We start from the raw sequence: 67269 nt of genomic DNA, 5'->3' as shown, positions 1-67269 counted from the left end.
ATGCGGAGGGTACGCGCGTAAGGGGCGCGCGCTTGAACGATGAAGGAGAGGAGTCCTTAAGAGAGTAGCAAGGGCACAGGTGTCAACAGTGGAGGAGTATAATCAGATTTCTAGTATTGGAGGGAGAACTCTACACTTTGCAGTATATCAAGATAAGGGGAAAGTAAGTACCAGAACCGAAGGAATCCTCCCTCTATTTAAGAAGGGAGATTACGCTATGCGGCGCGCTTCCGAGCGCGCTCCCGAACCGAGTAACCATATCAACTTCTAAATATATTCTAAGTTTAAATAGGCTCTCTGTATGTAAGCACGGAGGTCGGACCGAAGGTTCGTTAATTCAACGAGAGAGATAAAAATAACGCACCAGTGAATCAGCAAGGACAAAGGACAGAGGGACGGACGGTAGGAGCGCGAAGGCCTATGGAGCGCGCACGCGAAGGGCGCGCGTGCGTGTGCGATGTGCGAGTGAGGCGCGTACGTAGGGCGCGCGCGCGAGAGCGCGAATGACTGGTCCTTAGGATGTGAGCTGATACAGATAGGGAATTAAATGGGTAAGAAGGCCGCATATCCGGCATCGAGAGGCGCGAGTCTCTACAACGCACGCCGTGCATTTCTGTGGGGGGTGTTAAAAGAGGAGATTTACATGCGCCAACCCAAGGGGTTTGAGGAGGGCAACTGGGCCCTAATAGTCTGGCTCATGCTTCGTACCATCTACGGACTGAAGCAATCAGCCATGGAATGGTACGAGCAGGTGAGGGCAGTCATGACTGAACTGGGATTCACCAGGTGTCGCGTCGATCACACCGTCTTCTTCTACGACAAAACGACCAGCGGCGCTGGCCACATCTTCTGCATAGTGGGATGGCACGTCGACGACGGAATGGGTACCTCGAATTCCAAGCCCTTCCTCCAATACATGAAGGGGCGTATCGCTCAACGCTTTGGTATTAAAGACTTAGGCCCCATCAACAAATTCTTAGGTATCCAGTTCGAACGGCGTCGTTCCACCCGCGATCTTTGGATCCACCAAGGCGAATACATCTCCTACCTTCTAGACGAATACAACCTCCTCGATTGCAACCCAGTCCAGCTTCCTCTGGATCCTAAGCATCCATTCGGCCACGACGACGCCACATACGACGACATTCCTGACCTCCCATCTCGCTATCGGAAGATAGTTGGAGAGCTGCTCTACCTCGCTGTCTGCACACGTGCAGACATCGCATTCGCCGTCAACGCGCTCGCTCAGCGCTGCGCTCAACCATCCCCGCGTTTTTACGCAGCTGCTAAGCGGTTACTTCGCTATCTCAGCGGGACCATTAACTTACGCTCGCACTTCGGGGGTGAGCGTGCAGATGAAGACTTACATGGATACAGCGACGCAGACTGGGCGGGGTCGCCCAATGACCGGCTGTCAATCTCAGGTTACTCCTGGTTCTTCGCCGGTGGCCTGATTGCACATGTCTCCAAGAAACAAACCACGCATGCGTTATCATCCACCGAAGCGGAATACATGGCGGTCACTCACGCTCTTCAGGAAGGCATCTGGCTGAAGTCACTATTCACCGAACTCCATGTCTCGTTCCCTCATCCCATCATCCTTCACATGGATAATACTGGCGCAATCTCCTTGTCTAAAGAAGCCAAAAATCACATTCGTTCGAAACATATTGATATCCGATATCACTTCATCCGCGAGTACATCGAGAACGGCGTATTCCTTCCCCACTGGGTCTCGTCATACAGAAACGTCGCGGACATACTCACCAAAGCTCTCCCCCGTCCTTTGTTCTTGAAGCACACCACCGGACTGCAGTTGGTATCTCGCTGAGGGGGTGTGTTAGCATTCCAATTCCTTTTCTTGCTCGTTATCTCTTGAACATCTTCGTTACCACACTGCTTCATTGCTTCTTGACTTCTGCACCTTATGGTACTTCCGCTCGTCGATCCTCCGGTGTTGCGTTACATAATCATTCACGCTGATACTTACATCGTCGAATCTCCGTTTGACACCTCAGTCTTGTTCTCTTGACAATACTGAGGTGGGTAGTACATTCATAGCTCGCATACTCTCTTACTGATGTATCCTAGCCTCGCTACGCTAGGTACTGAATATAGTCTTGTTCTCTTGACAATACTGAGCCTCGCTACGCTAGTCCGCTAGCGCGTACATTAATGGCCCCTCTCGAAGGGCACACCGAATCTGTTCTGTCAGTCGCAATCTCGCCGGACGGGAAGGTCATTGTGTCTGGTTCAGGGGATAAGAGTATCCGCATGTGGAATGTGGAAACTGGGAAGGCATCGGGTGTTCTACAAGGTCACACTGACTGGGTCCGGTCTGTCGCAGTCTCGCCGGACAGAAACTGTATTGTGTCTGGTTCAGATGACGAGACAATCCGGGTGTGGAATATTGAGACTGGTGAAGCATATCCTCTCAGTGGGGACTCCGGCGGGGTTTGTTCTGTTGCAATTTCATCGGACGGAAGACGCATAGTGTCTGGTTCGGCTCGCAGGACAATCCAGGTGTGGGATATGGGGGCTAGCAAGGAATCGAGTGCCCGTCTCCAAGGCCACGGTGGTTATGTCTTCTCTGTTGCAATCTCGCGAGACGCATGTCGCATTGTATCTTGCTCACGTGACAAGACTATCCATGTGTGGGATATGGGGACCGGCGAGTTATTGGGCGTCCCTCTCCGAGGCCACACTGCCCCTGTTAACACTGTTGCGATCTCCTCAGATAGTAATTGCATCGTATCTGGCTCGGATGACGAGACCGTCCGAGTGTGGAATATGAAGGCTGGCGAGGCAGTGGGTCTTCCTTTTCGAGGGCACACCGGGCTCGTTCTGTCTGTTGCAATTTCGCCTGATGGCAAACACATCGTGTCTGGGTCGTCCGACCACACCATCCGGGTGTGGGATCTAGAGTTTGTAATCCGGCAGCACCAATCATTTGAAGCACCTGCAATATGTTTTTCATTTGACCCGACTCATGCCCTTTATTCCGCCTCCTCCTTTCTCCAAGGTTCTCAAATCTCAGCCCCATCCTGTACGAACGAGGAGGGATGGGTTGTAGGTTCTGAAGGACGGCTACTCCTCTGGATCCCGCTCACTTTGTACTCAGGCGCTCTGTATGCCCCAGGCAATATACTGGTGATTCCCAACAATACCCCACAGCTGGACTTGAGTCGTGTCGCACACGGCACATCATGGCACAAGTGTCGCGAACAGTAGTAGGCTGTATTGCCTCGCGGTTGTATCTGTCGGTCGGACTTTAGGCATGTACTTATGTTAATCGGCTGTAGATCTATGCACATTCTACAGATTTCATACAATACTTTGTACTTCATTCGTTGCGTTCTGCTATAACTCGCTCTTAAAAGAGTTGAGGATGAAGATTTCATTTACTACGCTTATATACCCTGCTCCCATTGCTACTATACTACATCGCTTTCCCATTTACTTCCTGCAGAACGAAGTGCGCAAGTCAGAACTCAATGTGAACTTGAAACATCCCTCAACAAGTCATCCTGCCTCATCCTGTATCATTCTCTCCTCAGACTCCATTAGCTCCTGATCTAAACAGATGGCTTGCCGCAAATGACTTCTTCACCCCTTGAAGCCGCATCGAAGAGCATGGACCGTGACGCTATCCAACTACTCAGACAACGCTCGACCAATACTGGTCACAGGAAGCTCGAGCCGCCGCAGTCAGCCTCTTGTGAGCATATCAAGCAAAACTTCGCTTAGGTGCGTGTTCATCGGGAGGAATGGCAGAAGGATGGGTAGGGGACGGTGACCGGGGAGGTGAGATGAAGAGGAAGCTGCGTGTGGAAGCAGGCGTTGGAGAGGGATGGTTTCGGGCGTTGACTAGGGCTTAGAGGTTAGGCCCTGTAATGCCAGATGTTAGGACGGGATATAGAGTCATGAGACGAGACCAATCGCCATGGCATATATCTTTGAAATAAACAGGCTCTTCGTCATGATGCTTTGCGGTGCCTGCTTCCAAAGGATTTTGGGTTGCAAGGGCTAGCGGGTAGCAACACATCCTGATCAAGTTGGCTTGGTAAGTTACCAGGGAACAGCGGGGTACCAGGATGAATGGCATATTGGATTGATGCGAGGGCACGCTGTTACACATCCAAATCGCATATACGATAAGGAAAGCCGCAACTCGTCTTTGTCCCTATGATGCGAAATACACTCATCACTGGAAGTGCTGCATCAGCCTTTGTGCACTTTAACTGGGAATGATAGTGAAAGGCTACTTATATAGGTATGTTGTCCTGCTGCACAACGGTACTGCGAGAACGCAAGTTATATGGAGGAGGTACCAAGCCATTCACTGGAGCACTCACCTCCAATGTTCTCTCGTGTGTTTCCATCACCACTGACTCAACAGAAACCACACCTGCGGATGGAAGAGAGTGAAATGAGCTCCTAGTACTGGCAAATGGTGAACTGCGAGCCCGCGAGGCAGGAACAGTTCACATTACGCGAAATGTGTTCAGAGCCTTCTCGAGCCAGAAGGATTGGAAGATGAAGTTAGATATTTGGTCAGTTGAACTATATACGAAATGGCAGCACCGTTGAAATATACTTACGTGATGGTATCATGATGATGTCGGATGTTGAATTGTAGCGGATGCACATTTTTTCTGGATGGAGAACGACCATGCAACTGATGCATGCGAGGAAGATCTCGTGCAAGTTGGAAATGCGAGTAAAGTGGAGTTGTGAAAATAGAAGAGGGATACACGCATGCATGTTGAACGAGCGCTGGGTTATATTTAGAGACACCTACGATCGTACATGTCATTAATTTATACTAGTCCGGAGAACCTTGATGAAATTCATAAATATATGCATACTTATGTGCTGCACACCATTCTGCACCCTACATCACCCCAGAATCCGCAGATCTCAGAAAGCAAACGAGCTCTGGAAGGCTCACAACAAATCTACCTTCTTTGCACCTATACCAGACGAGGTGTTGGCGACGTTGTTGGATGTTCAGGAAAGAAGCCGAACATCAACCAAACACACGCAAACAAAGGCGCTCACTCAGCTACTCAATCATGCATTGTGCTCTTCTGTAGTACTTTGTGAATGAACTTTCAATGTTCCTCCAATACTGTGACTCATGAGCATCACTGCGCGAGTACTCGTACCCAACAACAGCAAGTTTTCTGATGGCCTATTCATCATCGATAAGGTTCTAGCATATACATCCATATACTAGTCCAGCCAATCGATACATCAGGAAATTCTCACATTTGCTTTATGTACTTAAATGACTTGATAAGCACAAATAAGTAGGAACGATGGATAAGTAAACATTGACTTATTCAGACCAGTCGATCTCTTATTTTCGTCTTAATTTCACTTATCCCTCTGGTAGTAAGACGAAAAAGTGATCATTGGATCCAAACAGTACGATAAGCGAAGTAATGAAACACCACAAAAAGTCAATTAATAGGATTTATAAAACGAGCGGACAAAGCGGTCGAAATTGTGAGTGAGCGAAACTTCAACTTGAATACTGTGATGAAGGGCAATACGAAGGAAGGTGGCGGCGGTTGAACCTTGAATGGTACGAATGCTGCGGTGCTGACATGTAGGTGCGTCACAACTTGAATATAGCACCACCATGACAATATAGTATTCTGTTGAGATAAGAAAAGAGGTCAGTGATGTTGATGGTGCGGGAAGAAACTAATGTTACAAATGAGGGCACGGTCGTTGATACTCTCCTCCACGTCATCGTCCAAAAAGTCCGTGTTCGATGTCTTCATAAGCTTTCGTGCGCGCACAATAATGTTGAGTTTTGTTTCCTCATCCCTGCTACTGATTGATTTCATGTATGACTCCGTCTCTTCGTGCCAATTCGCGAATGAAAATTTATAATTTCCGCTCGACATCTTCCCTGTCACCTTGTTGAGCGTTTTTGGGAGTTTGACGCCAGACTTGCCAGTTGTCATGGATGCGAGAATGTCTTCGACCTTGATGACTTTGTCTTTAACGAACTTGAGGGCACGTTCAAGCTAGAAACAATCAGAAAAGCAAATTTCAGATAAAAAAAACCTCACCGCGACAACACAAAGCACGATGACACCGTCCATGCCTTTACCCAAGGCAAGCTCATCAGTATATAACGCAGGGACATCAGCATGATGACGATGGCGCTGAGATGAGTGGATGCGATCATTCGCAGTACAAACACTGATAGGTAGGCTGTGTCCCGTGATATATTGTCTGGGTCTTCATACATGAAGGCGTAATTCTGGAGGAATCGCTTGGCAATGTCGGCGTTTGGTGCATCCGTGATGCGCGAGCAAAAATCGACGATGATGGCAAGTGCCGTGGAACCAATGTTGCTCCTCCACTCCGAGAGTCGCTGTTGCGCCTAAAACAGCATATGAAAGATGCAGCACAAAATGTATTAAATGAACTTACTACTGCAAATACTGCACCGTTCGTATTTACCTTGTATTTGACATCAGGGTAGACTGTATCAAAAATCTCCTGCAGTGCGTCTGCCATCACAGACTCAGGTATTTCCCATGGATTAGGTTGACTTCCAGCCCAGAGAAGCGTGGTAGACAAGAAAGCCTTCACCCACTTTGAGTCAGCAGGTATGGGAAGATCGTTGTTGCGATATTGACCACGGGGCTTGATGACCTCCTGTGCAGCAGTCTTCCCGGCATTTGATGGGACTTGGGTGCTGGGGGGAGGCACAACATCATCATAATAGCCTGCCGGGACCTGAGTGGAGGGTGGAGGCACAACATCGTCATAATAGCCTGCCGGGACCTGAGTGGAGGGTGGAGGCATGAGATCGTCGTCATCAGTAACCTTGGAGGCTCTGGAGCGCTCTCTCTTCAACTTTTTTGGTGGGGGAGGGGTAGCGCTCTGAGATACAATGGTAGATGCCTCAAATATACAAACTGAGTCGGTTATGCAAGAGATAAAATAAACACGCACTGATGTAGTCTTGCGAGGGGCATATACCTTCTTCTCCGAGTCAATGATGGCCTCGGACAAGAGGCCTGTCATTTCCTGCGAATCATCAATCAAAATGTCAGAATCATCCGTGGCCTCGGATGCAGTCTCGTCAACAAAATCTGCAACATCATCCGAAGCCTTACGCTTGACACCACCAGACTCTGCAAAATAAGTTATCTGCTCCGGCTCAGAGTCACTCTCACTAGCGGGAACGATTACAGTAGACTTCTAGAATCCAGGTTAGTCCTTGAACAGAATGGTTCATGGAAATAATGACTTACTCTAACTGCCTGTCTCCCTTTCTTCTGAAGTGCAACTGGATGCCGTTCCAAAACATCAGAGCCATCAAGGCTATCATCGCTAACCATCAGGACATCGTCGGTAGATTCGGAGAATATGTTGAGTTCGGTTGGCTGCTTCTTGTCAATGGCCGCAGATTTGGTCTTAGAACTAGTGTTAGTACTGGTGGTGGACAACACTGATGAGGGCGGAGTGGAAGCAGCTTGAGATGCAGAATAGGTGTTCGATTTGAGACTGGTTGCATTGGACTTTGGGTCAGCTTGTGGTGGGACATCGTTGAACCAGCCATCGATAAAACTGTTGAGTGACGATTTTTCAGTCGTCCTTGAAACCGCACGGTTAATAAAGAATAGAGTTGACTCGGTGAGTAAAAACATTGGGAAGCAAGTGTGTTGACTCACGATAATGCCGCATTGTTGCCTTTATTGTTACTGATGGCACGTGCATCCGAAGCAGCCTTCAATCCAGAACGGGCATTTCTGATCGCTTCCTTCAGTAACATCGTCTTTTCCTGCTTCTTTGTCTTGCCGCTTTTTCCAGCAGCCTCATCAATCTCACTGTCTCTGAGAAGCGTGTCCTCTAGGTAAGTGTCAGTTTCAGTTACTACTCTTGATAGGAGGCTCATACCACTTGCGGTGTCCTTCATAGACACTTTGTTACCTTTGCCTGTAGGACGAGGACGGGGCCGAATAGGTTTTGGCTTGCTTTCATGCATTTTGGCTTCAAGAGTCTCCATGCCGTCTTCAATTCCTGCAATTCGTTCAGCAACCTTTTGAATCCGGGCATTCCTCTCTTCAGGGCTTTCATTTGCGTATGGGGTATTAGCAACTTTTGAAGTCTTGGTACGAGGTTTTCCCTTTGCATTCTGGAGCCGCTCCTCAGCTTCAGCCTCCAGAACAGGCCTACCAGGATGAGCATTGTGTTTGATGGACGAGTCCGACGCGTGGACACTTCTTGTGAGGCTTTGGGGGCATAGCTGACTGACGGAGATGATGGGAGGCGAGGACGAAATGAAGCGAAAAGTTCAAGGTAAAATTTGCATGGTACTGGCCCCGTCAATTTGCACAAATATGTGCTCACACTTGTGTTACGTTCCAGAACTTACTACTTGGGCTCAATTTTCGTACTGCTACGTCTAGTCCCAATTCAGTTCTATACGCCAAAGTTCCCGTCAACTAATATTCTTCAACCGGCACTCTAGCACGCATGGCACCCTGCTCTACTCAGTATTCTCGAAGGAAGCATAACTCGTTTCAGTTACCCTGCGGTCATCCTGGATGCAATCAACATTTCAAATCTCAAGGCGGGCGAACAAGACACCGCACCATCATGCACCCAATCCTGTGCCACCCAAGGACCAATGAACCTGCGCCGCAGGATATGGATATCAGTCCTCCTGGTACGACTCGCTCAACGGTTACCACATTCCTTCTGACCCTGATTTCAGAATGTTATATTCCAAATTGCTCGTCTCCGCCACCAATACAAGAAGTAGACACTGATATGAATTCCAGTGAGTCCCAGCGGTTCCTGCTACCCGACCCACAGTTCTAACAATCCCTTCTGAAGATATTCCGCACTATGACCACTCATTTCCACCACGACCAAGACAAGAACGAGATGGCAATGCTAATGGTGAGTCACAGTTCCAGTCTCAACGCCAGTACCTCTTTTCTAACAGCACCTTCCGAAGATGTTCCGCACCACTCGTCTCCAGCACCAGCCCGGGAAGTAGACTCTGAATTCTATGGTACAGGCAAATCTTTGTATCGAAATTATCACACTGGTTTGAATGGTGATTGTACCTTTTTTATTCTTACTAGTAGCACATCTGATGTTAATGACGTCTTAGCTCGACCATGCGATGCAAGTGGCAATTTTTTGCCCCCTGGTACTCCACCAATCCCTCTCGCAGAACAGTCACCTGATGACTGGTCACCATTTTGCAATCGGATTGAATTCAAGACGGCTGAGTTTTTGTACAGCCATGTACAAATGTCCGCACCCAATATAAACATTCTTCTCGATCTCTGGGCTGCATCGCTTCTCAAACATGGCGATCAGCCACCTTTTGCAGATCGTAAGGACCTCTATAACACAATCGACAACATTCCAATCGGTGGTGTCAGCTGGCAGTCTTTCAAAATTCAGTACTCTGGAGAGAAACCTGTTGGGCCCGATGTGCCTCCATGGATGAACCAACAGTTCGAAGTTTGGTATCGTGACCCTTGTGAAGTTGCACGAAACATCCTCACCAACCCCGACTATGTAAATGAGTTTGATTATCGCCCTTTCCGCGAATATTCAGTTGATAAGGACGAACGCCGTTATCAAGACTTTATGTCGGGCGATTGGGCCTGGCAGCAAGCAGTATGTGGTATTATAAAGTTAGCCTCTTCGTACTAATCATGCTTTTCAGGATATCATTGCGGCTGATCCTGACAATCTCGGAGCAACATTTGTGCCGATAATACTCGGAAGCGACAAGACAACAGTGTCCGTCGGCACTGGAAACAACGAATACTATCCATTATATCTATCTATTGGCAATGTCCGCAACAATGTCCGTCGAGCACACCGAAACGCCCTCTGTCTTATTGGCTTTCTTGCCATACCAAAGAGTGAGTTTTTCAGACTGTTTCGCACTGGAACCCGGCTAAGTCTTGTAGCTACCAATGAACATAAAGAAAAAGAAGAATTTCGGAATTTCCGACGCCAGATCTTTCATTCCTCACTCGCCAAGATCCTCGAAACGCTCAAAGATGTCATGTCAAAGCCTGAGGTCATACGTTTCGGTGACGGTCATTATCGACGTGTCATTTTTGGATTAGGACCATATATTGCGGACTATGAAGAACAAGTTCTACTTACGTCTATTGTGAGGAACTGGTGTCCAAGGTTTGTCTTACTAGTTCTTTGCCTGCTCTCCTGATATCTGATACCTTCAAAGGTGTCTTGCTCCACGTGGAAAACTAGATGATGAAGATGCACTCTGCCGATGCGAGGCACATAGAGAGGCTCTCGTCGAGGAGGATACATTTGATGTGGATATGCTGCGGCGTGAGTTTGGTATTGTTGGAGATGTTGTGGTACGCTTCATTCAGTTGCTGCAAGTGCTCGCGGGACTTATTTATGTTCAGCCTTTTACGAACGACTTCCCTCGTGCCGATATTCATCAACTCATCGCACCAGATATCCTGCACCAAATCGTCAAAGGCTGTTTCAAGGATCATCTCGTTATGTGGGTGGAAAAATACCTCCATCGTATTCATGGGAAAAGGAAGGCTGAACAAATTATGGACGACATAGACCGTCGTCTGGCTGTTGCTGCCCCATTTACTGGCTTGCGACGTTTTCCGCAGGGCCGTGGATTCAAACAGTGGACCGGGGACGACTCTAAAGCGCTCATGAAGGTATGTGTATGTTTTTAATTGACATAAGACTCGACTGATAAAATATATGTTCAATGACATGTAGATATATCTACCTGCAATAGAAGGCCACGTACCAACGGACGTTGTCCGTACATTTCGTGCATTCTTGGAGTTCTGCTATCTCGTCCGAAAGAATGTTATCACGGAGGACACAATCTTGCAAATAGAGGATGCCCTTCGCCGGTTTCACCACTATCGTCCAATATTCCTCAAGCTTGGCATCGTTCCTACATTCTCGCTCCCGCGCCAGCATGCAATGAAGCACTACCCTGAACTTATCCGTCTTTTTGGAGCGCCGAACGGTCTCTGTTCATCAATGACAGAAAATAAACATATTAAAGCTGTAAAGCAACCATGGCGTCGGTCCAACAGGTACAACGCACTCGGGCAAATGCTTGTGACAAATCAGCGACTCGACAAACTTGGAGCATTGCGTGTAGATTTTACCAAACGTGGTATGCTCAATAGTACATGTCTTAGTGATGCTTTAAACATGAAAGGTTAGTGAATAGAGATCGCACTATTATTCCTTTGCTGATTTCAATTAGGTCATGTCGATGATCCAGGCGATAATGAACCCATGAATGACATTCCCAACACTATTCAATCCAATGCTGCCGACGACAACGACAACGATGGACTTGATAATGGTGAGATCGATGATGGGCCACCTGAGATTGAGGCTCATGTGCAGCTTGCTCAAACATGTCGTATGTGGTTTGATGCTTTTGTTATTAAATAGCTTATAATTATATTAGAACGAAACCGTGCTCAAACCGTGGCGGCACTTGCTATCGAGCTCTCTGTTAAACACTTACGAGAACTCATCGGGAGCTTTCTGTTCAAACAGCTTCACCCTCACGACACTCGCGACCATGCTACTATCCCAGCTGACAGCTTCCCGGTCTACGACGGGAAAGTCTCAGTAGTCAATTCAGCATCATCAAGATTCTATGCACCCAGTGATTTAAGTGGGGTTGGAGGGATGCGAAGAGAATACATTCGATCCTGCCCGAAATGGAGGAACGCACATGCCCGCTATGATTGCGTGTTTATCAATTCACGACCCGAACTTGACGGAATGCGAGGACTCGAAGTAGCGCGTGTGCTATGCTTCTTTTCGTTCAAGTACAAGTTGGTCCTATACGAGTGTGCTGTTGTTCATTGGTTCAGCGTCATCGGTGATGCTCCTGATGAAGACACGGGCATGTGGGTAGTTCAGCCATCATTCGATGATCGCTCTCCAGACATTTCAGTGATACACATTGACGCAATCTATCGTGCAGCTCATCTCCTTCCCATTTACGGTACTGATCCCATCCCTCATCATCTCAAATTTTACCACTCTTTAGACAACTTCCGTGCCTTCTATGTCAACAAGTTCGCGGACCATCATGCATTCGAAATTGCATTTTAATTCGTCCTGTGAACGGCTCGGTCCTTACTCTTCTGCTCTCCTCCCATCCTGCCACCTCCACCAAACAACTTGGGATCCATGTCCCTTCTGCTGCCCTCCCGTCCTGCCGTGTCCTTGGGACATGCTCCCTCCTGCATTCTCCTCACCCGGCGAGGGTTTTAATCTCTGCATTTGAGATCTCCCTTCGACTTGCGCACATGTGGGGATTGGATTAGTAGCTGATTTTTTCATGCGTGTGCTTGGATTGCACGCAAACCGCTCTCCTTGTTGATCCCGGCTCAGCGCCATTGAAAACTTATAAGATTCTGAATTGTTACCATTCACGTACTAATGTATTTGTCGAAAAAATGTCTTATCGCACTTAATTCACTTTTGCGTCTTATACTACAACGTTGATTTGAATCGAGTTTGCAAAAAGTGGTATCAGTAGAATAAGTAACATCAGAGGTTTCCTTTTTTTACTTAGCGACTTTTTTCAGACCAATAATATGAGTCAGACCGAAAAGGAAATGTGAGATATTGCTGATGTACTTGTAGGGTAGTTGATTTTCACCCCCCCTTGAATAACACTTAGTTAGGACAGTTACCCTGTTCGAACCTTAAGACGATTCAAACCTATCGACTCTCTAGTGTGAACGTTTCATAAACGCCACACTTGGCTCACGGCCGGGCCGTGCACTCATCACTAACCGACTCTCTATACGTACGTTATTTAGTAAAGGTAGGACTCGGTGAACGGTGAACTCCCTCACAAAGGTACCAGCTGAGTATTTCCCTTGTAAATGTTGTCATGACTCGCATCTAGGATGTTGCCCGTCCCTTTTGAATTCTGACTGTCTCCTACAACGATATCTATCTTCCTGCTCAACTATGTCTCACGACGGCAATTTCTCCCTCCTCGACTATGTAAGGAAGCCTATGGCCATGGCGCTGGACCCTCGCTCGGACTAGTATCGCAATATAGTACGCACTACTGTCTATCTTTTCTCTTCCTACTTCCTACTTCATTCTTCATTCTTCGCATTTCACATTTAACATTTCACTTCTCTCCGCCTTTGTCCATATCTCATTGTTACCGCTGCCTCATGTTTCTCTCTTTTCACCTGCTTTAATGTTATCTCCGTCTCTCCTTTCATCCTTCAACCACCATTTGAGGACACTTGCGTGCACCTTCCACTTGTATGCCTTGCTGCTCACTCCCGCATGTAAAGCCTGTGTACTTTTGTAGATCCTGGTTGAATTCTGAATGATTATGCTCCCTTCGGCAACGGGCTATGGCCGATTGATCACGATCAGCGCTTCAAGAAGCCAGTCAACGTGTTGGCCATGCTTTGGTCAAGGGTATTCAGCTCATGCCAGAGGTTCTCTCTTTTCTCCCACCTACTTCTTGCACCGTCACTTTGCTTAAATCGACTGCTCGTGATGAGTGAAGACCATGGGCCAGATCTTCCTTTAGAAGCCCGCGAGGCAACCGTTCCTGAAAGCTCGGTATGTAGTCTCAAGGGCTTACTCACTTTGGATGAGCGTTCATGGCTGCTTCTGACGCTTTCTTCGCCCAGAGACGACCCCGTAGTCGAGTCAAGCACACTATTCGGAAATTTGCGAAAGGCGTCATTAGGAAGCTTTCTGTGAGTAGACTGCTAGGTTTCCTGATTCTGAATATAGTTGACATTGTGCAGAAATTCTTCAAGTATTCCCGCAGCCGCGTTCCTGCGATCCAGAATGTGGACCTTCAAGATACTTCGTCGAATCAGAATATCGAGGTAGGCACTCGAATTCCTAATCCCAGTTCAATTTTTTTTACTTAGAGGCGCCCAGAACACGCCAGATACACTTCCTTCCACCGACGACAACCATCCCACCACAGCTGAAAATCCCAGCAGCCAAGACACATCCGGAGAACCCGCTTCGAAGGTACTCGTATCAAATTATACGGTTCTCGTCTCTAAATTTTGTTGGTCGCGCAGGTTCTCGACATTTCCCCTGGTGTCGAGGAAACCCGTGGTCCCAAATCAGTTGGTGCTGAAATTCAAGATGCCCACGAGGCTTCAGAACACATGAAAACATTCGGGGAGCGTGCGCAGTCTGTGATGTCCGCCGCCAGGAACGCCCCAGCTGGTCTCGCTGTTGCAGATGATTTCCCGACCAATTACCTCTGGCCCCTGAAAATTTTCGACAGTACCATCGAGAAGATCGCAAATGTATGGAATACTCCCCTTAATTGGTAGCGAACTAATCAAGTTATAGCTGCATCCATATGCAAAGATGGCGTTGGGCGTACTTTCTGCTGCAGCTAAAGTACGTTGTATGTTGCCCGGAGATCTGCCTCCCACTCAGAAGTCGTGATCCATCCAGATTATTCTTGCTCAAGCGAAGCGGGACGAGTCGGTAGATCGTCTTCTCCAGAAATCAGATGAAGTCTATGGCTTCATTACCGAAGACGACAATCTTTCCAAGGTTGAATCGATGCATGATGTCATCGGAAAGATTGCTCAGAAGACTCTCGAGTGTGCCCGTTTCATTAGGGAATACTCAGAGACGAAGAGTTTCTGTGAGTCGTCGAACTATTGCATTCTCACACTGGCACGAACCTTATACTCATCATGATAATAAGGAAGAGAATCGGTAAAAATGTCATTGCGGAAACGACGGTACAACGACGCCTTGGACGGCCTTATGCAACAATTTCGGGATCAAGCTGATCGGGACGTAGCTGTCTTTGTCCAGTTTGCGGGTAACGATTCATACGTACCTGTTCTTCTATATGCACTCATACTCTTAAAGGTGAAACACTCGATCTCAACGGCATGACTTATGCAGCGGGAGCAGGACTAAATACCACGAAGCAATGCCTACCAGGGACGCGCAAGGAGATTCTTTCCCAGATTACGGACTGGATCAACGACAGCGGAGATGCTGCTAAACGTGTGATGTGGCTATCTGGCCCTGCAGGCAAAGGCAAATCAGCCATCGCGCACACGGTTGCTAACTGGTTCGAGGAAACGGGAGGTCTCGGTTCATGTTTTTGTTTCGATCAGCATAGAGAAGCAGACCGTCGCCATGAAAAGATTTTCTCCACCATCGCGCGCGATCTTGCTGATCGTGATCTGGGGATGAAACGAGCGTTAGCAAATGCAGTCAAGAATGCGACCTCGCTCAAGAATACGACGGACATTTTCCAGCAGTGGCGCAAGCTTCTTGTGGAACCGCTGAAGAAGTTCCCTGGGTCAAGCGTGGGGCCCGTCTTGATCGTGATCGATGCGATGGACGAGAGCTGCGGAGTGGAGACGCGGCAGGACCTTCTCCGCATACTTGCCGGTAAACTTCAGAACAATGGACTTCCCCAAATCACCGAACTCCCTTCCAACTTTCGGATTCTCGTCACCTCGCCCGCTTCCCGACATCGAAAAGGGGTTTGAAGGCGCTGATCATATTCTACGGTTATCAATGGACGATATTCCACCTGATGTCGCGGAGTGCGACATTCAGGCCTTCGTATCTGAGGAGCTGAAAGAGCTATCAGAATTTCAGGACAACCATCTTGCAACGCTCGCTGCGAAAGCCGACGGACTCTTTGAGTGGGCGCGTCTCGCATGCAAATACATCAAGGAACCCGAGTTCGGTTCATCTTCAACGGACCGCTTCAATGCCGTCGTGAACCGCAATCCGGGGGAGCGGAAGAACTTGTTGTATGATATGTATAGGCTCATCTTAACAGAAGTCATGCCAAAAGATAAAAATACAACAGCCCACAAGCAAGCAATAGCGAGATTCCGTTCCGTGATGGGACAAATACTTGTCACAGCCGAACCTCTCCCTTTAGTTTCACTGAATGCTATGCGGCACCATTTTCCGGAGGACCACGACCATTACGAAGTAGATCTAGTGATCAAACATATGGGATCCCTCCTCAGCGGCACCACCGACTCATATACCCCCATCCGACCTCTTCATGCGTCATTCCAAGAATTCCTGATGGACGAAACATTCAGCGGAGATTTCTTCGTCGAGAGAACGAAGGGGCAACAACGCGACCTTGCATTCGCGTCGCTACGAGTGATGAAAGATGGTCTTGGCTTTAATATCTGTAATTTAAAGTCATCGTACCTCCCTAATTCCCAAGACACGGAGCTGCCTGAACGAGTCAAAAGATCCATTTCCCCACATCTGTCCTATTCCTGTCGATATTGGGCTACACATGTCCAGACAACGAAGTTTGACGAAGAGCTCGCAAAGGAAATAAGCTCACTCTTCGACGACGAGCGACTGATGTTCTGGATCGAAGCACTCGGACTTCTCAATGCAATCAGCGGCGCGAATGCTGTGCTTCCACTCATTGCCAAGTGGCTGAAGGTGAGCACACGCCTATGAGGCAGGGTCGGACGAACAGCTCATACATAAATACAGGGCCATTCTGGATACGAAGATTTGCAGTCCGCCACGATGGATGTACAAAGATTCATTCAAGTGTTTGGCGGCATGATTTTGCACAGCACACCCCATCTGTATTTATCGGCACTCCCGTTCTCCCCCGTCAACTCTACCATTGCTACCAAATTTACGGCTCGGTTTCCGAATAGCCTTCGTCTGGCATCTGGCCGTCATTTGAACTGGACGGCTGTTCAAGCCATAATCAGGGGTCACACTCGCGCGGTTTACTCAGTCTCGTTCTCACCGGATGGTACTCGCATCGCGTCTGGTTCACAGGATAAGACTGTGCGGCTGTGGAATGCAGCGACGGGACAGCCATTGGGTGAGCCCTTGAAGAGGCACACTGACGCGGTTATCTCAGTCTCATTCTCACTGGATGGTACTCGCATCGCGTCTGGTTCATGGGATAACACTGTGCGGCTGTGGAATGCAGCGACGGGACAGCCATTGTGTGAGCCCTTGAAGGGGCACACTGACGCGGTTACCTCGGTCTCGTTTTCACCGGATGGTACTCGCATCGCGTCTGGTTCATCGGATAACACTGTGCGGCTGTGGAATGCAGCGACGGGACAGCCATTGGGTGAGCCCTTGAAGGGGCACACTGCCGCGGTTTGGTCAGTCTCGTTCTCACTGGATAGTACTCGCATCGCGTCTGGTTCGGAGGATAACACTGTGCGGCTGTGGAATGCAACGACGGGACAGCCATTGGGCGAGCCCTTGAAGGGGCACACTCGCGCGGTTTACTCAGTCTCGTTCTCACCGGATGGTACTCGTATCGTGTCTGGTTCAGACGACAAGACAGTGCGGCTTATGAAAGTGCTGCTATCCCTCGAGTCAAGAGAGCCGGATGCCTCTGCATCTCCACTGCATCGAAGTACCGCACCTCCCACTCAAGAAAATCGTATCACGCCAACCAACAGTAACCATCCCCTCATTTCCTTCTCGCCCTCCCTGAAACACGCCCTGCCCAACCCCGCTGACTTGCTCGAACCCACCTCTGATCATCCTTCCAATTCAAACCCTTTCTTACTGCAGCCTGATGGATGGATCATGGGACCCAGATATGAGCTCCTTTTCTGGGTACCTCCCGCTTCCCAAACTGTGTTTTATTCTCCTGACACTGCAATGGTGATTCCGAGAGGAGGCGTTGAACTTGATTTGAGCTGTATGGCGCATGGGACGCGCTGGTCGAGTTGCCGGGATGCGTGAGTTCTTAGTCTTTAGCATCCGTCCTCGTAGTTGCTAACATCAATCCCTCCAGCTCCACGTAACGATGATTTTATTACTGCAATATCAAGTGTACCATTGGATTTCATGATATCCTTCCTATATCATACCTAGCACCCATCTTGAACTTATGGTTGTCCGACTGAACGATGCACCGAAAAGCAGACTGGGCGAACCTGCAGCAATGTTGCTGCTGATTTGTAGCGAAAACTCATTTCATTAGAACGCCCTTAGACATCATGCCGATGTGTTACAGGTGCTTCGGTATTGCTGATCTCATCACCGTCAGTCTCGATCGAACTGTATGTGACGACGTGGCTGCAACTTCGCACATACAGAGACATAAAGACGTGCTGATCGACTCATCTGACGAGATCATTGAACAGTGCTCTGTGCGTCTCTATTTGTAGATTTCTGAGCGATACCTGAAGACTAGGATCATACTTGAAATCGATATCCTGGTGTGCGTGTTCCTGTCCCTCATCATACTTCTTTGCAAGTCGGGTTCTTGTTTGATTGTTTTTATGAAGAAACACCACGTCAAGATAGATATTTAGCTACCGACCAGTCAACTACAAAGGAATGATATCGATCAAGAACGAAAAGTCATACGAGCACTCGTCAACGATACATACACTGTCACCGTGTGGTGTGCAAGAGCGCAAATTATGCACAAGGGTGGCGGCAGGCACAACATGTGAGAGCTCATGTAAGACGGTACGAGAGCACGCTAGAGGAGGCCTTCAATGATTCCATTATTTACAAGAAAGGGAAAAAAAACCCTTCATGCAAGTGAGAGGACAGCAGGTGCAGGAAAGCGGTAGCATGCAGCAACAGGCGCGAGAAATTAGCGGGAGGTGTTGCACGGCATATTCCCAAGGATTGCTAAAATTCCTGGATGTGTGCCAAATAATACACATACATTCAAATATACTTGTACAATCCGCTTCTCGAACCTTAAGAACAAATACAAATACAACATATACTGCGGACACATTGCGTTCTTCACTGATACCTTGTCCCAAAAATCCCCTCTTCGTATGATTTGATTTCTGAATGTCATCAAGTTCATCAAACCGGAATCAGGAGGACAGAAAACGACTTACGCAATGCGATATGCTTGGAGTGGAACCGACAAAGCGCCAAGTTCCCCATCATGCACCATATGCCATTGAGTTCCGCGTTCTTGTTGCGTCCACCAACTTCGCGCCAGACGCTATTCAGCTCTCCTTCTTTGTCAAGGCCCCAGATAGGATACAATTTATCATGCAGGGACTCCGGAAGCAGAGCACGATAGGCATGACGTGCATCAGCGTAGCTGATAATAATGTGAATCACAATGTCTATTGGTCAGTAAGAACAACGTACCCAGTAGCGAAGACCACTACGTCCGCATCGAGAGTAGAACCGTCTTCGAAAAGTAAACCTGTCTGGGTAAGGCGCGAGATTGGCCCATCGCTCTTAAGTTTAATCTTCCCGTCGATGATCATCTGGGAAGCTCCAACATCTTGATATTAACATTATATGGTCAGCGCAGACACGCTCCAATCCGCAGATGGACCAACCGAGATAGTATCCTCCTCCCTTATTCCATGCCATAAGTGGAAAGCCTGAGTCGTCGTCGCCCAAAGTTGTCTTGAAGCCTCGTTTTCGCAGGCCGTCAAGAATCTCCCTGAATCCCTCCTCTATCAGGCAACCGGAATATGACATGTAATCACGTACTTATCGGCATCAGCAATGTCTTTGGTGACACGTTGATGTATTAATTTGAGCAATGAATTGGGGTAAGACGCATTCACGCGATCCGCAACATCAGTAGGAGGGCCACCCTCCCAGAAGATCGCTGGGTGCGTTTATAATAGCAAAATTGTAAAATAACAGATAACTCACCCATTAACCTCGGCATACCCTCCTTTGTGGACATGATGTAACTCGGGCTACGTTGAACCATGGTCACATCTGCGCCAATTTTGCTTGAGTACCACCAATATGCTTTAAAAAATCATTTACCAACGCCATTTTCGACATAGTCCGCACATATGTCATGCGCTACACTTTACAGTGAGCAGTGAAAATACGACACTCATGATGCGACCCCTACCAGACGTGCAAGCGCCAACAACGACGACCTTCTTCCCTGCGTGATCAGTTGCAAGATTGTGATGGCTGGAATGCAATATCTGCCCCTTGAAGTTGTCCTATGTGGGTATTTAATGTTAGCCTGAGGACCCTGCATTCATGGATCGAACGAACCTGCCCTGGGATATCTGGAATTCGGCCCATACCACTGCCAAAGCCCAAGGAGAATACGACATGGTTGACCTCAAAGGTACGCTCCCCTTTGTCAGGACGTTGGACCGTGACACTCCATTTCTTTCCCTTCGTACCCGGAATGACGGACATGACCGTAGCGCTGGTCCAAACGTCAAGCTCCATACTGTGTGCATATGATTCTAGCCAATCTGCCAGTTTCAATGCAGGCGTGTAGACAGGCCACGAGGTAGGGAACCTGCGTAATGTTTGGTTAGACAGTCATGGATGAACCGAGGTGTGAGACCCACGGAATGTATGGCATGTGGTCATACCCTACACATAGGTGGATTGAGCAAGAAGCAAACATGATATTCTGACATAGTGATAGGCTCACAGACGGGATCGTGGAGACACAGCGCTGCATAACGCTTTCTCCAATTATCGCCAATCCTCTCGTTCTTTTCCACTACTAGAGTCTTCATACCAAGCATCTTAAGCCGGGCTGCAACGTCGAGCCCACTCTGCCCGCCTCCTATCACTATGACGCTGGGTTCTTCGTCGATACATTCAATTTCACGTGCACGTTTCACAGCCCACTTTCCATGGTTTGGCTGGTAGTCTCGTCTGGGCCCATTCTGTTCTGGAAAACCTTTGAGATTTTCCAAGTTCGTGAAGACGGTATGGGCCTTCCATGAGCCATCTGCGAGTGGTACAAGCCGGAACACCCCAGATGCAATGCCGACTGTAGTTTCAAAGTCAAAAAACGCCTGAATCCAAGCGATATCTGGGTATGGTCTCTGAAGCTCTACGAGATCTTCCCTGAGTTTGAAAGAAGACAAGGCGAATAATGGGAGTTGGTCTGTGAGGAATGTTTTCACGGAAGGAATGCTTTGGAAGGTGTGGAAGTCCCATGTTAAGGAGAGCATATCGCGCCAGAAGACATCATCGACGAGGAGATCTATGACTGCTGTTATATTCTTTGATTGCATCGCTTCCGCGAAAGTTAAGAACCATTGACTCGCGATGGCTTGAACATTGACATCGGGAGGAACTGAGCTTCTGAGGTTATCGAGAGTAGGGAGGGCCAGTTGGTTCGCCATGATGCACAGAAAACATGACCTTGCGATTATCACCGCTATAAATGCCTTTTGCCAGAACGGAGTTTCATCGAAATTGGGCACAAGGAAAATGCTGCGCCACTGCTGCGACTGCTGCGGTATGCCAAAGGTGCGGGTTCCTGGAGGCACGGAAGGAACCGGCACCACACGTCCAGCTGAGCGGAAGCCTGTTCTTCATCCTCTCGATTTCCACCAATTCGCTACAGCCTACGATATACGAACCGCTCGCTCATTTTCTACCATCCCTATCGCTCGCTCGCATAATTTTCACTTTGATATCGCGAGTGATTCTGATTCAACCGCATTCACCAAGCTTTACTTTGATAATCCCTACGTGCTCGGAAACTAAAGCCCTATAGCCTGAATCTGCATTTACATGCCAACCTAAACACTCCTGCGCGTTCGGACATGTCACATTAGGCTGTATTTCTACTAGTCCTATCTCCTATCACGCCGTCTATGTCCCCCCTCTCGTAGCCATGGTCCATCCTTCATTCGCCTTGGCTACACCGCGAGCGATCGCTCGAACTCTCATAGCGCTGATACTGCTGGTCCGTCGAGTTGCTTCACCGTCTTCCCTCATACAATACTAGACACCAGTCGCCACCATCGTAGGCTACTCGCGTATTGTCACTATCGTAGGCTACCTGCCCATCACCATTGTCGCGGGCCACATATCGGTCATCACCGTCACGGACCACTTGCCTATTTGTCATTGTCATGGGCTACCATGCCTCCGTCACCGTTGGGGGCTACCTGCCTCTTATCACCGTTATGGGCTGCCAGGCCTCTTGTCACTGTTATGGGCTGCCATGCACCTTGTCACCGTTGTGGGCTGCCATGCCCTTTTTTCACCGTTGTGGGCTGCCATGCCCCTTGTCACCGTTGTGGGCTGCCATGCCTCTCGTCACCGAAGGGCTACGTGCCTGTCGGTACCGCTGCTTCTGGCCCGTTGTCACCGTCGTGGGCTTCTTGCCTGTTGTCACTGCCGTAGGCCACCATGCCTGTTATCACCGTCGTGGCTACCATGCCTATTGTCACCGTCGTGGGCTCCTAGCCTATTGTCACCGTCATGGGCTAGCATACCTCTGATCATCGTCACAGGCTACTTACCTGTTATCACTATGGTAGTCTATCTTATCTATTGTCACCGTCGCAGGTTACCATGCCCGTCATCACCGCCATAGTCCATGTGCCCGTCATCATCGCAAGCCATCTACTTGGTTTCGCTATCATAGGCTGGGTGCTTCACTATGAGTCGCTCGGTCATCCCCAATGTCACGATTCTACATCCTAGCCGCATTGAATGATTCCCTCTCAGTCCGTCCTGGGACGTGTATTCAGGTTTCTCATTGCTCATTGGGCATTGGGCACCAGATACGATGCCCATACCCTCTGCATCTGAATTTTTGTGTTCCCTTTCATCCTTTGCAAGCATCGTTCTTAGCCCCATTTCCGATGGTCATTTGCCTTCGGCATTAGTTATTTATGGCCATTGGGCTTCACCACCACCTACATGCGCTGTTTCCCCTCGCTGTCCCAGCAGTCTCCATCGCCAATTATGCTAGTGAATTGCGTGTTGCCCTACTTCTCCGCATACTGTGATTTGGATCGTCAGTTCAGGCTCTCTCGCAGCCCCAGTAGCATTCCCTACAGGTCTGATGACCGACTCGTGGGCCATCATTATTGGTCACCGCTCTCGCCTAGCCCTTCAAGCACACCCACCTGCTACAATGGGCAGGCTGCATAGTTTGTTGCACATACACTATTCGCTCTGCTGGCGATTCCTTCCTTCCTCCCTGCTGGCCCAGGCAACCATCCCGGCCTATCACCTTCTGGGGAGTAGGGCAGTTACACCAGATCGTATCAAGCGACCACTTTTGCTGCAAGCATTAACCTAATCTTCATGATACGTACTATTGTCTATCCAATTTATTTATTTATTTTTGCCATGGCAAGGCCAGTGTACCTGGACTTTGTGTTTGTCTGAACATCTCTTTGAGTGTTTGCGTTGTTGTGATCACAATCCTTTTATACTGTCTGGGCACTCGATGGAGCCGCCCTGAGTGGCCTTCAAGTCATTGCGAAAGTTATATTGCCTCATGTTTGCACCATACCTTATTGTGGCCGAGAGGCATTGCGCTCAGGATGGTTTTTGCCCTTAGTCCTCTTGGCCCACTTTTTTTTGAGTCCTGAGCATTCCCTACACCTGCATTCATGATTCTTGGTTCTAAGCTAGTTGCCTTCGTCTGCCCAACGGTTTTTCGGTGCACATGTTGTACCGGTTCATATCTTCCTAAAGGGCTCTACCCAAAATGGGTATTGCTGGTGCTAAGTGAGGATGGATGTTTGCTCTATCCGACTGAAGCCAATGGTTCTTTGCAGCTGCATCCTAGTCACCCGCTCCCTTCAGAGATGTCTTGAGTTTGCCTTTCATTGTGCACAAATCCTCCTTGCTCACTGCATCCCTTATAACTGTGCTTAATGGCCCCTTGGACACCAGATGGCAGCCAACCCCCCTTATTGTTAATCAGATTTATCTCAGGATTAGATTGCCCTCTCCTGGCACACCACACCCCCCCCTGTCTGAACCAATAGCTCTGCCACAAACCCATTATCATCTTCTTATCATCTACAACCTCGCTTCCTTTTTGGAGCCGAATCTATCTTGATAATTACCTAGCCCTTTGATATATGGGCCTGTCACCTTGCTTACGTCTTCATCAGAAGACTCTCACATACCTATATAAGAGGCCAGCCATGTATCCAGCTCTTGCTTAAACTCTTACTCCTCTCTCATAATGCCTTCCACACCATCTGTCACTCCCCCTTCCATTCCTTTACCTGCAGTCCCTATCATGCTAGGGCGTGATGCACCTCCACTCTTTCTGTCTGATTCTGGCGCTTCCTCAATCACCATGCTGGCCGCTTCTTTCCTCCCACATCAGAAGATGCCAAAAAATCCTGGACCTCACTTATCCACCTGAGGAGCCTGAATTCAGCATATCAGTAACTTCAGACATCCAGATTTCTTCTGGAATCTGTAGCGTCCATTTCTGAATTCAGTCATTATAATCATCCAGTATATCAGATGTTCCAGTGAGTTCAACCACTCAGGTCATCAGCCATCCAGTTGTTTCGACATTCCAGACTCATCAGTTCTTCAGTATACTAGGATGATCGGCATAGCAGGTATTCAGTTGACCAGGCTATCAGGTATTCCAGCATAACCAGTAGACCATTATTCCAATAGAACAGTAGCCTAGTAGCTGAGTATTTCAAGTCCGCAGTTCTATAGTAGCCTAGTAATCTAGTAGTCTAGTAGCCGAGTATTCCAAGTTCATAGTTCCATAGTAGCCTAGTAATCAAGTAATCTAGTGGTCTAGTAGCCGAGTATTCCAAGTTCACAGTTCCATAGTAGCCTAGTGTTTCAGTAGACTAGCTTTGCAGGAAATCAAATATCCCAACAATTTAAGCATTCCACAGTGGCAGTCAATTCTCAAACAACAGTCTATCAGTCTGCCCAAGCACCAGAATACCAAACAAAACAGTCCATTCATAGCTGTAGTAGACCTGACCATACAAATTTCTAACCTACTACTCGGACTCGGACTCGGACTCGGACTCGGACTCGTAACATAAAGCCCTTCCTGATAATCCTGCTCCACCTGTGTAACATTGTTGAGCTCGTATGGACTTGGGCTTATGGGCCCCAATGAAGTGCGCAGCTCCTTCGAGTATTTTCGTCCATGTGCGAGGTTTGAGTTTGTCAATGGATTCAAGGACCTCTTGTGTTGGAAGATTCCACATCGCTGACGAAAATTTATCATCGAATGAGTCCTGGACTAATTCACCTGTAGCCCATTGCTTCCATGCTCTCTCGACCTTGTGAATACACATGAGACAACTGTCGAGGAAGACATAAAACAAACATACCGCGACAGTTGCGAGGGCAAGTGCAGCTTTGGGGGACGAGGTCTTCCAGAGGCCGTCAGGTATCGCAGCTATACTTTCGAGATAGAAGGCAAATGTATCGAGGATTGTCTCGTGCTGAAACGGCCCCTTCCCTATCTAAAACACCAGTTAATGAATTTGCTCAGTTGAGAGCTAGCCACTTACTGGATTCTCAGAGTCGCTCTCGTCAACATTGGCCCACATGAATGGCAAGATCGGAGGTGCATTTCCTCTGCCTTCATCATCATGAAAGGCCTGAGTTTGGGGGACGGCCCATTCAACGTATGCTTCAATTTCAACGGGTGTATCAAAGCCTGTGACCTGCCGTGAGATGAAGGCCGTCACGGCCTTTTCGCCACATGTTGCGAACATGCTGCGCCAGTCGTACGTGCATTGCTTGATCTGCAGGAACATGAGTAGTGAGAACATGGAAAACAAGCTGCTTACTAGGAAGAACACCAGATCATTCTTCTTCTGGAGGGTGTGCGAGTGACCTGTAAAACAACGGTCCCAAAGTCGTTGCGCATCTGGAACTCGATCTGCTATATCCCAAGGCTCTTCAAATCGTGCAATGACACCTGAGACATGGCCAAATAAGAGGATGTGACAGATCCTATTCAAATTGAGCAACAAATTTTTAATATGCAAAAGGATATAGGTCGCCTCAAGAGTCGTGATCAAAGTCTGATAATGTTCACAATTAGATTGCAACTCAGATTCATAATTAAATGGGGAATATGCATGAACTAAAATGCTCAATTTGTCGACATCAGTTTGTTTTATTGTCAGATTTATAATGAAATAATGAAAATAATGGGTATATGTGCCCAATACATATTCATATATAAATAGTAGATATGTCGCATTATCAGATAAGTGATGAATTTAAACTCTGTTTGAAATCGGGTGAGAGGACAGAGTGCGGCTATGTTGGGTGGGCAGAGACAGGAAAAATTACAAATATGTACAAGGATATGCCCAGGAGTTGGATCCGGGCAACGATCCTAAAAATGTGCGTAAGTCATATGAGTGATCCGCTGAGCGGGGTAATCAGGCCTGGGGTCGGTACAGTACTGAGATCATTTTCCCACGGACATTTACATTTCTAGAGTGGTTGGATAACACATGGCACGATTAAACATGAATCTACTGTGCATTTAGATATCTCTGTAGATAATCCAGTGAGAGGACAGCTAAAACGCTGGCAAAGCTTAAGAATGCGACTGAAAGTGCAATCGCCGTTGCTTGGGCCAGCTGAGAATAAGGCTGCAAATATGATATAAAGGCAGGGATGATACCAGTAAGACGTCAAGACTTACCTTTCATAAAGCGATGGGCGTTTTGGTAGCCTTGACAAGACGCACTTCGACGACATAGAAGTCATTGGTTGATTCCTGAATGCGATCTCGGAGTTTTTCGAGTTGACGCGAACCTAAACGAGAGCCTGCATATTTCTATACCAAATGTGAGTGGGGGGACTTGGACCAGCAGAATGACTGACTGACCCGATGTAAAACCATGTGTGATGAGATACCCTGCAGTATGTAGGTTAATGTGAACGCAAACAGATTTCTATACAAATGTGAGTGCGGAAATGATACCCTGCAGTATGTATACTAGTTTTCGAGGTACAGCAAGGTTTGCAAAATCATAATTATACAAGGTTACCTGTAACAATAGCTTATATACAATAAGACTTCGATGACTACAAAAGACTACAAAGGAAGGCTACTCATAATAAGTACTAATGTACAATACACGTACTTAAGGCAATGAATGATGGACGGAAGGAAAATATTAGTGTAATGTTTCCTAAGTAGTGAATGAGACTCAGTCGGAACTCCGACGGACAAATCTGGCAGCCACTCTACGTCAGCCCGCTCAACCACTCAGGTATTTCCAGTGGAGTCTAAATCTGCCATTCACTACTTAAGCATTCGAAATCTCGTTCCTTACTTCCTTTTGTTCTGTCATGTGTTGTGTTAGCTATAGCTATAGCGACGACTAAGTCTTAATGTTATTATATTTTGTAGCTGCGTCATAGCAGCGACTACAGTCTTAATATCAATTAAATCATTATATTATGTAGGAGCGTCCTAATGTCAGAATTATAGTCATTCTGACCGGAAGCTTGAAGAACAAAAAAAGTGTCATGACTCATGACAATGCCCCTCAAGTTCAGGCCTATGGTGCAACACCCTTGAAGAACAACAAGCTGTCATAACGCGTCGGACTTACGGTGCTACTCAATGGTGCAATATGAAGTGTGTAAGTACAAGTCAGTTAATTTGATTTTCTGTGCTAACTGATACACCGCCCAGGCAATAGGTTGATGGTCTTGAGTGATGGAATCTTATTGTCCAAATGCTAAGTTTTCAATTGTTGTTACGGTAACTTTTGCAAGTTCATTCTCCTTAGCTTCGCTTCAATGGTCGAAAGCTCCCAGCAATGTGAGCCTTAAATACAGGATAATACATCCTTTGAGACCAATTTCCTATCTGTGATTATGGCTCATCACAGTAATAATGTAATGCTGGATGATGAACCCGAGATCCACCCCAATCCTCAAAATCTTGCTACAGCTATTATTGGAATTGGGTGAACTGCCCGCAAGTACGTGGTGAAGTTGGACATTTTCACCGTCACTTATAAGGTTGCAATTTTTCTAGTTTCCTCACTCGCAGGAACCCCGGTTTGCCTGCCCCCAGTGTGCCAGAACACCGGGCTAATCTAGAGTACAGACAATCCGATAACACTTCGTTAACATACAGGCCATACACCTCGTTCACACCCTCCCCTTCGCGCGAAGGGCAACATTCTAGCCACTCCATGTGTCATGTGTCCCAGACTCCTCAATTCTCTCTGTCGAATATCGCCTCCCCTGAATCTTTATCTACATTTGCCGACTCTCAGTTTAACACGACCGAGTATCCGTTCTCGCCTCTTACCACATCGTCATCCACGCTGTCTGGTTCTCCATCTATTCCGATACCCATGTCTCCGTCCATCCCTACAACACATACTGACATGGCTACTATCACTCCAACAACGCCAATTACAGTCTCTCCAGTGTCTACTATACCTGTCTATCTGACCACCTCAGATACCCAACACGACGATGACGACGAGCATTCATCCCAGGTCAATGATGATGTGATGGAACAGGACATAGCAAAAGTCGTTCCTCTGCTCATTACCCCTGTCTTACAACCAATTCAACATCCTCCTTCCACCAGCTCCACGCGAACGAGACTATTGCCATTACCAAACACTGCAGAAACTTATTTGGGCCAGCTGTTAAATAAGCAATTCACTGAATTATCTGACAAAATAGTCGGTCCTGCTCTTAGCAAAGCTGTTGACAGTATGATCCCGGCGATGGTTGAATGGATAGCGGGTGAGATTAGAGGTCTCTCCTCTCTGTGCTCTCACCACCCTCACGTCTTGAAACGCGGGTCTGTTGAAGATTACAATACCGAGCCTGAACATGAGGACGATCTCACCCCTTCCCCTCACAGGAAGCATCCAGGAAAGCGGGGTACTAAAAACCATTTACATGTACGTCTGGATTACGTCTTTGTGAAAAAGGGACTAATCAATATTAATTACAGGACTCGTTTCGTAAATATCTTCGGGATAAACACCTTCTGAAGTCGAAGTCCAAGAATGGTCCCCTGCCGCAATCGCCTCCGTCGCATGTGGTCGAAGCATATAATCGTGATAATGATAACCCGCCGACTTTGGACAAAATTGCTATCGATTGGCAGGACTCTTTGAGGTCCTCTGTGTGGAACACTGAGGCGGTCGATTTACTAGTAGTAGACTTTCAAGAAAAAGTCAAGACAGGCAGTTTCCCATTGGTAATTTTTGACGACGATACAATGAACCGCTACCTGTGACTTGTCTTATCGTAATAGTCGAAGGCAACACCTAGATAGGTGTAATACCCGTAAACATGGGGTAAGTGGATATCATTCTTTCCACCATTTTGTCTCTAATGTCTTTGTAGATGCTCGAAAGACATAGGAAAATCATTGACCAAAATCGCCACCGTAATCCTCAATCTTGGGACACGATCAGGCGCATAATTGATTGGCTTGATGTTGATGGAATGAGTGGGGATGAAACTGACACCCAAGATAGTGAGGCGCATGGCTCTCCCATGGATCAGTCCAGCCATCACTGACCTCCTTCACGCTATTGAGACCTACATTCCCGCAGTGTATGAGGAGAACATGTCAGTCCTGGTTGGTAACTCATCGCTTCTTCGTCTCATGGAGGCCAAATGCACCTCAAAAAATTCTATTGCAATCGCATGTCTCCCCCGCAATTGGTATGATGACAATTGGTTCAAAGCCCATTCAAGCAGTGCGTGAGCAATGCTTGATGTGCGCAAAGACTTTGATGTCCCACTTTTGGTTCATCTTTGCATTTGAAAATTAAGATGTTACTTACCTCCTGATAGGATGCCTATCATTCTGCGAATGATATTCGTCGGTGAATTTGCATCACAGAGATTCTAAGTGTACTTGTATTAGAGCGTTCTACCATCCGAACCTGTATGGCACTTTTCTATTGTGTTGGACTTGCTACAATGTATTCTAGATTATTGCTACGTAAATCTTGATTGCAGTCCCGACAAGGAAAAAGCACATAATGACAAGAATACCGAGTCTACAAATCGTTGTGGATAATTATTGAAGTTGGTGTGTGTTCGTTTCACTGCCAACATCAATTGTCCATAATGTTCATTGTTCGACTGTGGGAACTTCTCAATCTCGAGGTTCCTCGAGCTCTTCGACATCGGACAAGTTGCTCAACAAGCTGCCCTTGCTGGCAGGTTGCACTGGCACTACATGTTCGGCCAGTGCACCCATTCCTGGCTGAAGAATTTTAGTTAAAATTATTGAAATGAAATAAGACAACTTACTTTCTTGACGATGATCACTGCACCATCAGCACTTTCATCCTCATCATCACTGACAAACCTCTTCGATCTCACTATCTTCCTTCTCTTAGAGGATGTTGCAGTCTTCTGCTGCGGTGCTGGATTTGTCTTCAAGACCTTGCGCTTCGGCTTGGTCACCCGAGTTTCTTCCCAAATGTCAGAGTCAGTTCTGTCAGCCTTGCGTTTGGTGCCGGCAACAAATAAGTTGAACTTCGGCGCAGGAAGTTCTGCCGAATCCAATACCTCCGGTGATGCAACAACAGTAGATGGTTTGTCAGCAATCACCGGTGGCTGAGGGGCAGGAATAGTGAGTGCCGGAGTAATGTGATCTGGGCGTGGATATCCAATTGTCTTCATGAATCGCGGGTGGCCAGCGATACGTGGGTCGTCCATGTTGACTGCAGACCAGTCGGGTAGAGTAACGATTTTTCGCGTCACAGGGTCACTATGGTCGCGAATCTTGGCTGCACAAGACAGCAGCATGGGGGAGAATGAAGTGGAGACCTCCCCATGCTCCCATAATGAACGTGCCTGCAAGACACCCATAATGAGTTATCGGTCACAATATAATTTAATGTAGAAGACTTACAATGATTTTGTGATCTCATGTGCGAACACCATAGCGTTCGGATGACCTACTTGCAACTTCATGGATCTTACCATTAAGTGCCAGATGTCTTCCATTGCAGCATTGAGGGCAGCGTTGGCAAGTTCAGAAGCTGACATGATAAGTACAAGTTCGGGTTGACGTGTAGTCGGTTACAAGATATTAAAGTATGTGTATGAAGTTCGGGAGGGAAAAGTGAGGGCAAGGGCTGAGTATTTATAGGGAACGACAAATTGTGGAGATAACTCGGTTGTGGAATGTGAATTATTGTTCCCTGCGGTACATGTGGGCCGAAGATCGATAAAATTACATTAGTGGCGCAATCTCGGCGTCTATCATGAGAAATGTTCTATTTTCATTGTTGCATGTGTCCACAACTGCTTTGTGGAGCCATTCCACCGTGAATTCATCCAAGTCCATTGTTCCTTGCATCCACCCAAGTGGCGAGCTAACTTCTATAAAATCAGGCACATTCATTTTAAAATCGCATTTCCTCCCATCATGCCTTCCCGCCGCATCCACTTCACTCCACCTGTGAATGAAACTTGGCCTGATCCTGTTGCAACAACAGGCGAGTCCCATTCACTTCAGATGCAAGAAGCTCATCAAGAATGGTGGGGTAATTTTGTTCCCATAGCCGATTGGGTGCCACCGAAAATGAACAAATCCAAATTTGATGGAATGAAAATACAAAGTAAGTCTATTTTTAAACACCTTGGCAAAGCAAACTAATTTATCAGAGTATCACATTTCACCTGAGATAGACGAACCAGGAGACCCTGAATGCCCATATGATAGGGCATTTGCCGGTGCAAATGATACCGTCGGTGAACTCACAGGTAAGTCCATATTTAGTAATATCGGCTTCTATTAAATTTGACTTCTAGCCATGTTTCAAAATGAATGGGTCAGCAATAGACGAGCTGCCACTCCTGCCAATGCCGACGTCAATATGGATGTGAGCTATGACCTCAGGTGGGATACTGCACCCGAAGCGGGCATTGATTCAGGTGAGACCACTGGACAGTCTGTTGGAGTCGACCCCGAGGCCAGTTATGACCTTGGGTGGGATTCTGCACCCGATGCAGGTGACTTACATCCTGGTGAGACGCCCAGAGAGTCTGTAGAAGTCGACCTTGAGGCCACTTATGACCTTGGGTGGGATGGAGCACCCGCTTTGCCTTCTGATTTACCATCCGAAACCACGGAACCATCAAGTCAGCTAGCTTTTTTTTTCCTCGCACATCCACTGACCTTCGGCAGTAGACTCTATCGACATTGATGATGAATATGACCTTGGGTGGGATGGAGCACCCGCTTTGCATTCTGATTCACCACCCGAGATCATGGAACCATTGAGTCAGCTACCTTTTTTTCCCCCATGCATTCACTTACCTTCGGCAGTAGACTCTATCGACATCGACAATGAATATGATCTCGGGTGGGGTGATGCTGTTGATGATGGCCATCAAAGCTGCAACCGTAAGTGTTGTGGTATCTATGTTCTGACAAAGAATCAATATCTTACAGTGCCTTCAGCTATAGACATCGATGAGGCTTATGACCTCGGGTGGAACAACTCTGCTTCCATGGAGCAAGCCAAAGAGCAGCAGGTGGAATATTGTTTAAGTCCACTGACATCCGGCTCCGACCTCCGTGCAGGCGACGAGGATGCAAATGCATCTGTGGCATCCATAACTTCTGTTTCACGGCCGGAACCATCTAATTCTACACCCGATGCCATTCTGCATGCGGAAGCAGCTATGATGCAGGCTATCCGGAGGTTGAATGCTTTGGGTCATACAGATGGTGAGTGAGATTTAACATCTGTCTGAGTGTGACTGATTGATTTAACTAAAGATGATCAACAAATGCACGTCATAATGCAGACGGCCATTCAAGGTCTCGCACCATCCCATGGTCCCTCGAGAGTGAGGAGAGCCAATTCCCGGTTGTTCGGGGCATACAGCGAGGCGAGAAATTGGGTGACCGAGTTGGGAGAGGATATTCTCTCGATCACCCGGTTAATACATATGTACAATGCTATAATGGATCCGCTGGATGTTTTAGTGAAGGACCTTAAAAGAGTAGACAGGGAGCAGTAATCACATGTAGATATGATTGTATTATGATTGTTATGTAATTTGATTCTATGTACCGAGGCGAAGAGGCGCAGCATGATCATTGTCGTGTTGCTTTGCACGTTCGTTTGGCTGGTGCCGGTTTCTTTGTCTGACTCCTGGTGCGTTTCGCAGGAGATGCATCTGCTACATTCATTTCATCCGGATCTGCTCTAGCTCTCTTTTTATTTGGGCCCGGCTTATTCAGTGTTGGCACAGGAGCAGGCCTCTTGCCCGATGGGGCTGGAGCTGAGGCAGACTCGACAGAGTTTGGCAGGATGGACGAGGTGCCCTCTTTACCACGAGGCTGTTGAATCTGATCTCGGCGCGGTATTTCAGCAGTACGAGAAGCAGGACCAATCTTGCGACCAGGATTCTGCTTCACCTGTGGTTTCTTTGCCGGAGGTTTCACATTCTCTTCAGGTTCTTCAACTTGTAAATATTCCGACGAGTCTTCGAGCTGCCGTTTCTTCCGAGCTGCCGAGGCATGTTTCATCAGTGGTTTTTGCTTGTGCTTCACCTGGGCCGGAAACGTATGAGGCTCGTCACCGTTAGAGTCTGCCTCCGAATCTTCCCATGATTCTTCAACCACCTGCCTTGTCTTTCTTAGTTGTACCTGGCGTTGTGGTACTTTCTCGGGAACTCTTTCATCATCCGAGCTACCGGTGAAATCATCATCCACCCGGCCTGTTGCCGTCTTCTCCCGAGAAGTTTTTCTTGAGAAAGACTTTTTGGTTTTCTCCGCCTTAGATGACCTGACGGTCGATTCCTCTTCGGTATCCGATGCTACAGGTTTCACAGGAGATTTCACTTGGTCCTTGCACCACCACCCACTAAATTTCAGAATATGACGATCTGATGCCTCCTGTCGGTTATACCAGAATTTGAGCAAGGCCATGGCTTCCTCCCGGTTCATCCTCGATGGCTCCTGAATTCATCCACCATCCGGTAGGTACTTTCTCGGTAGCATTTCATCTTGTCGGGAAGATAGTTCCTTCCATGGCACAGAGTCTTTGGGCCTCCCGGAACATGCGGCTGCATTCGATTTAAGATCATCTGATTTGTTGGGGCATGTAAGTGACCTACCATAATGCCAATTTAAAAATGCTCGGACCACCGCCTTCCTGGTTCCTGAGTCCATCTCATCATAGTTTGGGAGGATGGGGACACCACTGTCTCCTATGTCCAGCGTGTATGTGTTGTCCTTCCTCCCGGCCTTATGCACCACGCACTCATCTTCACCATCACCATCTACCGGGAGCACGTAAGTCAGAAGTAAATCATCTACCGAGATTGGTGAGCCTTTCTTACCAAACAATTTCGTCACATATGGCTCCCACTCAGGCAATATGACCTGCCAGTCGCAGGTCTTTGTAAAACTTTCCACCCCACCAAACTCATCGTTATAGTCATGGCTTTCGGGACATGAGACATGTCTTGTTCGGGTGATGAGAACCAACTCACCCGGTCACCAACAGCTTGCCCTCTTCTGTCTTCCTTGCAGCCAGCACAAACACCCTCATTCCAGCCCGTTTGTACATCTTGCTGGCGAAGTGGTGGACCATGCTCTCGCTTTTCTTTTTGGCGATGTCTATCTGCACCTCGGGAGGAACACCCTGACTGTTCCACTCTTCTGCTGTCTTGACGGCCTCCTGAATTTCTTCCTCTGTCAAAGACTCTATTAACGCACTCAAATACTTCGAATAATGCTGGATCATTTCCATCGATCCTGGTTTTACCCCTGTGTCATCCTGTATCTTGTTCAACAGCTCCCGTTTCCGGAGTGTGTCGACGACCCAACGGTAAGTCCACCTCCTTCCCATATTGATGGGGGGTTTTTGGTCCTGCTTCCTGCCTCTGTGATTGCGAAACCAATTTTGGTACACCTGAAAGATGAGTCCAAAGGCATTCCTTATGAGCTGCTCTATAGACTCACCTTCTTTTGTTTCTCGAGCAGCTGTTTGTCCTTGGTCGGGGCCTTTAGTCGAGCCTCTAGCGTCGCATCCTTCCATACCTGATTCCGGTCTTCACCCGAAGCAGACTCCCATTGTTCGACATAGGACTGCAGGATGACACGCTCCTCTGGAGTCAATGGCGGCTGTATATTTGCATCCTTGGCTTGGTTAGAGCCTCTGTCTGGCATATATGTATGGATAGAATAGACGATATGGGCGTGGAAGGGTGGAGAAGGAAGGACGTGAGGGATGAAAGTGTTGCGTCAAATCTGATGAGGAAATTGGAATGTGACACTGCATGCATCAGCATTTTTGGTTAACCCTTTGGTGACAGTATTATGTAACAGACTACTAGATCATATCATTATCACTTGTGCAAGACAATCTTATGACATCGTTCTGTAATAGACTAGCATTAAGCATTATCACTAAGCTGCATGCTTTCATAACATCATTCTGCAATAGACTGGACAACACGATCACTACATGAAATGCATCTGATGATGCAACAGAACAGTCTTTCATGACATTATGGTTTCCGAAATTATTTGGTCACAATGACATAATAGGCTAATAGAATCTATAGGTAATGCTGTAACAACGACTTTGGTTGGACCTCCGATTTCACATTTCAGCCCAATGGCCAGGACAATAATAAAGGAATGCACTCCTCGGGGCACAGCTCAGCTGGTGGAATGGAAGCCGAAGAAAACCACTCGAGGTCTCAAACCCAGGTGGGTCCTGGTTAAACGGACTCAACCAAGCAAGTCTGTTTCATCCTCGCCAACAAAATCTCCAACCAAGCAAGGTTCAGACATCATGCATCATCAATTATTCCCAGACTGAGATGTCAATTTCGAGCACGAGGGGCAAGGGCCCATTCCATTCCCAAATATGAAGAGGCAGAGGAAGAAGACAAAGGCAAGTCTGTTCCCACATCTCCATCTACTGGTTTCCGGCTGACAGCATCATCGCAGGGTCCAAATGACTACCTCAGGGAATGGAAACACAGGACCGAGGATTACCTGGATATGTTCATGGCAAGGGAGGCTCCTCATTCAGACAGGGTGTGTTCGTTGTGCGACCGAGATGGAGCTTATAGGTGTCACAACTGTTTTTCAGAGCCGATCTTCTGCAGTGAGTGCTGCCGAACACAGCATGTCCGACTGCCATTCCATAAGATTAGTCAGTGGAACAGAGACTTCTTCGAGGAGAGCTCATTGACGAAATTGGGCATGGAGTACCACCTCAGCCATAGGGGACTCCCATGCCCGAGGAACACGGGAGGACCTGAAGAGATCCGTCGGGAGGAAAAGGATGTATTTGACAATGATTCGGTGGATATGCCAGCCATTGAGGAATTTACTGACGATGAGGACTCCTCTCCAACCGATGGTACTTCAGGACACAAGGGAATGCCCGTTGTCGGGTGCATCGTGCGGGTAACAGTGGTTGATATCACGGGCATACATTATCTCATAATCCATTTCTGCCAATGCACCGATGCTCCCAATGCGGAGAAACAGTTGTTTCAAATGGGTTTGTTCCCGGCCTCTTTCACCCGGCCTAGGACCGCATTCACATTTGCCTTGCTGAATGATTTTGCGCTTGACAATGTAGAGTCCGGCACTTCTGCTATGAACTATTACAATAAATTGCGGTGGAGAATGTCCAGCATCTTCCCTCACCTAGTACCGGTAGGACAAATCCAGAGGATGGCTGCATATTAATGCTGATCCGACAGCTCGGCAGGATAGATACAGGGAATTGATGGGAGTGGCAAGGCAATGGTGGCAGCTGAAGCTTCTCAGATGGAATGGTTTTGCTCACGGAAGAACACATCCCAAACCGGGCGAGCTGGGTCTCTTCTGCCTGACATGCCCACAACCCAGAATCAATGTCGCGCTGCCAACCAAATACAACGAAATGAAGCCGAGATGGCTGTATGGCCACTCGTTGGTCATGGACGGAAATTTCAAAGCCGAGCATCTCCACCCGACCAATCCAGACGATGAAGTATGGCTCATGGACGGCCTTGGGTTCATGGTCGGTAGGAAAAGGTACAAGGCTCACTTGGCCGTAGCAATGGATTCAATGCAAAGGTCCGAGTGCAACAACCACCGGGCAGTGAATCAGGCCAATGCATTTCGGCACAAATTGGAAGCTACAGGCATCGGTGGGTGTGCCTGTGCCAGACACGGATGCTTTGTCCCTCATTCCATGGTGGATTTTCAGAAGGGCGAGAGGTGAGACCTCCCGAGAATGGCTTTGTTCATATTGGCTGACCTTTGGGACCAGGCAAATGAACATGGACTACGCGCTTTGCAACGTTCTCAGTTACAACACTCAAGGATTGGAAACTGCTTTGACGTTTTACGATGTGAATTGCCAGTACAACAAATATCTATTGCATCGGACCGAGGACAGCCCATATTTGGCAATCCCATTTGGAATGGAGGTCATCCCGGGAATTGGTCTTTGGCATGTGCACGGTCACCAGGACCAGTGCTACGTGAGGTACGCTTCGAATTTTATCACGGGAGTGGCAAGAATTGATGGGGAGATCATGGAGACGCTGTGGGCACCTCTCAACATCATATCTCCTTCCTGCCGAGGTATGTCCACTCCTCATCGGCAGGAGTGTCTTGACTACCAGATGAATGACTGCAATTTCATGAAGATGATCAGAATGAGTAAGACATGTGATGGCTGCAGATAGCCCCACTGATCATCCTGCAGGCATATTCCTTTGTAGGAAATACAAAGAAGCCAAGCAAGGTGCTGCCGAGAGCAGCGAAGCCTTTGAAAAATTGAATGAGAGCGCTGATCCCGACATGGTGACAGAATGGCAAGAGCAAGAAACAGCTGCTAATGCATCTCGGGCGGAAGACCCGTCATCCATGGATATATATGAGGTTCACTTGGAAAAGGGTATGTATCGTGGCAGACGTAATTAGCTGCACAATAATCAGTTGACCCGAGCATAGCACCGAGTCAGAAACAAGTGGAGCTCGATATCCTGCAATCTCAAGGGCGTCGACACGAAGCTCATCGCAGGCTTGGTGCCGCCACCTGGATAGCATCCAGCATCACCATTGAGGAGTCCCAGATAGCTTTGGCCATGGACATATGAAAGCTCGGCAGACATCCTACCGAGACTCAAAAACTGTCTATCGCCCGTCGCAGGGTCGCTTTGCAACACACCATCGACGAATTCAACCTGGCTGCTGAACGATATCTTGGTCAAGGTTTTGATGAGGATGAAGATGTGCCAGACATGAATCTAGCATTCGTCGACGATGATACAGATGCTCCTGAAGACGATTGGCAGGAAGTTGGCATAGAGCCCTCGGAAGATGGTCCTGCGGCAGTCTTTCGCCCCGAGATTACTGTCATTCCTCTTCCATCAAACATCGGCTTGGCACGGTGCGATGAACTGTCGGTGACAGACCTCGTCGCACAGGAGATTACCCTGAGAGAAGGACAGGCCAACAATCTTTTGCACCTACTCTGGGTTCATCTCGCAGATAAAGCTGTTCTCTTTCGCACCACAGTTTGTCCAGCTAAATCGCAGGCCCGGTCAACCAGGGCCTGGGCGCAAGTGCATTCAGTACAGCAGGTGATCAGGCTTAACAGTCACATTTATATGAAATGTCGGCAGCAGCTGGTCAAATTGGAGGCCTTCGGCGTGTTGGAAAAATATCAGCTGTTGGACAAGAAAGACTTAAAGACAAGTGCGGCAGTAGCGGACCCAAATGCCCGGGGGCAGAGAAACTCTACTCTTCCGTGGTTTTGGTCATTCGAGGTGCAGGCTGATTCCACCAGCAGCGATTTGATGACCAAATGCAAGTTTTCTATATATGTGATATCTTCCTCCTTAATGTCTCGATAGTTTACAGGGTGCATTGGCTCCGTATGAAATCGTTGCGCGACCGTTGGGCCGAGGAGTTATTATTAGTGGAGCATGAAATGCGATGGACCATGGATTTTTTCATATTCAAAAGCAGAGCATGGTTGGCTAGAGCTGAAGGAGATGCAGGCAACTGAGATTGGGATGGGCATAAATGCTATGCAGTGAGACAGGCGCAGGTGTATCGGGCGCTGGCTGATGCGGCTGATACCAGCTTCTCGAAAGTCAACCCGGAATTCAAATGGAATAACTGAGCATTACATTCCCGCATCGGGAGGAACATTTGATTGAATTACTGAATGACTCATTCTAATCACTATTCGGTGGGTCATCTCGGAGGATCGTGCGGGCATTGATTCAATATTGTTGATTCCGGGAGGTATCTATGCACGCAGCAACTCCCCTCTCAGTAGTTCTTGGGTAAACAATATATCATTTGGGATCACCCGAATGGACTTGTCACATACTTTGTGGTGTTTATGAGGTAATCACATCCAGTCCACTGGACAAGAACAATATCGGACTTTCATTCTCCACATGTCAATGTGGCACAATAGCCACATTTAAACAATAAGGTTTGCTGTGGCCATTTCCAGCTCTGTCTATTTATATGCCGCACTCCCTCCCTACTGTTATACAAAAACACTATCCCCACAATATCATTCAGTCTTCAACATGTCCAATGACCATTACAGATCGGAGGACTCTACATTGTCACTCTGGGATGCCGCCAACATCTTGGAGTATGCCACCTCCCGATTTACCAGCATTCAGCTCTCTCACCAGCGAAGTCATGTGACCCGGTGAAGGTGAGGAATCTTGACTGTGGGTGAAAACACTAAAAGAAGGGGGCTCTACAGCAAGACCTGGATATGAGAATACAACTTGACCCAAAGGACAGCTACTGAGAGAAGTTCCTCGCGAATAAGGTGGAGGGAAACTCTGTCAACTAGACGGGCGCTGGTAGGCGCAAGAAGATAACACACATGAAGGCGCGCGTGAGCGATGCGAGGGCGCGCGAGATGTGAGGGGCACGCGCGTATGCGGAAGCACACTTATGAGTGATAAGGGATGTGGTTTCAAGTATAGTAGAGGCGCGAGCTGTAGCAGATGGAGAAGTATAATCTGATTTCAAGTACTAAGGTGCACTATACAACTTGCAGTATACTGGGATAAATGGGGGGAAAAGTAGTAACCGAAGTAAAAAGAACTTCCCTCTATTTAAGAAGGGAGATAGCGCTATGCGGCGCTTCCAAGCGCGGTACTGAACCGAGTAACCATATCAACTCTAAATATAATCTAAAGTCTAAGATAGACTTTCTGTATGTAAGCGCGGGGATCGGACCGAGTGCACGTCAATTCAGTGAAAGAGATAAGAATAACGCACCAGTAAATCAGTGAGGATATAGGACGGACGGATGGACGGGTAGGCACGAGAAGACCTAAGGGGAGGCGCACGGACGCGCGTGGAAGTGCACGAGTGCATATAAGGCACGTGAACAAGGTGCGTACGTAGGGCGTGCGCGCAGGAGCGCGTATGACTGATCCTTCGGATAAGAGCTGGAATATGTAAGGAATATGTGGTTCATAGGGCCGTATGTCCGGCATTGAGAGGCGCGAGTCTCTACACCGGACCGATGCTTACCATTCACAGTTTGTCCGTTATTTGGTATGGGAAGCCGAGGTGCGTTTGTATACTTTGGTTCCGGTGTTTCAGCTCCCGAGATGTTCCACAGCGGTTTGTCTTCCTGTTCATCAACATTTGCGCGGCCAGTCGTGTCAGTCCCTCCATGCCAATGTATCTGTGTGATGTCGTCTGGATCTTGGCAGGTTGGCAGATCGGAGCCCTGGACAACAACGAACTCTACGATGCATTCAAGAACTTCGACTGTATGGTGGACGGAGACATCACGGCCTGCTGCCGAATTGTCAATAAATATGCTTATTGCTGGTGGAACGATCATTTCGACCTCGGTCCTTTTGAGATGCCCAACCGCATCTCCCTCCTTGAGGTCAAGGAGTTGGTTGAGGAGCATTTTGAACAGCTGGTGAGTACTTCTCTTCGGATTCAGCAGGATTTCTCTGATCATTTTGTGTACGCCCAGCCTGCGGGTCATCTCCTGATCCCAAAGCTGCCCCAGATGCCCACCAGCCGTGATCCCTTGCTGCACCAAGTCCGCTGCATCAGGGAAAACGTGCAACGGCTGGGAGAAGGTTTGCATAGCATGCTGCTCACAAAGGTAGAGGAAGGCAATCTTGCCATGGATGCATTAACCCAGCTGGAAGGACCGGTGGATGAGGTAATGGATGCCATGCGAGCATCACATGAATTGATCGACACGCTCGGCATCAAATGGGAGTAGAGCCCGGGTTCATAGTTTTCAGTCCATATCTGTACATACATTTATTTCTCGTATATGTTGGTACTGATTATAATTAAATGGCGCTGGTGCATTACCTCAGTAGGAATCAAAAGAAATGATAAGATGTATTAATGATGAAATTTGAAATTAGTGTGCCTGTATTTCCGCGCTTGCATGTGTTTCCCTCCAGTTCGCTTACATGTACCACAGGTAATAGTCCATGCACCTCAATTATGTCCCGGACGTGCTTGCTGCACAAGGCTCAGCAAATGGTGCAATAAATGTGGGCTGATTGATGGATGTCCTTTGATCTCATTCCCGTCATGTCTGATATCCCCCCAGAGTGGTCCTCCTGCTGGGATCACGTGTTCCACCGCTTGAATAAATTCCATCCTCTTCCCGAGATCCCAGCTGACTGGGCCTTGCACACCGTTAATTTGGCAAGCGAGTGGGTGGAGCAGCAGTATATGGCCCATCTTGCTGGTAGACCTCTCATTCCCCCACCTCCCGAGCTTGATGTTCCCACCATCCTTGCATGCAGCCAGCTCGCATTCCTCCTGGCTGAGGCCTACCGGAATCCAAGTCAGTCCCTTGACTATTATGTTGATCCTTCCTGGCCTTCGGGATCAAGTCCAACTGGATATTGACCTGATTCATTACAATGAAGCTCTCACCAAACGGGAGACAGGTATGAATGACACGCACGAAAGATCGCTCTTGGCTAGATTCCCTCCTGCTGAGAGAATGCTCTTGACCCATCCTTCGGTTGTATTGGATTCTGGCTACAGGATCATTATCTGGTACATCCCGGAGGCACTGCATGGCTACATCCAGGTCGGTACTTTATTGAATTCTATGCTGCCAATTTATCATGCAGATGTCAACAGAGTGATATGTACACCGCCACTCTCAGAATGAGTCACCACCTGCGAAAGAGTGTTACCCGCGGAGCTGGTCAGTGGAGAACCAATGGTGCCAACTTCCATGCCACCAACGGTGCTGATGTTACCCCCGGGTGCATCAATATAGCTCCGTGCTGGTTCCAACAAGGCCGAGAGGTAAGAGGTTGTTTTTCTATCAGCTACCGACGTATCTGACATCCAATAGTGCCAGGGTACACCTCCTGAGAATACCCGGGATGGGTTCATGCCGGAGGTCTCAGCTACCCTGAAGGGTGAAAGGGGCATGTCGATGATTTTTGAAATGCAGAGACCTGGACTGTTGGCTTCAGCTGCCATGCGTGTCATGCCCACAGCAATACTGGGCTTCCGTCTGAACCCACATCAAACTCAGTCATTGGGCCGCTTCTTAGGGGTTGGAAGACATGTACCAAAACCTCAAGCATTGGGCGTCCATCTACACCGGAGTCGCAGTTATGTGCAACAGATTGTCTCCATACCACTGAGACCTGAAATGTCCACCTGAAGGATTTGATATCCTGACGAGCATCGGGAGTTATCGGCAAGCCGTGATGCATTTGATCAACCTCGGAATCGATATAGCATATGATCCCGGCGTCATGGTGGGCTACTCGGGACGACTCATTAGACACGGGGTTCGGGTGGATGAGGGCGACAGGATCGTTTGGGCCTGGTTTGTCCGTGACAGCGTCCACAACTATGCCCGAACCCCACGCCTGGAATATGCCAAGTACAACCCGCTTGACCTTGCCATGTATGAGCATGTTAAGTACAATCAGGCTGACTTCGTTAGGTATGGCACACTTGGACTGACATGTCCGGCCTGATGGATCATAAGGGACGCCTCTTCCCCCTTTCTTACATTACACCCCCAGTATTTTATTAATACACTATCCCTACCTTGATCATTTGCTTGCCGCTTACATCTTAAAGATATTTCACACCCATCCCTCCTTTTTTACATCACAACACACCATATTCATTCTCTTGTCATTTACATGTCATTCCTTGCCACACGCTCATTCATACCATTTCATGTGTGGTTCTGCTACCCATGTTTCTAGTTCGGGTGCAGGACCTGTTGAAGAACTTCTTCGGTTTTCATAACTGCAGAAGCCCTTCAACAGGCCCTGCATAGCCGGCTACACTGCGATCTCGGTAGTACACGTATTCGGGTGGTTTGATAGTTATTATCCCAATTTGACCGTGGGCTATGACACAATCTTGGTGGTATCAGCATCCGGAATGAAGGTTATTTCTACATGTAGATGAGCTCCAGGTAGCTGTGGAATGGTTCATGGCTGCTGTTATTCAAACCTGCCATTGTCCGCAGTACAATGACTGCGTCCTTCCGTATTGGCTGATGCTGTATCTCGGTAGGATATAATCCCGGGTCCACATGTGTTTAGATGGCATGGGTCAGGTTGTGCATATGTTCCGGAGGAAAGAAATTCTGAGCTCTTGGATCACGGTAGTACAATTGTGCAGACCCAGCAGTCTACCTCGGCAGCACCAGCAGTTGGCCCATCCCTATATCTCGGCTTATCATATCGGCCCTACTATTAATTAATATAGGTTGTATGGTTGTATGGGCCCAGTTGTTCACCTCGGCAGCACATTTGTCTGGGCCCATCCCTATATATTGCTTGCTCAATCAGCCCTACTATTAATTAATATAGGTTGTACTATTGTATGGACCCATCCATCCATCTCGGAAGCACAGGCACCTGGGCCCATCCCTATATCTCGCCTACTCATATTGGCCCTGCCATCAGTATGGGTATACTATTGTATGGGCCCAACCATCCATATTGGTAGCACAATACTTATATCACATACTGGGCCCACCCCTAAATTATGGACCACAAGACCATATCTTGGGCCCACCCCTCTCCATCAGTACACCTTCATTTGGGCCCATCTTGGGTGACCCGTCTCATTGGGCAGATTATCAACTTCGGGTGGCCCTATATATCGGAAAAAAGTTACTGAAGGGGCTCTCTTGAGTTGCGAAGGAGCCATTGGATTTTCTTCGGAGTTGCTTATATCAAGATCATTTGATGCCTTCTTTCACCTCGTTGGGGCTGTTAGAGTTTCACCAGTTTTTTGAAGTTGTGCAGCATGACCACCGATACCTCGCATGGACCGTGAGCTTCATCGAGCAGGATCAACATCTGCTCATGCCACCTTGGCTCCCTTCCTCAACTTATTGCCTGGGGAACCTTGTCTGGCCCTTTTCTTGGGAGGCATCGAGTGAAGAAAACAAAGCTGTAAGGTAGTCAGTTACAGTAATACTTAAAATGTATTACATAAGCTAATCAGCACTTGGACTTGTTTGCACAAGGAACCATATGAAGGGCAACCGGCATGCACATGAACACTGATGTTAGTAAGGTCTTAGTTCATGAGTGAAGATGGCATAAAGTATTCTTGAGTTTTGTGTGAAATAAGATAACTAATAATGAGCCAAAGAAATCGCACCTGCGCTTCCTGCCTTTTGAGTTCTTGAGTGTACAGTTAAACATAATGGACGTGCAGTTAAACCTGCTTCCGAGTCTTTCATTTAGAACGACGAGGCTTACTAGGAAGTTCCTCAGTCATGGAGCCAGCACCTGAGACAGGAAGTTCGTTTGGGCCAACAGATGGCAATGATGGGAGTGGAGGAGGAATCATTTTGTTCTTCTGCCCGGAGCGACGAGGTCGAAGACGAGTCTCCTTGATCATAGGGCCAGAAGTGGGGGGAGGAGAAGAGGAATGAAATGGTGATGCCATGGAGCCAGAAGCTGAAGAAGAAATTGCGCCCCGGGTAACAGATGGCATTGACGGGAGTTCAGGAGGCAGCATCTGCATTTTCCACCCCGAATGATGGGGCCGAACACCAGTATCCTGGGTCATAGCTTCAATAGGAGGGGGTGGGAGAGAAGCAGGAGGGAGAAAAGTGGGGTGATGAGGACGCGCAGGGAGAGGAAGAGAAGTAGGAGGAGAAGTAGGAGGAGAAGTGGCGATAGATGGCACTGGCAAAAATGCAACACTTAGCGATGTTGGGGTACCTGGAAAGCTTAGAATTTTCTCCAAACCCTGTTGCATAATCTTGAGGATTTCCTCGTGAGACAAGTCATGTTCGTTGTGTAGTGCATCCCCAATTGCCTTGCGCCATTCCTCAAGGATGGGGCGACAAGCTCAAAAGTATGGTGTCGGTTTGTAGTGTGGATGTTTCTCTATGAGAAATTCTTTCTTCAATGATCCACTAGTCCCGAGACCGTCTCCATCGTCAGGTAAGCCTTGCGCCACCTAGGGGCATTGACAGGGTGCACTCCTTCGGCTGACGCTTTGCCATTGGGTCCTTCATACGTGGTTGTGAATTCGAGGAGGATATAAAAGAGTGACTCCAGGTCGTCGGAGGCTCTGTGGTCAATCACAGATGGACGCGGAACGTCTCCTATGAGCTTTAGAAGATGGCAGGATATATAGGGTACAGTTCCCTTCAAGGTTGAGGCATATGAGCTATATATATAAACAAAGAATGTATAGAAATATAACTTACAGTACCACACGAATCTACTGCTGCATTATTTTTGAGGAATTTGGCATGATCAAAGTCGATGAAGTAGCCCTTTCCATCATGGATGATTATATTGTTGGGACTGAGGTCACCATGTAGAATGTTCCGCTGGGTGACCATTGCTTCATGAGCTGGTAGTGGCTGTCATTACAAAGAACTTTAACAAACACGAAAGAAACTCACCAACGATAAGATCTCGAAAAACGCTGACTAGCTCAGGGAGGGACTTGAAGGTCGTCAGCGGAAGCCTGCAAGGGGTCAATAGCATGTGATGATGAACCTTGTTAGAGTATATCGGTGCTTCTGGAAGGTATTCGCTAATGTGTTCGCGAATCCTCGCTGTGCAGTCTGATTGTCCGGCATACTGGACGTCCCAATATTTTTTGAGACTGACCACATTTGGAATGCCATCGACTGCCTGGAGGAGTGTCACTTCATAATTCAGGTTTTCTGCATCGACCCAACAATCCTTCAATGCAAACTCTGTTCCGTGCTGATCTTGAACACGATAACAAACGGTCCCGTGCGAAAATAGACCACGACTCTTCCATAAAATATTCATAATCCAGTACACCTCACTGTCGTTGTCCATTACCCAGCCTTTTGTTCCTTCCGGCATGGGATCTATACCCTCAGGAAGATCATTGTGAGAACCAGTGGAGCAGAGGTCGGTACAAATGTGAACAGTAGGATCGAACCCAAGGGAAGCTAGGTCTGATAGTGTTATTGTGTTTAAGACATCGACGAAACGCATGGCACTTGAACCAATTGGGACAGGTTGAGAGATTATCATTCCAGAGCGGTCCATATAATGAGTGCGGAGCTGGAGGTTTGCGATACTAAATGAAATGACGAAATGGCGCCACAGCTGTTCTCACATTATAAGATAACCCTTGGTGGCGACCCCTAGGAATATGGGTATATCTTTTCCTTGAACTAATTCCGACTTGGTGATCTCGATATTGGTGAGAACATCCGCCCAGGTCTTTTCACCTGATTGACTCTTTTTCAGCCTGAAGTCCATGAGGACTAAAATCAGGCTTGCGCGAGTCGGTGGCATCTGGAATGGGTGTGGTGGCGAATTCGGAGGACCAGTACCGTGGTTCCGGGACGACATTGAAGGGAAGGGGGTTCGGTGAGTCTGATTGGGAGGATTCGTCACTGGCCTCACGGATGATATTGCACATAGCATAGTATATACTCCGCAAGAGGCGCTCCCAGCTTTTCTCTTCTAATGACTTGACGGGAAGGTTTGGTCTCTTTTGTCCAGCTGCAGCATTGAACGATTGCTGCGACCAGCTGGCATCTGTGTCCATCATTGAATCTTCATCTATCTCCTCCAGGTCTGTCTCAGTCTCCAACTCCCACTGCCGCCTTAACTTCTTCACAGGACCTGAAAAGGCACCATCGAGCCTCCATTCTAGACCAGTCTGCAGGTTCTGTAATAAAGATGCTCCCTGTAAGAGCACTTCACCTTTTTTTTTGATGTATCTGATGCCTAAGATATCTTTGGTTGTGAGGTCCAATCCCGGAATAAGGGCATCCAGGATGGATGATTTTCTGCCTTTCATCCCCTCCTCCCATAAGACTTGTCTGCCTCCAGCGAGCGCGCCATCCCTACCCACAGGTAAGAGTTTGTTTTTCATCAGTAAATCCATGTCTTCCTTCAAACGAGGTAAAAAATCGCCACCAGCAGGGATGGAGCTTGTAACTGTTGCCAGCAGATAATGATTGGTAAAAGACAGTGCCATTGACATGGTCAAGATGTTTTACACAGCAACGTTGTGCTTAGACCTTCCTTGCACAATGCACAATGCGCCACGCTCATTCATATTGTGATATGTGATAGGCTTCTAAATTTATCCTTAATGGAGTAAAGATATTCTCGTGCCAACCAAACGATTCAGTTCAACAAGCAAATATTGTAAGTACTAGCATGATTGGATGTATCTACTAATACTATCATTGTGAAGCATAGTAAATGGCATCATAGATCTCTTTATTGAAGTATTTATTCAAGAAAAACGAGTGTGAATAATGCGAAGACATCGCTTTTGTTAATCGCGCATCCGCCACATCCCCCAGTCGAGGGATAACGCTGATGAACGCACGAAGTTGATTCAATGGAATGAAATTACCAACAGGAGAGCCGTCAGCATGCTTGGCGCTGTAATGAGACAACAATGGCTGAATACTACTCGAAGTAAGTAATCAGCAATATAATAATGTTGTGGTCTGCACGTCCTAGTCTGCTATACTTGAAGACAAGTGCGTTCAACCCGAGGGGTTAGCTATCTGGAATAAGTCTGAAAACAGTGAAATGATAAGTGATCAAAAGTCCGAGCATGGGAAACAAAGTTCGGAGGTATAATCACTAGTCCGACGCCAAAGCATCGGATCCGATGTTTTTGGGTTAGTGGACTAGCGGGTTTCGGGTGCGGGTTCAGCGGACTACGGAGAATAATGACAACGAATGTCGGGAAAGCGAGCGGTATGCGGTGAATATCGATAAAGACGGTTATTTCGGATAGAAAGAGTGGTAATATTCGCAATGTCAACTAAGAACTATGAAATATCGGGTTTGACCACAAAGCATTGGAGAACGGCTCCCCACTACTTGGATGATGAATAATGCTTGAGGTCAGTCCAATATATATGTAAGTACGTAGAAATGCGGAACCCGTAGGCGAAGGTAGCGGCCGATGATTTCGGATCCGAAGTACATGTAAATAAACATGAGGCGCTGCGGACTATGGGAAAACATGTAATAGCTCTTGCTACGACGTGAGTAATGTGCGAAATAATGAACTATGCACCTAGTGGGGCTAGCAAGACAGGATGGGACACGGATAGGACAAGTGCACGGGAAAATATCGGGTCCGCTGCAGCCGAAATGTCGGGTCCGCTAGTCAAAGTGTCGGATCTGCTGGAGGTGATTAACGTGTGATGGGCATTTGACATGAATCATGAAACAACTGAATACGAACCGCTTCTTGGACCTGAACCAAGTGGCACCCCGATCAGGACCCCAAAAACCCAATTTCAACATCGCACTCAACAGCGCCAAGGCCGCCAAACAGCGCCTCTGCGCACCCAACTAACCACTTAGAATCATCCAGCCTCCCTAGATATAGACCAGAAAACCCAGAAAACTCCCAAAAACAACCAGATAAGCCTACAACCAAGAAAAACACTACTACTAATATGCCTCCGGGTAAACAAGCCTCCGGTAACAGATCAAGCTCATCCAAACCTAATTCCCCGACTCCAACTACTGGACTCAACACCCGCAGAACCACCAGAACGAACACTTCGCTCGAGGAAATTATGGCGACACCCAACAGTGTAATGGACACTGACAGTGCCGAAAAATTCCTCGCTTCCAAGCTATTATGTCACGAAGGCCAACCATACACCCTGAATCACCTCGTCTCTGTACTGTTCCACATAACCCAGATGTTGTTACGACTGGGATGAGTCGAGCTATCTCTGTCTGAGTAGACAATCGGCAGGATGCCTAGATAGACGTAAGTCTGCTCTCGATTGAGAGATCAAGGTTTCTGGCTAAGGCGAGTGTCGCTGACTCCCTTAGAATAGTGGTTCTAGACAGTAAGGTTGAAGACCTTACTGAAGGACAATGTTCCAGGTAAAACCCAGTAGATTAAAGTAAGTAATACAACAGTAGGTAGGTAGGTTTATATACCAGTGTTCAAGCGGAGCTTGTAAATGCGTTATCAAGATAGAAGCAGAAAGAGGCGGACAGCCCGCTTGGTGAGATAAGAGATAAGCATGATAAGAGATAAGCGTGGTACGGACGGCCCGTTTAGAGGTAGCAAGGAAATGAATATAGGGGTTTAAATGTTACTGTAACATTACCCCCTTACTAGGGTTGAAACCACCGGATTCAATCATCCTGGTTAGCATAGTAGATGGGATCGTCAGAATACTCTAAGTCGTCTTCTGGTCCAGCCTTCATGCGTTCCTCCGAATAGAGCATTTCTTCTTCCCTGCATAATGCTGCGTATGCGTCATCGGCGTCGTTCTCCCAGGCTGCGAGTGCCTGGTAAAATCCTTCGTCTTTCCAGGTTAGAGAAGTAGGGGTTTCTCCAGTATAGTGTGGGCAATAAAATGAAAGATGGCCTGGAGACAATTCTCGACAGACGCGACAGTAGTAGTCGGAGCAATTAGTTTGCCTATGCCCGATCGTTTTGCAGTATCTGCATACGCGGTTTTCATCAGGATTAGAGGAGGTCGCTCGTAAGGGTGATGGGCCTGGCTTAGGACTAAGTGCTTCATCTGCACTGGTGGCGCGTCTCTTTCCTTTATCTTTACCAGAGCGCCGAGCTCGCGTTCTTTTCCTGGTTAAATCGGTTCGTTGCATGGGGTGCCTAATGGCTACACCTCGTTGCTCTGCCTCCGCGATTAGCTCAGCAGGAGTGGCAGGTTGAGTTCTTCCCAACGCTTGCATGGGTACTATTCCATCCGTGAAGGTATGCGTCGATAATGAATCCGGAATGACAATCGGGGGATGAATGTGGAGCGAGGCCAATGCGTTGGCCAAGTCCTGTTCTTCATGATAGGATAAGAGTTGTTGGTTTGGATCAGCAGTGATCTCTTCGCGGGTAGCAGAGAACGCAGTATAAAGATGGGGAGGGTGTTCAATAGTTTCCACCGTAGGGGCTGGTACGGGGATTGCTTGGCGGTTTTCTTCTCTGAGGGAAGCTAACATGGCTTCCGTTGTCTGCGCGAGATTATTGACCGCAGCCAGTAACTCATTAGGAATGTGAGAAGAGAGAGTAGGAGCAGCGTCTTGGTATGAGGGAGGAGGGACTCCTCCGGTGGAGCCCATAGGGGAAGGTGGGCGCGCAACCCCTGCGGTTTGTTCTGAGACGATGTGGATGACCGTTCTAATATCGTCTTTAACTTCTTCAGGAATAAGGCGCAGAGCAAAGTTGCGTATGCGCCTCTGCATATGCATGAGACTGTGGCGGACCGTGTTGTCTTCAACGAGACGACAGACTCGTTCGATGATCTCGGTGGCTCTAATGATGTTGATGAGGAGGTTGATAGAGTGGGCGTTTCTTCCGAAGAGGACTCTGGTGAGCTCAATGGCATGTTGGGGGCAGAGAAGTGCTGCCTCAATGAGAGTGAGGTCTTCAGCTTGGGTGATGTACGTTTCGTATCGTTCGTCATTGGAGTCAAGGGCGGAGGTTTCGAAGGTGGAGTGGTATGGCAGAGTGTAGGTGGATGCGGGGAAGGGCATATTGGTCACTTGGGTTTCGTTTACAGGGGAATGGTTCGTTCAGTTTAGCTTGTGCCTCTTCTTATATGTTGTTAAAAGCTCTTTCGAACTCCGCAAGTTCTCCTCGGGTATCCATTCGTTGCTTCCGGAAGAGTAGCCTATCCATGATACGAGATAGCGTCTTCGTTTACCCGTGCCTTTATGGCTAAGAATAGCTTCTATTTCATATTCTTCTTCGCCATTGATAATGTCAGGTGGAGGTTCGGTGTAGTTCGGTCCGTGTATCTCTGTTTCGCGATAGGACGATAGTTCGGAAGCATGGAACGTGGGGTGAACTTTCCACTGGTCTGGGAGTTTTAGAGTAAATGTGATAGGAGATAAGACTGCGGTGATAACGAATGGGCCGTATCGTTTGGGCGCAAGTTTCCTAGAAGGTAAAGATGTCAGGAGATTGGTGGCCGTAAGCCATACCTTATCTCCTATCTTCCATGGTCGGTATTTCCCATGGCGAGATCTTTCTGCCATTCGTTGCATGGCGATGTTATGACAAGCGAGTGCTTCTTCACGTATCTTCTGTAGGTTTCTGAGTCTTTCTTCTGCTGCTGGCGTGTCTGATACTGATAAGATGTGAGGGATCCCACGTGGTTCGTAGCCCATCATGAGGAAGAATGGTGACGTGTTCCTGGCATCGTGTTTCCGATGATTGTGGACGAATTCGGCGATAGGAAGATGATTTGACCATTCTAACGGGTTATTCCTGCAATAGATCCGTAGGTAGGTTTCCAATTCTTGGTTAAGACGTTCTGTTTGTCCGTCTGTCTGGGGGTGGTAGGCAGTTGATGCGGCGATCTGATATCCGAGTAGTCGGGCAAGTTCTCGAGAGAATTTCGAAATGAACTGCGGTCCTCTGTCTGAGATCACTTTTTCGTGGAGGCCGAATCTTTTGAACACGTTTTTGAGGAATAGTCTGGCTACTCCTTCGGAGGTGATGTTTTTATTGCAAGGTGAAATAATTACCCCCTTCGTAAGCCCATGGTCTACCACGATCATGATAGAGTCAAAACCGCCCGATACAGGTAGGTCGGTGATAAGGTCAACAGAGACTTGGGAGAAGGGGCGAGTGGCGATGGAGGGGATCGGTCGCAACGGTGGAGTGACCGGGTGCGTGTCAGCCTTCATTTGCTGACATAATGCACATCCGTCGACATATTTGCGGATGTAAGTTCCCATGGCTGGCCACCAAAAATCTCGTTTGACGAGTTCTTCCGTCTTGAATCGTCCGGGATGTCCCGCAGTGGGATGATCATGGTGTTTAAATAACACGTCATGTCGTTGGGCTGCTGGGACGTAAGCTCTATTTTTATAAAAGAGGACGCCATCGGTGCACGTCCAGTCTGAGAGGGCGGATTTCATTGGGGGAAGGCATACTCCGTCCAATGCTTCCAGGGCTTTCTGGTAGACGGGATCGTTGGCGGAGTTGCGTGCAATACTTTCTGACAAATCATTGTCAATTAGTCGCACGAACATGGTATCAGGGAGGAGAATGCGATTGTCGTTATCGTCTTTTCCGAGTGAATGGTCGGGGCGTCGAGAAAGGGCATCAGGGGCGGCTAGTTTGGTCCCTGCGACGTGATGCAACTCTAACTGATAATTGGAAAGGGCGAGCTGCCAACGTGCCTGTCTTCGTGTCAGCTTTTGGGCGGAGCGGAAGTACAGGAGGTTCATATGATCCGTGAATACTATCACGGTGTGGGGGCTCCCTTCTAAATAGTGGCGCCATTCGGAGAGTGCTCTAATGACTGCCAGTAGTTCTCTGTCAAAGATTTCGTAGTTTCGTTCTGCGGGGTTGAGAGATTGGGATAGGTAACCGCATGGATGGTACATTCCATTTTCATCAGTCTGCAGCAACACTGCTCCGGTTGCTGCCAACGATGCATCGGTAGCAATTGCGAATTGGCGAGTCGGATCCGGGTTTCTTAGGACTGGTTGCGATAAAAAGGCGTTTTTAAGGTGGTCAAAGGCGTTCTGACACTTGTCAGTCCAAACGAAAGGGTGGTCTTTCTTTGTGAGGTCGATAAGGGGTCGAGCGATATCCGAGTAGTGAGCAATGAACGTCCGGTAGAAATTGCAGAATCCTAGAAAAGACCGTGTGTCTTTTAGGTTCTCCGGGGTTGGCCAGTGTTTGATTCCGTCTACTTTGGCGGGTTCCATCCCTACTTCCCCTGGTCGGATCATCATTCCAAGATATTCTACCTCTCGCGCATCAAAGGTGCATTTTTCCGGTTTAACGAATAGTTTCTCTCTTCTAAGGATGTCGAGGATTTCGATGGTCCGTGCTTGGTGCTGCTGGAGATCCTTTGAGAAGATCAATAGGTCGTCCATGTATATGACTAGCCATCCTTGGTTTATCTGCTTTTGGCAGACGTTGGTCATGAACGCTTGGAAAGTTGCGGGGGAATTCGTTAATCCAAAAAACATGACTGTTGGCTCGAACAGTCCTTCTTGAGTGGTAAACGCTGCTTTCCATCGATCTTCTGGGTGGATCCTTACGTTATTGTACCCTGATCTAATGTCGATCTTCGTGAAGTACTTAGCGTCATAGAGTTGTTCAATGAGGGATTTTGGCAAGGGGAGGGGATATTGATTTCGTACGGTCCAATCGTTGAGATACCGATAATCCTGACAGGGACGTAGTTCTCCGCTCTTCTTTCCTACAAAAAAGAATCCGCTGGCTTGAGGTGACTTGGAGGGGACAATAAAACCTTTTCTAGTATTTTCTTCGATAAATGTTTTGACAGCTTCTCGTTCTTTTCCTGATAATGGATAGACTTTTGACGTCTTGGGTACAAATCCTGGTTTGAGGTCGATACGATGATCTACTCCCGGTCTTTCCGGCGGGAGTTTGTTAAGACCATCCTTGGCAAAAACGTCTTGATACTGGTGGAGGAAGTGAGGGACGAGTTCTTCGAAAGTTTTCTTTTGTTTTTCTATTTCTCCTGCAACCGCGAATTCTTGGGCTTTATTACTTGTTTTTCCATAGTTTTGTTCTCTTTTTGATGTTCCGTCTCGAACGAGTGGGGTATCGAAGGTTATATCTTCTATGATGCGTACGGTGGATCCATCGGTGGCATACTCGACGAGTACTTCGTTACTGGCTAATTGATAGGCAAGTGGGTCTGTGACTGGAGTTTTGAAGTTTTCTGACCAGACGTCGTCCTTTGTGTCATAGTTGGGTATTTCTTCATCAACTATTTCTTCTACGGAAGCGGTATAGGGGGGGATGGTTTCTTTAGTTGCCACCTTCACCTGTATCGGTTTCCGTAGTTTGGAATTTGTCCAAGTTCGGGTTGTTTCTTTTCTGACTTCTTTTTCTTTTCTGAAGAGTGGCGGGAGCGACTTCTTGCGTCTTTTTCTGTCAATGCTTTTTTCTATGGTGAGCGACCTCCTTGTTGATGGGAGAGATACGGTTTTGGCTTCCCAATCGATCTGGGGCTTTAGTGCAGCAAGCCAGGGGAATCCTAGGAGGATTTTGTCTTGTTTGGCTAGTTTTGCCACATTGAACTTCCCGATCATGGTTCGTTGATCGATTTTGATCGTGAGTACGCAGTAACGAGAGATGAGTCCTCCTTGGGCGTCTGATCCATCGGCGGTGATAACAGGGAAGGGTCGTGAGAGTTTATGGGTTTTTATTCCATGCCTTTTACAGAAGGTATCGCTGATAAAAGTGCCGGATGCTCCGGAATCGATGACCATGGATGTTTCGACGGTTTGCACGCGTTTATCGGAAAAAATGGATGCAGGAATTCTTAATTCATTTCTGGTTCCGATAGAACGTATTAGTCGTACATGAGTGGGAGTTACTGACGTCGAGGCAGTGTCCCTTTCTAAAAATCCATCTCCACGAAGCGACGTTCTACTTCAGTGAAATCGCTGTCTTCTTCTTCTTCAACTTCTTTGGCTTTCATGGTTTTCCTTCGGACCGGTGCTTTCCTCCTCGGAGTTTCTTCCTCGTCTTTTTCTTTCTTCCTTCTGATAGGGTTCCTGGAGGAGGAAGCGCGACTTTCGTCTTCGTCGTCGCTGCTAGTTTCTTCTTTGTTTCTTCGGATCTGTCCTCTTTCTCTTGGGTGGAAGGAGGTGTCGTTGGCACGGTGTCCTACTTGGTGACATTTGAAGCATCGTCCTTCTTTGAGGTGCTTCTTCAACTCTGCGTCTGAGAGACGGCTTATGCGGTCGACTTCCATGTCATCGTTCCTTTTTGGAATATAGTGTCTATTTCCGAAGTTCTTCTTTTTCTGTTGCTGGGGTCTTTCTTTCTTCTTGATAGCTTTCCATCTTTGGAAGGCGTTATCGAGATTAATGCAAGAGTTGACAACGGTGTCGAAGTCATCGAGAGTTTCGCCTGTTTTGTACAGGTTGTCCTGAAGCCCGTAGTCTAGGCCCTGTCGAAAGAATTCGATGAGGGGGGCTTGTTCGGTCATTCCTGCCCGATGTGCGAGGAGTTTGTAATTGGAGATGTAGGTGTGGAGATCTCCTTTCATCTCTAATCCTCGTATCTTCGTCATAGCGGTTCCGGCGGGGTCCATGGGTTTAAAGGCTTCATCGAAGTCCTTTTTAAATTTGGCCCAGGTACCATAACCGATCATCTGTCCGGAGGTGTCTTTCCTCTTGGGGTCTAGGGCTGCTTCCATGAAGTCTTCTGCCCAGGCTGCTGCATTTCCTTTCGTCATGTAGGATAACACAAGAATGATCTTCTTCTTATCATCGACGTAAACTTTGTCGTTAATGTCGAGATATGCATGACATTTCATCATGAATCTCTTTGATTCTTCTCTGTCTCCATCGAATTCAGGAGGGGAACCGATCTTTAGTTCTATTTCTTTGTTCTGTGTCGTCATGGTGTTCAAAGGAGGAATGGTTGGTAGCGCTCCTAAGTTCAAGGCTCCGATTAAGGGAGTTAACGAAGTCGTGGTGTCGGTTTCGTTGCAGATGGCAACGGTTCAGGTGATAAAGACTTTAATCTTTTGTTACGACTGGGATGAGTCGAGCTATCTCTGTCTGAGTAGACAATCGGCAGGATGCCTAGATAGACGTAAGTCTGCTCTCGATTGAGAGATCAAGGTTTCTGGCTAAGGCGAGTGTCGCTGACTCCCTTAGAATAGTGGTTCTAGACAGTAAGGTTGAAGACCTTACTGAAGGACAATGTTCCAGGTAAAACCCAGTAGATTAAAGTAAGTAATACAACAGTAGGTAGGTAGGTTTATATACCAGTGTTCAAGCGGAGCTTGTAAATGCGTTATCAAGATAGAAGCAGAAAGAGGCGGACAGCCCGCTTGGTGAGATAAGAGATAAGCATGATAAGAGATAAGCGTGGTACGGACGGCCCGTTTAGAGGTAGCAAGGAAATGAATATAGGGGTTTAAATGTTACTGTAACAGATGTCCTCTACTACTCCGGTACCAGTCATAGCAGCAATCAGGGCCGTTGCATTCATCCTAAAGAAACATACCGTCTGTGAGATAGCGGAGGCAGCTGCCCAACGCATTACAGACTCCCTCACCAACTCCCTCACCGAATCCCTCACAAATCGTTTAGTCGACCATGCTATAGCGGCTCTTGCATGTCGGAACTTTTTTTACGGCATTTTAATCGATTAAAATGGTCTAACGACGCGGACCCATTACCATAGATTATGATCAAACAGTCAGCATTTTAATGAACCTCGCGCCATTTTAATGCACGTGAACATGATGATATAACGGGTATTTTAATGGTACCCACCGAGTATTAGTGGGCATTTTAATGGCGGCCCTGTGGTCTGAATGCACATTGTAAGGTTGTCAACTGAGGTCTTAATGTCGTGATAATCATTCCAGCAAGGTGGTGATGAATGTTCAACGCATATCAATTGTTATTGTGAGACAAATATTAATCTACATTATGATATGCATGGTGAAAACAGAAATGACTCCCCTCGCCTCCATACTTGCCCGGACCATAAAGCCTGCTCATGACCAACAACCGACATAGAATAAGTGCGCTCTGGACACGCAAAAAAATGAGATCGAAAAGAGATAGGTAACACAAATAAAGCGCACCTTGAGTTGCTGGAGCAAAACGAGAGCAGCAAGAGTAACAGAGTGACGAGCACGCCTTGAGTTGCTAGAGCAAAACAAGAGCAGCAAGAGTAACAGAGTGACGAGCGCGCCTTGAGTCGCTGGAGCAAAACGAGAGCAGCAAGAGTAACAGGGTCTAAGTGATGATGCTTGGTGTGATGGGGGGGCGCAACCGACTCTGGACAGGCAAAGAGATGAGATGGGAGGGAAACGGACAACATATAACAAAGCACACCTTGAGTCACCGGAGCAAAACGAGAGCAGCAAAGGTAACAGAGTGATGAGCGCGCTTTGAGTCGCTGGAGCAAAACGAGAGCAGCAAAAGTAATAGAGTGATGAGCACACCTTGAGTCGCTGGAGCAAAACAAGAGCAGCAAAGTAACAGACGGATGAGCGCGCCTTGAGTCGCTGGAGCAAAATGAGAGCAGCAGAAGTAACAGAGTGATGAGCGCACCTTGAGTCGCTGGAGCAAAATGAGAGCAGCAAAAGTCACAGAGTGATGACGGGGAGGTTGAAGGCACCAGAATTCTGGACATGCAGTCTAAAAAAGATGAAATGGATTCAGAAGGGAAACGGGCAATTTAAAATCAAGCGTACCTTGAGTTGCTGGAGCAAAATGAGAGCAGCAAAGGTTATGTTGGAGTGATGAAGGGGAGGCTGAAGGCACCAGGACCAGATGGGAACATGGACGTCGACATTGAGGAACAAAAGTGAGTTTGAATCGTCAACCTAAGCACTATCAATGATAAACTCAATGACATAAAATAAATTACCATGTTAGGAAATAATCATAGCAAAAGGGCTAAATTGGCGACAAACATGTATTACTATAGGCATCTGAATGGCCGCAAACTCATTGTAATGCAATATCCATGCAATCCTACTTTCTATGTTTGAATAATGGCTGAAATAAGGAGGAAGCTCACTATCGTCAGTGATTCAGATGGTGCTTGACGGAAAGCACATCGAGCTTGTCATGTGCTATTATGGGATACAGCAGGGCAAGAAGACTATGACCGCTTCAGATCTTATCAGTTAGTTCAAGACATATTGTTCTTATCTGCTTTGCTGTCGACTCACCGACTCTGGACAATGTGCAGATTTTTGAGGTGATGCATTTCTGTGCTGGCATTCCCATCATTCTTGCTGGCTGCAAGAACGAACTCAGACATGACCAACAAGTGATTGACGAGCTCAAGATGACGGACCAGAGACCTCTAGTGAGAGAACAAGATTGAGAGAGCCAACTACTAACACCGTGAAAATCTCGGCATGAACCCCATCTAGCGAGAGAACAAGATCGAGAGAGCCAACGACCACCAACGACTAGGGAATGACACAGGTGTACCCGTGGGTGTCGCAAGCATCACCCGCACCCGCACCCACACCCGCAGGTATACCCACACCCCCATGGCGGGTGCGGGTCTCATGGTGGGTTGGTGGGTAGTATAGTGGCGGGTGTGGCACAACAGTGCCCGCATCGACTGTGTGGACAGACGAGTCCATGCTGCTGCGCCGCGAAGACGAAGAAGTACCTGCGCTTGTCGCACCAGAACCCGTTCTGAAACTGTCTCCTCCATAACGGAAGGAGTGCCAGGCATGTTAGATGCGCTTGGGGGCTTGGTGAGGGAGGAGTGCTGCGCACGAGCGTCGTGTTGAGAGCGCTTCCAAATAATATCGGATTTCATACTAATGGGACGAGCAGAGCCGTGAAGCTTATAGTAGAGGCCGCATCTGTATGTATATAAGAGATAGGTACGAATATAGAAGGAACAACAAATGAGAACTTACGCGTTGCAAACGGTCTTGCCTTCATCGTCCTTCCTCCACAAAGGAGTTGCAACCAGGACTCACCACCTCCACAACTCGGACAAGTCCATACCCTTCACAACTAGTTGTTATTAGCAATCTTCACGATCTGTCCGAGGCTTGAACTCGACCTTTCGCGCTGGAAGACAGGCGCTCCTACGACATGATAGAATTGGTGATGGGTTTGAGGCGCCAGTCTAAGAAGAGAGAATTTTGCCTGTATCCGGTACACAAACAGGTCGTCGTTGGGGTTGGCATTGGGATGAAGGCACAGTGAGATTGCAAAAGCTGTACGAAGGAGCAACACATAGGTAACCCAAACACTCGGATTACAGTAGAGCTAGAATCTAGTGATTGTGTGATCAGATCTTAATAGCAATACTAGGGAGACAGAAGTATCATGCTACAGCGTGACGTGAGGAGCGGCGAATAGTGGTAGAATCACTGGCCAACGTCTGACTCTTGGGCTTCCTCCTGCCCCTGGATGCCTTTGCCTGAGGTTTGGCAATAGTAACAAGCCCAATAGCTGGTGATACGTCCTCGCTCTGACCCTGGGCATCCACCAAAGTCTCTACACATGGTGCCATAGGAGTTGAAAAACACGGAGTTGAAATGGAAGGTTGTAGGCTAGTATCAACTTGAATGATAGGCCCCGGGGCTGCGGCTTCGGACTGCGGGACTGCGGCTTTGGGTTGCGGGACTGCGGCTTCGAGTTGGGGAGCGTCAACGGCTGTCTTAGGTTGCAAGGTTGAAATGGTTGCAGCTGCAGCTGCAGTTACAGTCGGATGGATGTTAGCTGCCTGTACCGGCAAGTTAACATATTCCAATGAGTCTGAATCATCGTTTGAGTCTGAATCACTGGCATCCAGCGCGGCCATAACACGATCAAGTGATTCAGTGACTTGCTCCATGGTGCACTGAGTGTCATTGGATGGCTGCGTCTTGACGGTACCATCAAAGACGTATCCGTTGATTTGCTCGACGACCGATTTGATGCGCTGGTGGTTCCACTTAACAACGAAGAATTTCTTGACTGTCTGAAAGAGGGAGTGATACGCGATCGAGGAAATGGCACCAACTCCATCACCCGAGAATTCCTGGTCTGGGGACAGGATGAATATGATCTACAGGACATGATGAGTATCAGCTCAGTGTATATTCAAACTGGGACCCTACCGATGTGACGCTAAATGTGATCAGGCCAGGAGTGCAGCTTGTGAGCTTCCACATCTTAGCGTAGGAAGGTGGTCCGCCACGTGCTTTGGAATACAATGACATCTTTCCGCATACCGCAACCTTCATAGCCTTCAAAGCAACATATGAGTAGCCAGATCCGCTGTTACTAGTATAAACTGACCTTACCTTTGCGATGACTATCCAGTTCCTGAAGATTTTCTTCTCGTTCACGATATGATCGGGGTAAAGTATGGGCGCCTTGAAGATATCATAGGCCTTGCCTTTGCCTGCTTCCCATCCGATCAAGTCTGTGACCTGTGAGAGGGAAGTTCGGTCGTATTTCGAAACGAAAAATTCATTGGGCATGTTGAAGATGCCGCCTGCAACAGTACGCAGGCTGTTTAGAAATGATGAGCGAGCTTGCTGCATTCCGCTCCCGAACTGATTGAAGTATTTATTATAATATTAAAGCCTTGAAGTGAGAAAAACTGCGCACCTGGTTGAAGAATGCATTTGTTCGCATCTGAGCGTGCAACGTGTGGTCAATGGACGCATAGAGTTCAGCAACGAGTGCATCCTTTGCTGTAGACTTCTTCGCATAACGATTTGGATTCGAGAAGTCGACTGCAGGATCAGGACAGTCTGTTTGAAAAATAACCTTGTCAGGGAGAAACATCTCGGTAGTTAATGCATATTTTTTCGCCAGGCTTAAAATGAGCTTGTCAACATCATTCGTCGTCGATGAGGCAGGAGCTGAGACAGCAGATTCTGATGCGGACAGTATCGCAGATGCTGTTTGCGACATTGACGATACCCTAGACGACAATGTTTGAGGGCGTTTACGAGAACGTTTCAGCTGTTGTGCAGCCAGAATGCCATTGCTCTCATTCAGAGATGCATTCCGCTGCTGGAGCTGCCCTTGTTGAAGCTGGAGATATTTGATATACTAATGTATTAACAAGTATGTTAGAATTTAGAATATGTGATACGAACAAAAGCACAAGCGTACCTGTTGGTAGTGTTCAATAGAGGCGCCACTGCTCGGTGGAGCCACAGGCTGACATTGGGTGCCTTCATCTGCCGAGTCTGAACCTGAATCAGAACTGAAGGATATCGAATTCGAACCAGAGTCAGACATTGAAGGGTGTTGAGAGGTGGGTCGTCGCAGGGTGTCAAGTCCGTCTCGCAGTCGGTGCCATTTTATGCAATCGTGTTGAGGCCATGAGGCTGCGACCAACAAAGTTAAATTGAACAGTAATTTACACGCGATGAGGACGTACATAATAATCATCGCAACATGTTGCAGGTCGATGTGTGATAGTACACGTTTCAAATCTACACATCAACACGTGGACGGATAAAGTCTTACGATTCAGAAATAATGAGGTCACTTACATATGTAAAATGAAGAATGTTTGACGAAAGGCTGTTTGTAATTGCCGTGCATGGAAAGGCCCATCAGAGCAGGCTGGACCTGGAAACCGACATAGACGTTAGCACAGTTGATGGTCCACCAAAGTTGGGAAATAAGTTCCTTTGAAGAGCGTGTGCTCCAAGATACCCTTAACACCGCCTAGACATCAACATGGTAGTTGTTCGGTTGCCCGAGCTTTCCATCATGGCACTAAGACTCGCGCACCATAATGCGACAGCGGACTAGAGAAAACGCTTTCGACGAAGAGTATGATGATGGGGATTATGTCACGGAGTGGTGTATGGTATATCTATATGTTTTGTTAGTATATTTTCTTATACAAAGTTTACAGCTCACCAAATGTAGGTTTGAAGCGGCCGGTGCTATTTACGAAGTGGTTAAGATGAGGTGTGACTTTCTTGGATGTGAGTATGTGCGTGATGGATGTTGCATTTTGTCGGACGGTGCTTGCGAATATGTGACGTTTGCATCTGTACTGTGGGCAGTCAAATAGGTAATGGTCTCGTCAGTTCCTGGGCATATGGGACAGTGTGAAGTGTCGCTCTCAAAGGGATGTGGCAGGACCTGGCTTACTTACAGGAGCAAATTTGCGGCTCTCAAGCCAGTATTAAAGCGGTAGTGGATCAAGTGCTTGGTTGATCTTGTAGAGCCTTGACTCGAAGAAACATGTCAGTATCTACAGTGTGAATTACAAAGTAATCTCCGTCTGTTTCCGGATCATTTGCGAGAGCAGCACCCCGAATGATCGATTGGACAGAGATGATTTCAGAGGATATGCGAGGTTTGGCTCGCACACGCCACAGTCCCATGTCATTATCTCGCCTTCGACGACTACTGGCGATACCAACATCATAAGGATGAATCAGCGCGAGAGGGAAATCAGTGTTGCCAATCAAGCAGCTGAACATGTACACGAGGCGAGCGAAAAATGGTTTGTCGGCAGTCTTCACGATGACGCAGTCATACCTTGGCAATCCATAGAACTTCGGGTTGCACCGAAGTAAATCTCGTGCAGGCGCCAGTCGACTATTGATTCGTAGTTGACACGCAAGAAATGAAACACTGTTATCTAATAGTAGTGTATTAGTATAATGAATTGAATGAGAAGTAAATTAGCATACCATATCTTCTGTGCGCAGGTGAATACACTTTCCATCCGGCAATGGAATATTGTGCTGTGGTAGAAAGCCATTTAAGAAGCCATTTAGCTTCATCCGAAAGTTGGTGAAGGCCCTGTCAGTTCCGTGCGAGAGCATGATATCGGAAAACGAGTGGTTGCCTTGCCTCGAACCTAAATGAGCATGGATAGTAGTAGATTCGGGTTCCCCAGTGTCATCCAAGTCCAGCGCTTCATGAGTCTCCGGGTCGCAAGTGTTTCGTTTGTAGTACTCGTCAAGTTCATCGAGTTCAGTGCGCATAGATGTTGAGGTCAGAAGCCATTCATCATAGTGCAGAATCTGTAACAATAAAACAAGTCTGAATCTGCATGACAAATAGTTACAAGTAACAAACCTGAGAAGCGACGTTCTTGAAATTTGTACGTTGAAGATATATTTTTCGCAACGAGCCGTGCATTTTTTCATTTGGTTTGGTACTGTAGTTACGTGTCGCACCTTTCGATATGATATCGTCGAATATGTGAGAGACCAAATGTTTCTTTGGAAAGTTCCAATTTTTGAGGGTTTCAGGCTGTGATTGGGCAATATATTCCTAGTGATGTGTCAGCTGATCATCATCGAAAACCAGAACAATACAGTGACTTACGGCCATTATCTCTGAGAACTTTTGCACTGCCAACCTCCCAGCTGCGATTGTATGCTCTGTATGCACTTCTAACGAGGCATAGATATCAAACTCGATGTAGTGGCGAATGCAGCGAAGGAGTAAGTGTCCCAGTTTACAGCGGGACGAAGTAAATATATCCTGTGCGGCAAAGACAATCATCTAAATAGTAAGTTTGTGTTAGTGCCGAAAACCGCTTATAATGTGCACATGAACCTTTGACAGATCCCCGAGAACAGTACCATCAGTGAAATCCACTGCGACGACAGACGAAAAATGTGTTAAATCAGGCCATCGCGGAAGTCCATCAAAACTAGTAGGACGCTGAGTCAGAAGTAGCAACAATGTATCATGGTAATCACAATACATACTTTTTGTCGAGTTTGACAGCTGCATCGCGCCCGAGGTCTGAAATCCAAAACTTAACTTCCTTCCACAAATGATCGCCCCATAACCCTTCCTCATTTGTGTGAAGGCGGTCGAAAGAAAGTGCACGATGAACGTCGACGTGACGAACTCTCGAAAAGACATTCTAACAATTGAATTACATCAGTATTTGATAGATATCACAGCAGGAACTGCATACCTCAACATTTCGGAGCGAGAAAGCCTTGAGATGAGCCTCTTTTTCCTTCTCAGAAGGCTTCAATCTTGCAGTGCGAAGTACATCTTCAGATTGGTGGCGTGTGCGAAACTCGTGGGTAGCAAGAACGGACTGCTCGTCTTGCGGAACCAAGCAAACTGGACACGGGAATTTTCCCTTAAGTCCACGGATCAACGCCATGATACATCTACAATTTATACATAAGCCTCACAATAGTAAATGCATGTGGTACTTACTGTTCTTCATAATCAGCGCTTAAGATCAAAATAACAGGCCAGAGACGACGTTGGATTCCATCTCCACACTCAAACCAATAACCCGTATTCGAGTGCTGCGCAACTGAGGCAAGAAGCTGGTAAAATGACGTGTGCCAGACAGCATTTTTGAAGTCGACGTAGTTCTTCTTTTTCGCATGTTCCTGATTCTCGACAATCTAAATCAATACGGCAGTTAGCAATACTAATACTAACCCAACAAGCTTGTCAATGCAACTGACAATGGGCAGCCAACCGACGACGCGACCACCTCCCAAGGCAGTATTGTTGTTGCGAATGTGAACAGGTAGGTTGGCAATACGCGCAATAATTGGGTAGCCCTTTTGGGTCCCGAATGACGATAGTTTACTCTTGTCGGCATAAAGAATGTATGCCAGTGGTTTCGCATCTGAGGGAAGCTGGGACTAGTACAGTTACAACGGTTTGACATTGTACTATTAATTTAAAACAACAATAAAACAAGATTTGAAACATACTTGTGCATTCCAAAATGCATCAGCAGTCCATGGTTCGTCAATGAAACGTACAAACCTCTCTCCGTCGAATTTCGAGAGACGTTGAGCATCGAATACGAAATGAGGCGCGAGATATTTGTCTCGCAATAAATCGAGTCCCCAATCCCAGAGAGGGCGGTAATGCATCTCGAATTCGTGCACCTCACTGTCAAATGGAACAGACACTGTATCATTCTGAAACTGCGCACTGATAATCAGTTTATTATCATGTTAGTATTAGTACATGAGACAATACTCACTCTGGTATAACGTTGCGAAGCAAGGTTCCATAGGGAGCGAACCTCATCGTGATTTTGCAGCGTGAACTTATCATTGCCGCTAGCAGATCGGTGCACGAGATCCAGAAGGCGATTGGTTTGATCCTTCGTCATCGCAGCTTCAAGTGCAATCTCTGCTATTTCGAAGTCTAGCCGCGTGCGGAAGGGTTCCCAAGGTGTATTGTTACGAGGCACAGTATGTTCTGTCATGCGGCTGCGGGTGAACTCAGAGAAGTGATGTACAGTGGAAGAAATTTGGCTGTGAGGATGATACTCGACTTTAATATCATCGAGCTCAGGATTGGGCTTGTTGGGACCAGGATCAGGCTCATTGGAACCAGGATCGGGCTCGTTGGGAGCAAAATCGGCCTCGTGAAAGTCAGGTAAGGCTGCGTCATGGTCCACTGGTGGGTATTGTCGAGGCGATGACCCTTGCATCTCTGATATTGACAGTCTCAGTACATAATCAATCTAATTAAATTGAACATACCAACATCTGGATCTGGATCTGCCCAGATCGCAGTAGCGCTCACTGTATTGCGATGAGAACAATTAGAAACATAGTACTATCATTGAAACATAAGGGCCCACCTGCAATAGATGATTGCGCATCCTCCAAACGTTGTAGATTATTGCGAATCTCGCGTCGCTGCCTTCGAAGTTCTGTATGGCAGATATCAACTATCTATTGAGTGCATGATTGAAAGACGACTGATTTGAGCACTCACCTTTCTTCTTGGCCTTCCGAACTATATCAGCAAACTCCTCGTCCTCCAGCCGTTCCTTTTCTTTCTTTGCACAAGACTTTGAATGCGATCCTAACCCGCGCGCACGAACATTCGCCCCACATCGATCACATGTCGCGAGTTCTGATGCCCGTTGCTTTGACTTAGGCATTGATATCAAGTAGCAAACAAGCGACGAACAAGCTGATGGTTCAGTAGATTATTAAAGTGAAAGGCTGTTAGTAATGGAGTACATACCAAAAATCAACTGTTAAAGACAAAACAGACGATGATCAAGGATATGTTTCGTTCGAGTGTAATATAAGATACTTGGCAAAACTGTTGAGCGCAAATGCGATAAGTTTTGGATGGGAAAGAGTCTCGTTCAGACTGACTATAGACTCACAGATAGATAGCAGGAGAGAATTGATTCAGACGAACGGAAGTTGTGGGTATGCGATTTGGTGTACAGGCGATTCAGATTCAAGCCGAATGAAACAAGACAATTGAATCAAGGATGTCGTTTAAAATAAAGAGTATAGATGAAAACAGCACAAAGAATCGGAAACGAAGCGATGTACAGAGCCAGAATTGTTGGGTGGGTTGATGCACGTCCAGGCTATTAGGCCTTAGGCCTTAGGCATAAGTCATCGTACGAGTCATAATCTGAATCAGGATGATATTGAGACTCCGCCTAAAGCATCGTAATTCAGATCACAATGACTTTGCGGGGCATCGTAACACGTGACCATTACAATGCCGGCAAAGAATCTCCGACAAGGAATGATTGGGGAAATTACATGAAACTAAGAGCTTGTCCAGTTCGACGGCTCCTGCACCAGATTTGACGAAGATGATCACCTTAAAATTGTTAATACACATGACGGAAGATGGATCGTACTTGGTTGAACTCTAGGACATCTACTATAGTACTTAGTAGGCACTCATTTACATAACTTCCTGTTCTTCGCGTTCTCACAAGTGCAGAGTCTTATGTAACATCTCTTTTCTTAACCACAGAACTCGAATCCCGGTTTCTCATCCCGATCTCTCATTCATCGCTTCATAATTTGAACCCGCAGTGACCCTGCCAGCCGCGGCGCAGCGACAAAGTCGAGAAGTTGATGCTCATTCTCGTCAATACTTCCGACATGCATTACTCGGTCGATATTTCATATCATTTTTCTCTCACTCACTCCTTGTTCCGGGTCCTTGTACACGACATTGACAGTATCTTTTTTTTTATTCATCGACATAAATAAACAACATGTATCTCGCCGGTTTTTCATACCCGACCATGCAGTATACAGTTGGTCGTAATCAATTCAACGTGCTCCTGTAGGTTCTGCCTAAATTTCTGCCATCTGATAGCAATAACAATTCTGCCAAATTGTTCAGAATCGTGCCCATACTGAGTGTATGCAGCATATAAAACCTGGTCATCGTCCTACAGTGTTCCTCCATCCTCAGAGATATCATTTGAGATCCCCCTCAGAAGATTTCATATCACCTTTGCACAGAAATGCATTTCTCCTTCCTCGCCATTGTCGCTGCTTTGACAGCATCTATGTCTGTTAGTGCATGTAGCAATTTGGGGGGATCCTGCAGCACAACTGGAGATTGCTGTTCAGGCTTCGTTTGTGCACCTGGCATGAGTGTGAGCAGGTCGCTGTGCAACCACATGACTCACCTGCGCACCTTAGAGTAATGGACCTTCGGTCTGCCAGCCGTAGTCGACTGAGCGGCACGTCGCAACAGTGAGTCATTTCGCTGTTTTATTTTCTACAACCTCATTTTATTGCAAACACACTAGCG

At 47.4% G+C, this 67269-nt stretch overlaps 18 protein-coding genes across 18 annotated transcripts; 9 read left to right on the top strand and 9 right to left on the bottom strand.

Annotated features, from left to right (window-relative positions):
• Nucleotides 1–13479: 13479 nt before the first annotated feature.
• Nucleotides 13480–14024, top strand: HD556DRAFT_1315009 (uncharacterized protein; the record flags this gene model as incomplete). The annotated part of the gene is made up of 4 exons (XM_041301055.1): nt 13480–13641; nt 13713–13781; nt 13833–13916; nt 13962–14024. 4 exons carry the CDS (start codon nt 13480–13482, stop codon nt 14022–14024), a joined length of 378 nt encoding a protein of 125 aa, XP_041152019.1.
• A 3370-nt stretch (nt 14025–17394) lies between these two features.
• On the top strand, nt 17395–17793 carry HD556DRAFT_1251231 (uncharacterized protein; the record flags this gene model as incomplete). The annotated part of the gene is made up of 1 exon (XM_041298994.1): nt 17395–17793. The coding sequence occupies one exon, from the start codon at nt 17395–17397 to the stop codon at nt 17791–17793; it is 399 nt and encodes a 132-aa protein (XP_041152018.1).
• Nucleotides 17794–18816: 1023 nt separating this feature from the next.
• Nucleotides 18817–21164, bottom strand: HD556DRAFT_1451688 (uncharacterized protein; the record flags this gene model as incomplete). The annotated part of the gene is made up of 11 exons (XM_041308002.1): nt 18817–18863; nt 18918–19129; nt 19180–19318; nt 19377–19483; nt 19534–19654; nt 19702–19770; nt 19822–19860; nt 19913–20009; nt 20065–20320; nt 20373–20397; nt 20459–21164. The coding sequence occupies 11 exons, from the start codon at nt 21162–21164 to the stop codon at nt 18817–18819; spliced, it is 1818 nt and encodes a 605-aa protein (XP_041152017.1).
• A 3615-nt stretch (nt 21165–24779) lies between these two features.
• On the bottom strand, nt 24780–26511 carry HD556DRAFT_1451687 (uncharacterized protein; the record flags this gene model as incomplete). The annotated part of the gene is made up of 5 exons (XM_041308001.1): nt 24780–25067; nt 25119–25253; nt 25302–25538; nt 25584–25749; nt 26456–26511. The coding sequence occupies 5 exons, from the start codon at nt 26509–26511 to the stop codon at nt 24780–24782; spliced, it is 882 nt and encodes a 293-aa protein (XP_041152016.1).
• A 1131-nt stretch (nt 26512–27642) lies between these two features.
• Nucleotides 27643–29512, top strand: HD556DRAFT_1451686 (uncharacterized protein; the record flags this gene model as incomplete). The annotated part of the gene is made up of 5 exons (XM_041308000.1): nt 27643–27734; nt 27806–28694; nt 28748–28996; nt 29146–29278; nt 29358–29512. 5 exons carry the CDS (start codon nt 27643–27645, stop codon nt 29510–29512), a joined length of 1518 nt encoding a protein of 505 aa, XP_041152015.1.
• Nucleotides 29513–29908: 396 nt separating this feature from the next.
• Nucleotides 29909–30810, bottom strand: HD556DRAFT_1315004 (uncharacterized protein; the record flags this gene model as incomplete). Its single annotated transcript, XM_041301054.1, has 3 exons — nt 29909–30019; nt 30067–30615; nt 30724–30810. 3 exons carry the CDS (start codon nt 30808–30810, stop codon nt 29909–29911), a joined length of 747 nt encoding a protein of 248 aa, XP_041152014.1.
• A 382-nt stretch (nt 30811–31192) lies between these two features.
• Nucleotides 31193–32796, top strand: HD556DRAFT_1451684 (uncharacterized protein; the record flags this gene model as incomplete). The annotated part of the gene is made up of 7 exons (XM_041307999.1): nt 31193–31385; nt 31432–31530; nt 31579–31908; nt 31958–32050; nt 32096–32173; nt 32231–32500; nt 32552–32796. 7 exons carry the CDS (start codon nt 31193–31195, stop codon nt 32794–32796), a joined length of 1308 nt encoding a protein of 435 aa, XP_041152013.1.
• A 76-nt stretch (nt 32797–32872) lies between these two features.
• HD556DRAFT_1451683 (uncharacterized protein) lies at nt 32873–33709 on the bottom strand (the record flags this gene model as incomplete). Its single annotated transcript, XM_041307998.1, has 1 exon — nt 32873–33709. The coding sequence occupies one exon, from the start codon at nt 33707–33709 to the stop codon at nt 32873–32875; it is 837 nt and encodes a 278-aa protein (XP_041152012.1).
• Nucleotides 33710–33745: 36 nt separating this feature from the next.
• On the bottom strand, nt 33746–34954 carry HD556DRAFT_1451682 (uncharacterized protein; the record flags this gene model as incomplete). The annotated part of the gene is made up of 5 exons (XM_041307997.1): nt 33746–33846; nt 33898–34062; nt 34123–34226; nt 34276–34697; nt 34748–34954. 5 exons carry the CDS (start codon nt 34952–34954, stop codon nt 33746–33748), a joined length of 999 nt encoding a protein of 332 aa, XP_041152011.1.
• Nucleotides 34955–35731: 777 nt separating this feature from the next.
• HD556DRAFT_1251228 (uncharacterized protein) lies at nt 35732–37723 on the top strand (the record flags this gene model as incomplete). The annotated part of the gene is made up of 4 exons (XM_041298993.1): nt 35732–36463; nt 36519–37012; nt 37065–37459; nt 37506–37723. Coding segments are annotated over 4 exons (1839 nt in total), but the record flags the coding sequence as incomplete, so codon positions are not given.
• A 194-nt stretch (nt 37724–37917) lies between these two features.
• Nucleotides 37918–38813, top strand: HD556DRAFT_1251225 (uncharacterized protein; the record flags this gene model as incomplete). The annotated part of the gene is made up of 2 exons (XM_041298992.1): nt 37918–38615; nt 38666–38813. Coding segments are annotated over 2 exons (846 nt in total), but the record flags the coding sequence as incomplete, so codon positions are not given.
• A 1653-nt stretch (nt 38814–40466) lies between these two features.
• On the top strand, nt 40467–41039 carry HD556DRAFT_1315000 (uncharacterized protein; the record flags this gene model as incomplete). Its single annotated transcript, XM_041301053.1, has 2 exons — nt 40467–40724; nt 40752–41039. The coding sequence occupies 2 exons, from the start codon at nt 40467–40469 to the stop codon at nt 41037–41039; spliced, it is 546 nt and encodes a 181-aa protein (XP_041152008.1).
• Nucleotides 41040–41362: 323 nt separating this feature from the next.
• HD556DRAFT_1314999 (uncharacterized protein) lies at nt 41363–42786 on the top strand (the record flags this gene model as incomplete). The annotated part of the gene is made up of 5 exons (XM_041301052.1): nt 41363–41621; nt 41728–41873; nt 41927–42097; nt 42147–42411; nt 42467–42786. 5 exons carry the CDS (start codon nt 41363–41365, stop codon nt 42784–42786), a joined length of 1161 nt encoding a protein of 386 aa, XP_041152007.1.
• Nucleotides 42787–44518: 1732 nt separating this feature from the next.
• On the bottom strand, nt 44519–47278 carry HD556DRAFT_1451679 (uncharacterized protein; the record flags this gene model as incomplete). The annotated part of the gene is made up of 6 exons (XM_041307996.1): nt 44519–45037; nt 45220–45441; nt 45504–45652; nt 45705–45747; nt 45802–46360; nt 46515–47278. The coding sequence occupies 6 exons, from the start codon at nt 47276–47278 to the stop codon at nt 44519–44521; spliced, it is 2256 nt and encodes a 751-aa protein (XP_041152006.1).
• A 426-nt stretch (nt 47279–47704) lies between these two features.
• On the top strand, nt 47705–48468 carry HD556DRAFT_1314997 (uncharacterized protein; the record flags this gene model as incomplete). The annotated part of the gene is made up of 6 exons (XM_041301051.1): nt 47705–47724; nt 47770–47789; nt 47860–48012; nt 48162–48178; nt 48208–48305; nt 48342–48468. 6 exons carry the CDS (start codon nt 47705–47707, stop codon nt 48466–48468), a joined length of 435 nt encoding a protein of 144 aa, XP_041152005.1.
• Nucleotides 48469–58486: 10018 nt separating this feature from the next.
• HD556DRAFT_1204587 (uncharacterized protein) lies at nt 58487–58714 on the bottom strand (the record flags this gene model as incomplete). The annotated part of the gene is made up of 2 exons (XM_041296448.1): nt 58487–58610; nt 58668–58714. Coding segments are annotated over 2 exons (171 nt in total), but the record flags the coding sequence as incomplete, so codon positions are not given.
• Nucleotides 58715–59437: 723 nt separating this feature from the next.
• On the bottom strand, nt 59438–60308 carry HD556DRAFT_1198997 (uncharacterized protein; the record flags this gene model as incomplete). The annotated part of the gene is made up of 3 exons (XM_041296340.1): nt 59438–59809; nt 59862–59990; nt 60048–60308. Coding segments are annotated over 3 exons (762 nt in total), but the record flags the coding sequence as incomplete, so codon positions are not given.
• Nucleotides 60309–61809: 1501 nt separating this feature from the next.
• On the bottom strand, nt 61810–65517 carry HD556DRAFT_1427533 (uncharacterized protein). The gene is made up of 15 exons (XM_041304662.1): nt 65458–65517; nt 65321–65392; nt 65220–65261; nt 64712–65169; nt 64434–64652; nt 64179–64361; nt 63919–64115; nt 63665–63869; nt 63450–63610; nt 63295–63391; nt 63061–63240; nt 62809–63006; nt 62418–62753; nt 62324–62365; nt 61810–62279 (listed from the first exon to the last, which is right to left on the bottom strand). Exons 4-15 carry the CDS (start codon nt 65165–65167, stop codon nt 61920–61922), a joined length of 2634 nt encoding a protein of 877 aa, XP_041152002.1. The 5' UTR covers nt 65168–65169; nt 65220–65261; nt 65321–65392; nt 65458–65517; the 3' UTR covers nt 61810–61919.
• Nucleotides 65518–67269: the final 1752 nt, after the last annotated feature.

The sequence above is a fragment of the Suillus plorans genome, assembly GCF_016647745.1.
Source record: "Suillus plorans strain S12 chromosome Unknown HD556scaffold_140, whole genome shotgun sequence".
Lineage (NCBI taxonomy): Eukaryota > Fungi > Basidiomycota > Agaricomycetes > Boletales > Suillaceae > Suillus > Suillus plorans.
The sequence above is the reverse complement of the archived record's forward strand: the minus strand, read 5'-3'. Positions and strand labels throughout refer to the sequence as shown.

Coding starts and splice junctions, on each gene's coding strand:
- HD556DRAFT_1427533 (XM_041304662.1), bottom strand. CDS start 65,167: ATGCAAGGGTCATCGCCTCGACAATACCCACCAGTGGACCATGACGCA. Junction 64,362..64,433: donor ATGCATTTTGGAATGCACAA/GTATGTTTCAAA, acceptor TAACTGTACTAG/TCCCAGCTTCCCTCAGATGC. Junction 62,754..62,808: donor TCAAGAACGTCGCTTCTCAG/GTTTGTTACTTG, acceptor TTATTGTTACAG/ATTCTGCACTATGATGAATG.